The following is a 60,948-nucleotide window of genomic DNA, read 5'->3' on the forward strand; positions in this document are numbered from 1 at the left end:
TGATGAATAAAATAAATATTCGTGAATGACTTAAGTGTTTGTTGTGCTTACTACTAACGTTGGACGAACATCAAAACAAAGATTGAGCCAAATACCTGGCCCAGTCCAGAGAAGTAAATGAGGCCTTAGTGGTTTGGATTCAAAAATTAAATTTGTGTTAGAAATAATTGGTTAGACTAATTATTTATTTCGGGCTTAATTAATTAAACTGGTTTGATTAGATTAAATATTCACTTAAGTTTTTCTTGTTGGGTATTTCATTAATTAAATTTGGGTTAGAAATAATTGGTTAGACTAATTATTTATTTCGGGCTTAATTAATTAAACTGGTTTGATTAGATTAAATATTCACTTAAGTTTTTCTTGTTGGGTATTTTATTTAATTAAATTAAATAATAAATCCAACAAGAAATAATATATGGATTCAATTATTGGACAAATTAATCGAGCCCGATCAAAGTGCAAGGAAACCTCAACCCACGTTGACATCGTTTAGGTCAATTTACCTTGTTTTGAAGTGAGGAAAAACGTGCATAATGCAGATATATAGAGTAGTGGATAGATTACGGAAAGTTGGTGGAGATATGTAAGTTCGCTAAAAGAATAATATAGTGTTTGGATTTATGGTTTGAGTATTTTGTTCTGTGTTTTGGAGATAGAGAGAGAAAAATAGAGATGAATAAGTGTATGTTGAAAATAGATGACATGTTTCAATTTGTATTTTGAGGTAATTTTAAATATTTTAAAATAAGTGGTGTAGGTTTGATGTTGGAATTTGAGACACAAAAATCACTGTTTATTATAAAATTATATCTTTTTTATATATATAAATATTGTATGCTTAATATTGTATTTTTTTTAGACAAAAATCACAATTTATTGTCAAATTATGTCTCTTTTATATTATATATATAAGTGTATATATATTATACATAAAAAGTTGAAAAATGAAAAAATACACAAATAAAGTGTAAAAACACAAAAATAAATATTGATTGTGTTTTGTCTCGTTTTGAAAAATACGAAAACATAAAACCAAACACAGTGTAGAGGTTTTCCTATTCTTTTTCTCTTCATTCCATTTCTTCTCAATCTTCTTTAGACTAACCCTAGCCGTTTTTCTCCATTTTTTCAAGGAAAAATTCGTCGCTCCATCTCAAGAAAATTTGGTATGGACGCATTTAGAGAGTCTCTATGTTGAGGCTTTGCACGACCGAACATAGGAGAGGAGATCTACGTGTGTTGCCGATTGGATGAGAAAACAAGTGTTATGCACTCGATTTTTTCTTTCTTTCTTTTTTTTTTTCATATGTTTAATACATCGAATATCCGAAAAAATCAAGGTACGCTCCTTGATCTTGATTTTTATGCATTATTTGCTTTTAATTTTGTATTTTTTACATTTCAGCCGTGTTCCCATGCTGATTCGATTCCTTTAATGAAATTTTCAATTTTGTCTTTTTTGTATTATTATTATTTTTTAATTTAAAATTATAAAAAATCAGATGAGGTGAATGAATAATTTAAAAAAATTATTCACTTAGTTTATAAAAAAATTTAAAAAATAAATACCATTATAATTCATAGACCAAAAAAGCATTTTGGTCAATTTACTGAAAAAAAATAGATAGAATGCCAAAGGAGACTAACAGATTAGATAATCGTTGGATAATCATTAAAATTAGAAAGGTATTTTGTAATTATAAAATTTTTTAGAGAAACTCGTTGTAATTTTTCATATTATTTATTGAGGCTCAAATTTTAATATAATGAATTCAATTGATAAAATATGAAGGGTTCAGGATATAAATTGCTTAATTTTTTAAAAAATAATTATTTTTTTCGATTAATCATTTCTATAAATAATTTTTTATCCACACACATTTAAACTTAATCCATTTTATTAATTTTGATCAATTATTAGTTTTTGTTTTTATTCACTCTCATTCAAAATCAATGAATATAATAAGAGTTTAAATCACGTACCTGCACTAAATGTGGTTAGATTGCTAGTCCCGTTATGATTGGACGTGTGATTGTGGTGATTAAAAAACAAAATATAAAAAATAAAATTTTAATATTTAGGGTGGAAAGTATTCATATGAGTATTTTTAGAGTTATTTTTACAATACTATATATAAAAAAATTACAACTATACCCCAAAATAGGATATAGTTGCAAGACTGAGGAGAATCGATAGTGCTACTAACAACTCCCTATTTTTTGAATTTTTTTAAAGTGCGGGTGTATTAGTGCTACTAACGACTTGGCACCTTTATTATTATTTTTTTATTTTTTTATATTATATTTAATAATATAATTAATTAATTAGTGGTTATTATTTTTTATTTATAATATTATGAGTTTTTTATTTAATATTTTTGATGCGTGCGATTTTAGCACGAGTCCAGAGTCCTTGGATCTTGATGTCGGATTTGGGCTAATTGGTGAAAGCACTTTAGGGACATGCAAAACAACACGTTAGTACTTCGATGCTTAAGTTAGTCCGGATTTAATAAAAATAAATATAAAAATAAATTATAACGAGAAATCGTGGTAGAAATAAGGATTTCGTAAGTAAGATCACAAATTTTAGAATGGCAGAGTAGCAGCGAGAGACTTCTCAGAATGTTGAGGGGTGGTCTATTGAGGGGTGCCACCCATATTTATAGAGGAGGAGCCCCTCTTCGCAGGGACTCTAGAGAGAGTTGTGTATCTGAGAAGGAAGACAGGATTTTGGTGGATAAGATCGCATCTTATCCCTTTTTTGAGCAACACGTCTTTGGATAAGGGAGAACTCGTTCTTCATGAAGACTCTTGCCTTTGCAAGGAGGCTTCCTAGGCTGAGGAGTCCAGTTTTTTGAGGGTACCTTCCTTCTTTTGGACCGGCTTTGGGAAGGTGTTGTAGGCCTTCGTACTGGGCCTCCTTCTTGGTCTAATCTTGATGAGGCATGCTTCTTTCTTGGACAAATACCGATGTGGTGGGCTCCTTCTTGGGCTTAACCTAGTGGGCTTCCCTTTTGGGCCGAACCTGCTGCAGGGTGCTTTCTTCCTAAGCTAAGCTCAGCACCATTGGGTGGGCGAACTCTCTCCTAGGCTAGCGGGCCTGACTTGGGCCAATTTCTTTTGGCCTAGACCCTTCATTTAGTCCCCCCACTCTAAGGAGGAAGGATGCCTCCTGACTCCTTAGAGTAGGAGCCGTCTGTAAAGAAGGAAGATGTTTCCTAACTCTTTGAAGTAGGGCTCCTTATAACCTAGGAAGGAGGGACCCGTCTTCACTAGCCTAGTGCCGGCTTTTCTCGTGACCTCCTGCAGACTCTTGGGGAAAGTGTATTCTCAGCTTTTTGTCAGGCCGATTTGACGGCCGTAATTATGGCAGGGGGGGGCGTTATTTAGGCAACTGCAGCACCCACGTCTGGTAACCTATTTCCACGCGCGTGGTAACCACCCTCACTCTAGCGGTTATCAAGGACCTGAGTTAAGAACTCCTCCATTAGCAGCCTTTCGATTTCCTCCCTCCTCCTCTTTCAAAAAGTTTTCTTTGAAGCACTAGGATTTCCCTCTAGTCTTCCTCTTAGTTTGTAAGTATTTTCTCTTAGTTTCCTTAGAGTTTCATACGTCTTTCGAAAAATGTCTTCTTCCAGTGCGTCTGTGCACTTTCTCAAAGAGATCTTCTTCAACAATGATCCCTCGGAGGCAACTTCCAAGAGGGCGGACCCTATTTTGCCTTGTTTTAGAAAGGGCTAGAGGAGGAGCCTGAGGCAGGCTACCTCTGCTGCCCGCCATTTAATGATGAGGACACGGACGAGGAAGAGGGGGAGAACAAAGGGGAGGGTTCTTCCCTTGAGGAGGAGAGGGTAAGGTCCCCATTTGAGGAGGCAGGGACTCCTGAGTCCTCCTCTGAGGATAAAGTGTCTGGGTCTCCTTCATGAGAAGAGGAGGGAGTAGTCCCTCTAGTGGAGGAGGGAGAGGAGGAGAGGGCTCCTCTTCGCCAACAGACTGAGGGCTTTCCACCCTGCGAACATCCTCACAGACCAGCTCCTTCAAGAATTCCATGTCCCTCCTGCTTTCGTTGTATATACCCCCTTCCCGACAAGTACCCCTTTCCATCCCTTCGTAATTGTTTATATTTTTTTGCTGTCCAACTCCGATCGGGTCTATGTTTTCCTATTCCTCTTTTTTATTCTGAGGTTGCACATATTTTTCAAGTTCCTCTAAATTAGTTGGCTCCAAATTCTTTTAAGGTTTTGGCCAGTTTTTTTATAGTTCTTCATTTCCATAGTCATCCTATAACTGCTCATCTCTTTGCTAAATGGTATCGTTTCAAAAAGTCCAAAAAAGGGTTCTTCTATCCTCATCCTCCCAAACATTGAAAGAATAGTTATTTTTTTGTCCTCCCTCCTCATGCTTGGTCTTTCCCAAAATAATAGATCATCGAGCCCCCTCCCCCTGTACATGCGGGACCAAGGACAGCGGCCTTATCCTCCTTGTTGAAAAAGTTGAATGCATCCCCTTATGATTGTCGGTCTTTAATTGATGAGAGGCTGTTGGGGCACTTCGGGCTGGCCCTTAAAACAGACCCCTTGGGGGATTCCTTGGATATTTTATTTCTTTATTTTTGTCTGTCATCGCCTTTCATTCTTTATGCTTTCTTGAAGCACTTATCCTCCTTATATGTGTGCAGAGAACATAATGTTCAACAAGCTTATGAGGGATCACGTAATGGGGGGTCGTGCTGGGGGACTCCTTCTCCAATGTCTTCCAAGGGTGCTCCTACCTCCAATGGTTTGAGAGGTAAACGCCCTTCCTCCTCCTTTCCTCCTGGTCCAGTGGCTGGGAATTCCTCAAAGAAGCCTTGCACGGGTTCCATGGTGGTCCCTCCTTCCCGTACTTCCTTCATGCCTCCTCCTGCTCCTCCTTTCAAGGAAGAAATGGATACCCCTCCCAGGCCTTCTCATGCATCTTCTGTTTACCTCCACAGCCATTACCTGCTCGATCAGGATAAAGCTAACACCTCCTTGGTGACGAATTTGAGGAAAGGGGCCCTATCTCCTGGGGACAAACAACTCTTGTCCCCTCTCTCAAAGGAGGAATTGGAAGGGATGGGGTATCTCTACATCTTCAAGGTACCATTCTTTCTATATTATGTTTTCATCCTTGTGTGCATTTTTCTAACGATTCTTGCTTTTCGTAGGCCGCCTCTGTCAGTGAGGAACTCTCTTCCAGGCCCGATGGGGTTTCTCTTATTCCACCAAACGACGCCCAAAAGCGAAAGTTGGAGGATATGATAGAGAGCCTGGGAAATGAGAATGCCAAACTGGGAGAGACCAAGAAAGAGATGATGAGCCGCCGACAACAATTGGAGAGGAAGGTGAGGAAACTGCAGAAGAAAGCAGCCAGTCATGAGAGTGCACCGAAGAAGGAGGTGGAGAAGGCAGTGATGGACTTCCCCCATTTTAAGGAAGGCAAGAATTATTTGGAGGCCTACTGGAAGGCCTCTTGAAGAAGTTCAAGAGGTCCATAGAGAATCAGCAGGAGGTGGCCAAAATAGCGGGACCCTTCTTTGAGCATGACTTCACAACTTGCAAAGAGCAATTCTAGGCTCAAGGGTACCCCCTGCAGGAGAGGAGTCTTCCTTTCTTGATCTTGCCACAGCTTTGAATGCGCCCAATCCTTTTGTCTAACCTTCCATTCCAAGAGAGGGAGTCCTTCCCCCAAATTCAGGCTGGTTCATTTTTTGGCCTTCTGTTCATACCTCTTTTGGTGATGTCCGTAGAATTGTTCACATAATGGGGAGACTAATTGGTAATTATTTAGAAATTTAAATTTATAAATAAATTATACATTGAAATTGGGATGTAGCTTGAATGGATTAAATTGGGGTTTGTTATAATATTTGGGAGCAAATTATATTAATTAGAAAAATTAAAAAGGACGTAATGGGTATTTTGAGAAAACTTTAATTAAATAAATAAAATAATAATAAGAATAATAATAATATTACATATATAGTAATAAATATAAATAATAATAATATATATGTAATGAGAGAGAGAGAGGGGGTTGAGAGTGGGGGTCCCACTACCGCCTCACCTCTCTCTTTCCTCTTTTTTAAACACACACACATATACAAATTCATACTTCAGAAAATTTGCAATTTCTCTCAGGCGAAGAAGAAAAAGAGGGTAAGAATTTATGTTTTAATTTTTAATAATTTATATAATTATATTATTTAATTAGTCCGTTTATTAAATTTATACTGAGCGATCTACTATTTAATCGGAACATTTTATTAATTTGGCTATTTAAATTAGTATCAAATTAAATATCACATTTGATATAAAAATGATATATTTGGTTAATTAAATTATTAGATTTGTTAGATTTAATAATTATTATAGTTAATTTAAACAATTCCATTGAAATGATTAACCAAATACATAATTCTATGTATTATTATTTAATTAAATTGTATGACAACGATAAATTGATAGAAAATTCATAGAAATGTTTCGAAAATTATATTTAAAAAATATTATGTTATTAAAAAAAGAAAATAAGGTTTTAATAATAATCTAATTTAGGAATGATATTAAAAACGATGGTTATAAATATATAAGGGGTTTGATTAAATGAATTCTTATGAGTTAGTTGATAAATTAAATATATGTTTGAGAAGCTTAGAAAGTGGAGTTATTTAAAATAAAAGGGAACAGAGGTTGAACTTCAATATAAATAAAATATTAACAGATTGGTGGAAAATATACAAATATTATATAATATTTTATTTAAAGTTTATATATTCTATATATATTGATTATATGTATAATATTCTATTATAGAACGTGACGACAACGTAGAATGGTGAGTAATTCCTTGTGAAATCGAAGCATTTTAGGATTTAAGATAAGTATAGATATGTTTGGTATTACATATTATATATATTGGTTTCTTATATTTGATCGTGAATTTGCATTTATATTTATATACGTGAATTTTGTATATTGATTGTTTATATAATTAGTTGTGGATTACTTGTTGGATTATCTTATTATCGGTGAAATGGTTACTATGTGATATATGTGATTGTGATATGGGACTTGCGAGATATGATTTTGTGATCATCGTATGATTGATTGTGTATGAAATCAAATTGGGAAGTTATTGTTGAGGAGGTAATTATTATAGAGAATAGAATGATGATTGTGAATTAAAATAAAAGATGGTGCTTACCTAATCGGGAACATAGTTAATAATTTACGATAATGTGATTGATGATGATGTGATCGATGATGTAATATGAAAATTATATGAATTAAGCTAGGTACCATGATGCATAGGATACCGGGGTATTCCGTGTAGCGGGAAATATTCTGTGCTGTTAGCTAGAATTGGGGTGGTGTGGTGATACCGTGCTTGTTGTGATGTCTTGTGTTGATATTGCTACACATTAGAGTAGAGTGTGTGGGGATATCACATACAACTGGTATCTTGTGCTGCATATGATATGATGTTGACTGAGATGATGATGGCTGACAAAAATCATTGACTAATGTACTCCAATTAGAGTAAGTAGGTCCCTCAGTTAATAAGCCATAACGTTAAATATTGTATCGTGGATTGATGTACAGTCGTAGGTATGTGTTATTCTTTATATCTGTTGTTCCTACATGACGAATATTTGTTAAATTGATGTGATTGTATTGTACGTACCTTGCAGTCTCTGTGTATATATATAGACTGGTTAGCTATACTCATTAAGTAGACAGCTCATTCCTTGCCACGTACTTTTCAGGAAATAGGTCACATTGACTAGCCACATCGAACTTCAAGTCGCGCCGTGGTCTTTATTAGGTGGATCAGCCGTGTTATCTGAAGCCGGAGTTTTGGCTATTTGGTTGTTAAACATTTGAGTATTTTGTCGGGTGGTGTTAAAATTGTGTACTGTGGCTATTATGCTATTCCCTCGAGGTTATGTATATAAAGACATCAGGTGGGGTAAATAATAAACTTTTTACGATGTCTAAAATCTTTTATGATGTTTATATAATATATTGATAAAGTAGAATATTTTATGTTACAGGTTGAAAAGAAATTAGTTATAAAATGAATTGTAATTAAAGAAAGGATGAAATAGAGATAATTAAATGTAGTGAGTAGGGGGTTCTACATCTTCTTGCATCGTGCTGATTCTTGCTGAGTTTTTGTAGAAGGAGATTTAGATAACTTGTTGGGGGAGGTTGAGGCAGAAATTAGGAATCCCCCATACAAAGTAGCAGTTGATGCCACAGCTGGGGATCCTCAGGGAGAAGGCGCCCCAGATGAGAATGAAGAAGGACCTTCTCTGGCCACTGATGCAACTCCTCCTTCTACCCTAATGCCTACTGTTGGTGCTCCCCTTGAGAAAGAGGCAGAAAACCCCGCTTGTGTGGAAAAACCTGATGATGTAATGTGATTGCTTGTTAAGTCAGTTGGATGGAGCAATCTTGTACTTTACTTACTTTTACTTGTTCTTCCCCCATTTGAAATAGGGACGAGACGATTTTAATCTTCTGCTCTGTTGGGATATTTTTTTCTAGCACGCCCCTAGTGATGGTTTTAAGCCAGGGGCTTGAAATGTGATGCTTCTCGTTTTTCTTTTCACACTTGATGTTTGTCTTTAGATTGATATTGTTCCCTTGATACTTTGGAGTCTTCAGGCCTGGTTGTGATGAGGGGTTGCCTTTAGAGTTTTGGAGGGAGGCCTTCTCAAACTTTCTTGGCAAGGAGGTTCCTTGCACTTTTTCTTGGAGGATGCCCCCTTGAATCTTTGTCGTAGGGGATTCCTTTTGTCTTACTTGAAGGGTGCCTCCCCTAGACTTGCTAGTTGTGAGGGATGTTTCCTTGGGTCTTCTAGGTAGGCAGGTTCCCTTCAACTTTCTTAAGGGATGCCTCCTTAGGTCTTCTAAGTAGGCAGATTCTCTTCAGCTTTCTTGAGGGATGCCTCCTTAGGTCTTCTAAGTAGCCAGATTCCCTTCAACTTTCTTGAGAGATGCCTCTTTAACTTTTTTCGTGTACGAATACTTAAACATTATATCATGAAATATATTTGTATAAAGAAGCAATGAATATAAAGCGTGCGAGGGCTTGAAAAGGGGAGTCTCGGAGGCTCCTTCGATGATGGAGGCCTGCATAAATTTTGGCATGACTTACTCCATACAATTTTTATGCCTCGCTTTAGGAAATATAATACATCATACCTTTTTGAGAGGGGTGTCTGCAGACGTAGGCTTAGTAGGGGGAACCCTACAAGGGGACTCGTAGGGGGATGTCCTTCAGGAGGATAATTTTAGAAGGGGTCCTACAAGAGGACTTATTGGAGGATGCCTTGCGCGAAAATATTTTTAGATGGAGTCCTTCAGGAGGATTTATTGGAGGATGCCTGTAGGAGGACATTTTTCGAGGGAGCCCTTCAGGAGGGCTTATTGAAGGATCCCCTGCAGGAGGACATATTGAAGGATCCCCCTGTTGGAGGACATTTTTAGAGGGAGCCCTGTTGGAGGGTGCTTAATTTGTATAGTAAATTTTCTAAGCATAATAATAACTACAAGTTAGTATGAAAGAAAAGCAAATGTTTTTTCATAAAACAGCTAAACTTTGAACTATCTCAACACGAAACTTGTGCAAAAAAGTAGGCCTAAGCCAGTGTTTGTATGGTAAATTTTTTAAGCATAATAATAACTTTAAGTTAGTATGAAGGAAACAAACTTTCTTCAATTAAACCGTGTAAAACACCTAAAATTTGAACTATCTCAGAATTCAACGAAACTTGAACCAAACATAGTCCCAAACTCTTGCATTTGTATGATAAATTTTCTAAACAAAATAATAACTACAAGTTAGTATGAAAGGGAAGCAAACGTTTTTTAATAAAATCACGTAAAATAACTAAAATATGAACTATCTCAGAAGTCCACGAAACTTAAACCAAAAGTACGCCTAAACCATTGTATTTCTGTGGTAAAGAGCTCGTTCAGTCAGAAGCAAAAGGTAAACGTAGCTTAGATTACTATAAAAGTCAGCATGTATGGCACTGGTTTTGTAAATTGCTTTATTTATAGAGGAGAAATCCCTTAAAAGCGGGAGCGAAGACACGACACTATTATTGATTTTCTGTAGTTTCACCACCGATGCATGTGATGGAGACGTCCTTCTTTATGCATAATACTTCTTGAGGTTATGAATGTTCCAAGGGCGTGGGAGTGGACGTCCTTCAAAGTCTTCAAGTTCATAAGGCCCTCGTCCTATTACTGTTGTCACCTTGAAGGGTCCTTTCCAAGTGGGGTTTAACTTTTCCATGGGTTTCAGTGTTTCTACTCTTCGTAATACGAAGTCACCTACTTGAAACTCCGTGTCTTTACCCTCCTGTTATGGGCGTTGATCATGGTATTCTTGTATTTTTTGATATGAAGAACAAAAGCTTTTTCCCTTAATTTTTCGATGAGGTCCAAGTTTTCTTTCAACAATTTCATTTTTTTTTTTCAGAGAAGTGTAGTATTCTGTGGAAGGGTACTCCCAACTCGGCTGGAATGATTGCCTCGGTCCCGTAAACCATGGTGAAGGGTCTTTGTCATATGGATTCTCGAGGAGTTGTGCAATATGCCCATAGGACATTCGTTAATTCTTCGTTCCAATTTCCACCGACTCATTCTAATCATCTTTTGATCCCTTGAACAAGAATTCAGTTGGTGACCTCCACTTGTCCATTGGCTTGAGGGGGTACTACTGATGTGAATCTCTGCCTTGATGCGCAAACCCTTACACCAATCTTGTATTTTATGGTCTTGGAATTTCCAACCATTGTTTGAAATTATTTCGTGTGAGAGTCTAGAGCGGCAAATGATATTATTCCATATGAATTTCATCACCCCTGTGGCTCGACTTCCACCCACTTGGTAAAGTAGTCAATAGCCACTAGCAGGAATTTTCTTTGACCAGGAGTTAGGGGGAATGGTCCCACGATGTCTATCGTCCACTGTGCGAAGGGACAGGGTGATAGCATGGTAGTCAAAGGCTCCGCAGGCAGGTGTATGAGGGAGGAATGTTTTTGGCATTTCTCGCATTTGACCACCAGCTGCTTTGCGTCTTGTTTCATAGAAGGCCAAAAGTATCCTACTCGCAATGCTTTGTTGGCGAGCATCCAAGTGCCTGCATACGCTCCACAACAGCCACTGTGTATTTCTTTTAGATATGAACTCCTTCTGATTGGGATAAACATCATAGTAGGGGGTGTGTAAAGGATCTCTTTTTAAAGGATCCCTCCTTGTAGTAGAAAACGTGCATCTCGGACTTCAAGCCTCGCAGCCTCCCATTTATTGTCTGGGAAGGTCCCTCTTCCAGCCGTCGGATAATAGGGTCCTCCAATCTTTTGAGGAGGATATGGCTTGAATACAAATTGGAGTTTTGGTTTAGGGAGGTATTGTGTGGTGATATGCCTCGTTCTACAATCTTATAGAGCTGGCTAACTTGGAGAAGCAGTCGGCTTTGATGTTTTCTTCTCTCGACATTTGTACAACTTGAAAGCTTTTGAACCCCATTTTGAGTTATGCCATATGCTTCAGATATTGAATCAAGTTTTCTTCCTTGGCCTCGTAGGAGCCTTCGGCTTACTTTACTATCAGTTGGGAGGACTATGCCTGCACCGCTACCTTGAATAATGGACGACCCGTCTACATGCAATAGCATTTTTCGACTTGAGGGGTGCCTTCTTCAGATGTTCCGTAGTCTCAGAGACGAAATCGGCTAGGGCTGGAGCTTTGATGGTAGCTCAGGGTTGATAAGAGATATCGTATTCACTTAAGTCTACCGCCCATTTCATGAAACGTCCTGAGGTGTCTGGTTTGCCTAGCGTTTGTTTCAACGGCAAGTTTGTCTTCACCCCAATGGGGTGTGAAAGGAAGTATGGGCGCAACCTTCTAGCAGTGATGATCAATGCGAGGGTTATCTTTTCTATCGTGTATCATCCTTCTGCTCCATTAAGGATCTTATTAATGTAATAGATCGACATCTGTCTCCATTCTTCTTCACGAATCAAGACGGAGCTAATAGCTTGAGGGGTGGCTGACAGGTAGACATAGAGGGTGTCCCCTAAAGATGGCTTCACCAGTAGAGGGAGCCCCGCTAGGTATCACTTGAGTCCTTCAAAATCTTGTTGACATGAGTCATCCCAGTTGAAATTCTTTGCCTTCCAAAGAACTTTGAAGAAGGGCAGGCTCTTTTCTGCCGATTTGGATATGAACCGGCTTAGTGTTGTCACCCTCCCTATTAGCCTTTGCACTTCGTTGATGTTGGAAGGTGCCTTCATATCTAGGATGGTCTTGATTTTGAGGGGGTTGGCTTTAATCCCTCTTTGGGTAACTACGAATCCTAGAAAGCGTTCTCCTTTCACTCTGACCGTGCATTTTTCAGGGTTGAATTTCAGTCGGTACTTTCTTAAGACAACAAATGTCTCCTCTAGGTCCGCCACATGATCCTGGGCTTCCATACCCTTCACAAGCATATAGTCCACATATACTTCTACATTTTTTCTGATTTGAGGATGGAATATTTTGCCCACCAAGCGCTGGTAGGTGGCTTCGGCGTTCTTTAGCCCAAATGGCATGAGCACGTAACAAAATGCTCCAACAGATGTAATGAAGCTGACTCTTTTGTGGTCTTTCGGAGCTAGCGTTATTTGGTGGTACCCTTATACATCATGCTTAAGAGCCCACATCCAGATGTGGAGTCTACCAATTGATCAATTCGAGGGAGAGGATAAAAATCCTTGAGATCTCTGAAGTCGATGAACATTCGTCATTTCCCTCCTAGCTTGGAAACTAAAGTAGGAGGGACATGGCATTCTTGAAAGAGCTGGTTTATGGAGGAGGTTAGTAGGGTGAAAGGCCCCCAGTCTGTTGGCGATTGAGGAGCCCTCTCATCCTATCCCTCTTCCACTTGAGGGATTGCTCTCTCCTCTTCTCCTGAAGGAGACCCAGACACCTTATCCTCAAAAGAGGACTTAGGCATCCCTGTCTCCTCAGACGGGGATCTCACACTCTCCTCCTCAGGGGAAGAACCCTCCCTTTCATTCTCCCCCCCTTCATGTCTATGTCCTCATCTACCAAACGACGGGCAACAACGGTAGCCTACCTTAGGCTCCTCCTCTGGCCCCTTCCAAAACGAGGCAGAACAGGGTTCGCCCTCTTGGAAGTTGCCTCCGAGGGATCATTGCTCAAGAAGGTCTCTTTAAGAAAGCGCACGAACTCGCTGGAAGAAGAAATGTTTTGAAAGACAGATGAATCTCTAAGAAGATGGAAAGAAAATGCTTACAGAGGGAGATCCTGGTGCTTCAAAGAAAACTTTTTGAAAGAAAAGGAGGGAGGAAACGAAAAGGCTGCTAATAGAGGAGTTTTTAACCTATGTCCCTAATAACCGCTAGAGTGAGGGCGGTTACTACGCGCGTGGGAAATAGGTTAACAGATGTGGGCACTGCAGTTGCCAAAAGAACGCGCCCCCTGCCATAATTACGACTGTCAAATCGGCCTGACAAAAGACTGAGGATACACTTTCCCCAAACGTCTGTTGTAGGCCATGAGAAAGGCGAGCATCAGGTTAGTGAAGACGGGTCCCTCCTTCCTAGGTTACAGGGATCCCTACTTCAAAGAGTTAGGAAGCATTCTCCTTCCTTACAGACGTCGTGCTAATGAAAACGGGTTCTTTCTTCCGGTGATACAAGAGCTCCTACTCTAAGGAACCAGGAGGCCTCATTCCTTGTTAGAGTTGGGGGACTGAATGATGGGTATGGCCCAAAAAGAAATGCTAGGCCTAAGTCAGGCTCGCAGTCCAGGAGATAGTCAGCCCGCCCAAGGGTGCTGGGCTCAGCCCAGGAAGGAAACACCATGCGGTAGATTCGGCCCAAAAGGGAGGCCCACTAGGCTTAGCCCAAGAAGGAGCCCACCACACTAGAATCTGTTCAAGAAAGAAGCCTGCCTCATCAAGATTGAACAAAGAAGAAGGCCCAGTACGAAGGCCTACAGCACCTTCCCAAGACCGGCCTGAAGGAAGGAATGTATCCTCAAGAAACTGGACTCCTCAGCCTAGGAAGACTCCTTGCAAAGGCAAAAGTCTTTACGAAGAAGGAGTTATCCCTTATCCGAAGACGTGCTGCTCAAGAAGGGGATAAGATGCGATCTTATCCACCAGTATCCCGCTTTCCTTCTCGAGTACATAGCTCTCTTTAGAGTACCTGCGAAGAGAGGCTACTCCTCTATGAATATGGGAGGCACCTCTCAACAGACCACCCTTCAACATTCTGAGAACTCTCTCGCCACTACTCTGCCATTCTAAAATTCGTGTTGTTACTCACGAAATTCTTATTTCTATCACGATTTCTCATTATAATTTATTTCTATATTTATTTATTCTTAAATTCGGGACTAACTTAAGCATCAGAGTGCTAACGTGTTATTTTGCAGGTTCCTCTTCTTAAAGTGCTTTCATTCAATTAGCCCAAATCCAACATCAAGATCCAAGGACTTTGAACTTATGCTTAAGTTGCACGCATCACATACTAAATTATACTTTCGGTTGCATGAATTCTTTTAATGATAAAATATCGGAATAATTAGGCTGTGATTTTCAAAATTTGGTGTAATACACATAAAATTTGTGGTTTGAAAAATTTTATGTAGTATTCTTGGCGTTTATTTCTATCTAACAATTAGATTCTTCTATGAATCAAAATTCACTGAATTTGCTAAGATAAACAAAAAAATTAAATAAAAATTCATATTTGTCCCAATTGACTTATTGCGGGTAAAGTATATGAAAAATTTATATTTATCCTAATTGATTTATTACTGACTTATTGCGGATAAAATATATATATATTTTAATCAACCTACTCTAATAAGGATAAAGATTGATCCATCACTTGGACATAACATCAGTATAAAGGGCTCCATTCATTTTGCCGTAAGTCCATATCTCATATATGCACGCATTTTAAAAGACTTCTTCAGACATCAACTTCAATAATTTCCGACTTTTTTGTGATTACAAGGAACAAAACATGCAAAAGAGTGTTAGCATGCAAAATCAATCAACCATGCTATTCAGTACACCTCAATATGCAAGTGGTCCAACTTCTGGAGTCAATAGCAAAGTAAATGGCAAGAAATCCAACTTCTGGAGTGAACATCAACCCCCCTCACAAATGGTTGTATTCATGTAGTGACAAGAAGACATTGTATTCTTGTACAATAAATGTCTTAACAACATCAACAACGTTTTAACAATAGCAAAAACTGACAATTACACATTTCTAACCACAAATTACTCATCCCACATTTGCCCAACACTCCAAACCAAATTAAAAAGCAAAAAGAAATCCAAGAACAATATTCACCATTAACTTTGCATACATCCTCTTGCTTTTCTCCGTTTCATTTGTTTGTTTTTCTTCTCTAACAATGGTATTTTCCACGACAATATTCTAGGTATATATTACCGCTCTCGCTCTCAAACACATTCACCCATTGTCCAACCAGGCATGGAAGACATCTTCAAAGCTTCATCAAAGGCCCAATCCTAAAACCCTAAAAAATACCAACTCAACACTTTCCGATCAAATTTGGTGACTTCGGCTGCCGGAGTCCTCAAATCAAGCAAAACTTAGAACTTCATGTCACTAAATTGCAACCTCCATATCTTATCAAAGTGCCAACTCCACAACATACTGGAGTCTAGACGAAAATATACAATTTAGCCCTTTGTGTTTTATATCTTCATCCCCCCCCCCCTATAGTTATCGTTTTTTTATGAGAAAAGATACATGTGTAATTAGTCACCTGGTCGGCAACTCCAAGCTGTGAAGTAAACGACTTTTTGAGTTCCATGTGCCTTTTTTTTTCTGTAAAAATCTAACGGTATGTGAGAACGAATATAAATAAAAGATATCATAAAATTCTAAAGGGATCAGAAGTAAAAGTACTAGAGCAAAAGTGAAATCATATATGCATTCTATCATATGCATGTTCTTGGAATGGTTTTGAAACGATTACTACACATGTAGGAATATGCTCTCATTAATTTCATGGCTACAAATTAATCAATCTTATATGCCTGATAGAACAATATTTGAATAAGCTGCATAAAGTGTCTGAACGCGTTTTTAGTATAATAATCTATTAGAAGCGTTGAGTCTAACTCAAACGTTACAATATCCAAGCTCAACAATCGTGGATCTAACCCCCACACAGAATTGGCGGGGATTGTAGGAAGCTAGCACCGATTTTTCTTTCTTTTTTCTTTTACTTTTTGTGGAGGGTACAATTATAAGTTTATAAATGCTCTATAGATATTCTAACATAAATAATAGTGATGTATCAACATTTGTTACATTTCACTTAGAACAATCCTAATTAGTACTAATATAATTAAGTGATCTTGAGCAAGCCTTGGCATATGCTTCTTCTCCTAACCACGTAAATCCTGTGTCCAACAACTATTTTTATTTTTCAATGTTTTTGCATATGATCATAATCTAACTAAAACCAATTTCTAACATATATTCATCACGAAAACCTATAACGTAACACTTGAAAAGCTGGGACAACACTTGACACAAATAAATAGACAACATTAGACAGCAACAAAAACCAGTCATGCATGTGATCCTAATTTATTCGTACAAGACCAACAACATCATCAAAACATATGAAGCAATTTTACTCAAATTTAGAGTAGCTTGCATCAAAAATCATAGGAAGTTATAACAAACAAATATGACCCAAAATCAAAATTGCTCAAAAACCAGTTCCAACACAAATGAAAATTGCCAAAAAAGCTATGCTCATCACGACTTAGATATTTCACTTAAAAAGATACTAAACAAGTGGTACTAATTCCTCTTCACCTGATTGAACCAAGAAAACAACATCCAAATGGGCTATATATATATATATATATACAACAAAAATATTAACAGAAATTCATGTCAATCTCATCATCCAACCATGAACTAGCTATGAGCTTCAGTGCAATAAAAAGGAACTTATCTTTCATGATACGTTGCCAAACCGAACTTATGATTGTCATCATCATCGAATGATCAGGTTGATTTGACAGCAAGATCCCAGTAATGTGAAGCCCCATGATCAGCAAAGAATTTGCAGGCAGCTCCTGCACCACTACAATGCAAGATAGAGAACTTACTAAAGCTCGGCTTCGCAACTTTTCCCTGCCAAATAACTTTCACATTCTCAGCCTTTTCCTCCTCCTTCCTCCGCATAAATCTCAAACACTTCCTCATTGAACTAATCCCACCCTCGACCACCACAATCCCTTTTGAAATCACGGCGCAGCCACTCAGTCTCAGCCTCCCGTTCTTTAGTAAATTGCAACAACTGCAAGAGAGGTCGATGATCTTGCAAACTGAGACCGCTGTTGTTGCAGTTCCGGCGCCGCCCCCAAGAGGCCTCCGTTGCCTCCGCCGAGACTCTTGCTTCTGATGAAAATCAGCATCAAGATTCCTGCTTTTCGCATTCTTCATTGTGGGATTCTTGTTTTCCATCTGCGACGGCGCGACCAGGGCTAAAACTATCATTTTGGGCTTGTCTTTCTCACTTTCGAGATCAAGATTGTTGATGTCTTCTTTGGGTGGAGTCGCCGGCCGCGATGTATTACTGATTGTTTCCGGGCTTTGTCCATCTCCGAATTTACCGGGACATCGACAGCAGCGGCATCGCTTGCAAGGTGATGGCAATTCTTCTTCCATCGCTGCAACAGACGCGCTGACACAGACAACTACTGGGACGATCATATATACAAACATACGTGTATGCGTCAGTGTGTGTATATACATATATGCATTAATCTTAAAACTTTGTCTCCAAGTTAGGTCTTGAGAGTCCTACTAGAAAACAATTGTCAGTCCACACCCTCATACTTTTTCTTTGACATTCTAACCCTCATAATATTTGCTAATTGTAAATACGTCCCAAATTTTCTTTACTCATTTTGATCTCAATCCTTTTAATTAATATGAAACTTGAACTATATATATGAACCTAATAATTGGGTTTTGTGGTTAATTTCATTTCACCCCCTGCAGAAAATACTAATAGCCACAAAGTTCTCTTGAAGTAGAAAAAATGTCAACGCAACCCCTTTTTTAAGTTTGTCCTTATTTAATATTAGTCCACTAACTATGATAGTTATCACATTTTATGCACTATATTGCAGAAATGCTTTAGTTAGGTCCTCTAGTGGCCGGATTTTACTTTTTTAATCGGGAAATAACATGTGCACTGCACATGCTGCAAAATTTGGGAATGTTTTATTCCATGTGGCACTAAAGAATAAATTGACGCTTTTAGTGGAATTTTTTTTTTTTTTAATCTCTTCTCTGCCACATAAGGTCAAATTGCATAAAAACAAGCTTTGAATTTATATTTCATACTAGCTTCTGTAGAACGTCGTCTTTGCATGCATAAAATAAATAATCTTACACACTTTAAAATATATTATAAATTAGAATAAAATATATAACTCGGTATACCAACTCAATAAAAATATATATTATCGACACAACAAAAAATACAAACACATAACATTATAGATAATTATAAATAATTATTTCATAAATACTTATAGATTATAGAAAATAATTATAGATTGTAATTCAATTGTTATTTTATAAATGATTATAGATTATATAGATAAAAAAAATACATAAAGTTATATGTAATTATAAATTATTTTATTTTATTTATTATATATAATAATTTTATTTAATTATAAAATTATAGATAAAAAATACATAAAATTATAGGTAATTATAAATATACTTATCTTATATAAAAAATAAATTCTTATTTTATATCATATAATACATAAAATTATAAAAATAAAATTAATATTTTTATAAATAATTATAGATTAAAAAAAATAAAATTATTAGTTAATACAAAAAATAAAATTATTATTTAATACAATATAAATTTAAATAAAAAAATAACCTCCAAGTCCCTTCCTCCACTACAAAAGAAATATTTTATTGGAATGGCTTTTATAACGACTTTTTTAATTTTGTAACAATTTATATTAATTTGGAATGACTTTTTGAATGGAAGCCCACTGTGGTTTTTTCAGGCGTTACCAAAAAAAAAAAAATTATAACAGCTCAAGACGAAGTCGTTCCTAATTGTACCGGATACTGTAACAGCTAACATAACCATTACAATAATTAATCGAATGCAAAAAATGATTTTGGAACTCTTTTTGGAACAACTGTTTTGAATTTATTAGACCAATTTTTGAAACTACCTTTGGAGCGATTTTTTTTCGAGTTTTAGTAACGTTTTTTTAAACTGAGATATACTAGTATTTGTATCTCATTTTGGTACAGTTTTTAGAACGATTCATTGAAATTATTGAAACAGCTTTAGGAATTGATCTAGGTTTTGTAATAATAAAATTTATTCCTAAAATCATCACAGAAGCCGTTACAAATGTAGTATATTTTTATATTTTTTATTTATATCTAAATTATTATAATATTCATTTGAACAATGTTTTTTTTGAAATTTTTTGATGAATTTGTTAAATGTGAAATGCTATATAATTTATCTGGCAAGAAAATAGTAACAATACAATTAACAAAATTAAAGTAGTATTTAAAAATTGTATTCATAATATACATATAAATTTAAAGTTAAAACAAAATAAAAAAAATAAATCACTCTAATCTAGATCATGCTCCTGATCAGCACCATTTTCTTCCTCGTTGTCGGGCGCTGGGGGATCAGCTGGAGGATGGGCTTGCTAAGGTGACAGAGGGTCGAGCCAGGTGGTCGGGACCTGAAAAAATAATAACTATAAACAAATGTATTATATTACGTATAAAATTATATTTTTGCTAATAGATTACAAAATATTGTTATATATAAATTAACATAAATTACATAAATTAACAAAAAGTTTTCAGAAATTACACATATTTCTAAAAATTACATAAAATTAAATCCCAGCTTTTTTTCTGACATTCATAAGATTACAGAAAAGTTAAAATAAACTTCAGAAAATACATAAATACATATTTTAAGAAATTACTGAAAATATTACTGTAATATTTTCAGAAAAAAATCAAAAATTTTAGAAAAAAAAATTTATACAACTTTTCAAAAAAAAAATAGAAATAAAAAATATATTTTCGTAAATTAAAACAAATTACATAAGATAACACAACTTACACATATTTATAAAATTAACACAGATTACATAAAATTGCACAAATTGCACATATTCATAAAACTATACACAAATTACATAAAAATTTTACAAATTATACATATTTTCAGAAATTACATAAAATTAAATCCCAACTTTTTTCCTAATATTCATATGATTATAGAAAAATTAAAATAAATTTCAGAAATTTCAGAAACATAGAAATTAAAAAATTTCAGAAATTTCAGAAAAATTAAAATAAGTTTAAAAAATTTAAGAAAAATAAATTTAAAAATTTTTCAAAAATTCTTTTCAACAAATTTTCATAAAATATAAACTTTTAGAATCATTACATAAAAATTACAAATTTTTAGAAAATAGATATTTTAAGAAATTATTATTTAAAAAATAATGAAAAACAATTTGTTTTTTAGAAAATAGATATTTTAAGAAATTATTATTTAAAAAATAATGAAAAATGATTTTTACCATCAAAATATTATAAAAATAATTTACACTAAACAACATTCATATTAACTATTAACAATAAATAACAATTAACCCAACCAATTTCTTCAATAAATAAACCCAACAAAATTATGTCATCCTTATCCTCATCCTCAATAAATTAAATAAAATCAATAAAATATTAAAATAAAAATAAAAGTAAAAACTTACCTGATTCTGGTGGCGGAGGCGACTGTGGTGGTGGCGAGGAGCGGCGTGACGATGGTGGTGGCGGCGGGGGGGGGGGGGGGGGGGGGGGGGGGGTCGGCGGCGGGTGGTGAGAGAGAGAGAGAGAGGGATTTGGTGGTGGTGGTGAGAGAGAGGCATTTGGGTGGGGGAGGCGAATTGGAGAAGATGAATTGAAAATGAAAAAAATCTGTTAAATATATCTTTTATATTAGAATTTTGGAACGGACATGGCTGTTTCCAAAACCGTCCCAAAATAAATTATTATTTATATAAGCCGTTCCAAAAGGAGTTTCAATATTTCTACAGATTAATTTTCATAAATCAAAACGACATCGTATTGGTTAGTGGTTCATAAAATCGTTCCAAATGAAAATTTCAAAATAAAGAATTATTTTTAAAGATATATATAAAAATTAATAAAAATCCGTAATGGACAATTTTAATGCTGAAGATAAGTATCCATTGTGTGGAATACTAGAATTAAAATACATAAAATGAGATTGATATATGTTCACAATATGAAATAAATTTATGTATTTATAATTGTTAGTATCGCATTGATGTAACTATAATTTTATATTATTGTACTGTATGGTTTAATTGGACCGTTAAAATTTAGATCAAAGCGTTAAATATGATCAAACTGACAAAAAAATACATATGATTATATTTTGCACTAATTGGGTATACGGATGTCGAGATATTATATTTGGATCATAAGAATAGTCTTTCAATCTGGTGCGCCATTGAATTAGGTCATTTAATTTTAAATCAGACCAACATATGTGATCAAATAGACAGAGTATTATATGCATTTAAGTTCGGCATGAATTCGACCATTATAACATATTTTTTAAATTTTTGGCCGTTTCAAATATTAGTTTCTATATTTTAGAAAAAATAAAGAATTATTCACAAAGTATTATAAATTAAATATTTCTCAAAACATTAGATAATTGGAACGGCTTGTGGACCGTTCAAGTGTATTACATTTAACGGCTTTATATTTAATTTATGGAACTTTTTTTTCAGTGGCCATTACAACGCCAACACAGCCCTTCCAAAACTAATTTGTAACGGTAAAAATTTTATACTAGTGTTTGTAACGACCATGACGAATTATATATTTAGAACGGTCGTTGGACCAGATTTTAGAACAGTGAGCTTTCACAAAAAGAGAAGCCTTTCCAAATTTTAATAACAATTCCAAAAGTCGTTCCAATTTGTACCGGTCAAATTTTTGTAATGGCTTTACGAATACGGCTATTTAGGAATGGCCTTTGTAACTATTTTGCCGTTCCGATTTTTGAAAAAAAACATAATGTCAGCAATTATTTTTCATTTTAAAGTTATTACAAAGACCGTTTCAAAAGAGCAGTTACAAATCTCAATTTTTTTGTAGTTCTCGTCCCCCACCCCACCCTTCCCGCCCTAGCTCGCCATAGAAGGGGGCAATGCCGCCCCTAGCAGAGGAGGCGGACGGCGCGTCACCCCCTAGCACCACTAGTCTACTCTACTCTGGTAGCCCAAAGTAAAGGCGAGTCGCTCAGTAACGCCCAGTTGTGCACAACCATCGCCAATTGTGGGTGTTGTCTCCCAGTGGCACGTAGCCCCCCTCTACTGGGAGGTGGATCGAGGAGGGGAGTGTGGTGGCAGGAGAGGGGGGTTGGAGGGGTAGGGGATTTTTTTAGTTTATATTAATTATATAATAATTTTATTTTTATAATTATATATATATTTATATAAAATTAAGTCATGTTGGAATCCAAAATGCCACGTAGACACACATTCTTTCATTCAAATACAGCTCTTACGTAAAAGTCAAATTTGAGATTTTCAGAAGAGAATTTGAATTTTTTAAATTGAAAATATCTTTGAGATCTTATTTTAGGGTTTACCGATATTTCAAACCTCGTTACTTCTTTTAATTAGGGTTCGTTTGATTTAAATAAGAAAGGGAAGGGGAGTGAAAAGACGAGGGGAAGAATACTGAGTTTCCTTCAAATTATTTCATACGATAGAAAATGGACTAAATTTTAAATTCTTATGCTTATTTGGTACGAGAAAATAGATTGAGAAAAAAAATTAACTTTTTATAATTTTACATATTATCCCTTTTTCATTATTTTATATATAGAAAAAAGAAGGTAATATTATACTAAATAATTTTAGCATATAAGAAATTGAAAATCTTATTAGTAAAGATATTAGTTAAAAAAAAAATGTTTTTTGTTAATAAAAATATTTATCAAAATAAATATCTTGTATTTATTCTAAATTACTTAGATTAAAAAAAATAAAATACTAACAATGATCCAGAACGTAGTAGCTTTTTTTATAATCTAATTATCTCTTCTGAAAAATGATTAGCGGGGAGGAAAATTTTATATATCAATGATAGAGTAAATAAAAATAAAAATGTATTTTTTTGTCTTTTTGGCTTTATACGTTTACTTTTCCTACCAACTTTAAATGGAAACAGAATTGAATTTCGAAGGGATTTCATATGCATCCAATTTTACTTCCCCACCAACAATTCTCGTTAATCAAATACCAAACTTTTTCTTATACATTCATTTTTTTTATACACCAACTTTTCGCCCCAACTAGACAAACTTTTAAATTTGACTTACTTCACGCCTAACATAGTTAAAAAAAAATCATCAACTCGCTCCTTCCTCCCTCCCTCCCCCCAAAAAAAATCGAATAAACTTTCGTATTTTGTCCATAAAAATACCTTTTGTAGGATTTAAATGTAGGAGCGTAACATAATAATTCGATACATATATAAAAAGAGATACGACGTAGTTGTTTTCTAATACAGGATTTAATATAATTTCTCTTAATGTGATTTAAATGAACAAACTACACCCTCATAAAAAAAATAATAGCAATTTACCTTCCTGTCTAAGGAGATAAATTTCTTCATTTTTAAAAATGCAAGGGATTGAATTGCTGCATTTCAGAAATATAGGAAAGGTCAATTGCAATTTTTTTTTTATATGAGAATAATTTGTTCATTTGTAATATCATAAATAACTGCTTGTATTTTTTCCTAATATATATTTACGGGCAAATTGTTCATTTGTTTTTTAGATGTATTTCAGGTCGATAAATACTAAACACTATATGAAAATCGTAAAGCCATTGAAATTCGAGTACTATTTTTGTAATATTGGAATTATTTTTCCATGTAATTCTTGCTGCGACTAAATTATATTATAGTATAATTAAATTTGGACTATACATTATAGATCTCTGAATTAAAATTTGATACATATATGATAGTACCATATGTTAAATAAATTTTAACTCAATTGTTATTGAATAAAGTATGTTGGAAGTTGTTGCAGATGAAGATGAGGGTCACGCCTTTAACTCTTCCTCTCATAAGCGTGTTCGTTAGTAGCTTTTCAGTTAGTGTGAATACGTTTTACATATGGCTGGCCACAATACATGCGATTCCAGTTAGCTAGAGTGAGTTGGTTGGTTGGAAAATTTACAAAATATTCACTGTATAACACCAAGAATTTATATATAACTTAGTGGAACTATCATATAAGCGTTTGGATAAATTACAATAACCTCCCACGAGATTTGATATATTTACGAATATCTCCTTGTTATTTAAAAACTTATAAATACCCACTGATATTTAATGAAATTTTATAATCTTTAAATGGAGGTATGAAATTGTCAACTATATCCTTACTGTATATTTCCTTTTATTAAAAAAATTAAAATCTGTAAAAAAATTAGATGGGGAAAAAGATTAAATATTAAAATTATCCACTTAGTTAATCTAAAAAAATTTGATAATAAATAAAATTATAATTGTTAGTTCATAAAAGCATTTTGATTAGTTTACCGTAAAAAATGGATGAAAATCTACTGAAAATTAAAGGAATTGGCTAATTGTTAGACGATCCTTAAAATCAAGAAGGTATTGATAATTTTACAAATAACAAGAATGTATTCATAAATTATACCAAACACCAAATGAAACGAAAAGAGTGTAGGAGAATTAGAGAAGTTTATAAGAAAAAAAAAAAATTCAAAGCTACAATTTATTTCTATTTCCATTAAAAAAAGAAAAGAAAAGAAAGCTTTTTTCTATAATTTCAATTCAGGATCTACAGATTCAATTTTGCAAAAGACATAACACAGGTAGTAGACGACGATGAATCCATTCCAAGTAGATAACTCAAAACTTCCTCAATAAACTACACAAAACACAATCCAACCGCAAATTATTCAAAGGACTCGTCACATTTTCTCCCTAAATCTCACTTTCTATGTACTATGGATGAGGCCCTGAGCCAGTCACAATAATCAAAAAGGGCTGGCTGCTGCTAAAGATTCAGCCGAAAATAGTAAATCACATTTGAAGAGAGAAAGCCATCCAACCAAGCTAACAAAAAATTTGAGATGTACGCCAAAACGATTATTGCAATAGATGATCAAGTTCTGAAATATATGCATAGCAAATTTTCAGCATGCTAAGCCTTGTTATGCCTCGGTACTCTTGAATCTGCAGCAGATCTCCACCCGACATAGGAGATTGCCAAGGAGCACCAAAAATATGCCACAACCAAAAGGTAGAACAACTAGCAAACAAGATAGATACTAATTTCATGCTTAGATGAAGTTTCGGATGTCTAATGACTTCACGTCAGGCATTTCTTCATCCTTGAACTCTTCCCTGCAGAAGTTGGAGGGAGAAAAGAGTTCAATTTTCTTTGAAACAGACCATTCATGAAGTGGAATGTGCCTACACATGGGTCGAAGCAAGAGAGTCGAAATGTTGAACGCATACCGTTTCTTCTGAGTTTCCATTGCTTCAAGAGCATCCTTCTTCAGCTCCTCCAGTTGGGCTTTTGCAATTTTAAGTTCCAACTGTTCCTCGTACTCGGGCAGATCTTCTCTACGAATGCCAAGCCTACATCACCGCGAGTAATAAGCAAAATCCAGTAGGAAACGCAATGCTATCTTGCTTACTAGATGATGAAGTTGTATATATAAGAGCTTGTGCTCAATAAGAGAATGTACCAAATGCTAAAACCAATATATTTCACAACCATCATCACTCATCTACTATTAGAGATGAGCATTTAGAATGCCACACGTGTGTTAATTTTGCATCCTGGAGCTTACCTTTGGTTGATCTTATCAAACTCAGCCATAAGGAGGGACATTCCCTCTTCATTATTTCTCATGAGTGGCTTCTTTAATTCGTTTTCAACTTTATCCAGTGCATCCATCATCATAGCCTCTGCACCCAATTCATCGACAAGGCCCCTCCTGCAAAAAGGAATGATGAGGACGAATGAGAAGCTGAGTGTATCTCAGCCTGTTCAGGCACATTTATATTCTCATAAATGCACTCAAGAGCAGCAATAAACCTATCATATTGGCGTTGAATGGTAATTCCAAACGAATGGCAGATTAGGTGAAGTATGCAATACCCTTATGGTCAAGGTTATCATATATGATGCTTCATCTTATGAAATAAGAATTAACACATTATGCAATATATATTTACAAGTTCATTGAGAGAGGAGAAACGTGATATTTGACTGAAGAATCGCCCCCAGCATAGAAGAAAACCAAAAGCCTAGTGGAAATATATAAACAAGGTCTTCATGTGATAACATACTTCATCCTTATGTCCTTCAAGGCAAGTAAATAGGATCGAGCATCAGCAATATCTTGTGTTCGTGTTTCAATGGTATATTTGATCCTCTGTGACTCAGAGAAAAGATCAGCCCTGCATGTATAAACCACACAAACGGAAAACAGGAAAACAGATGATAAGGGAGTAAATCATAATGAATGCTCAAAAGCATGTCGCCACTTTACATAATTGACAAGGGGCCAAAAAGCATGGAAGTTTATGAACACCAAGAGAAAAGTCAACATGTGATGAGAAAAAAATATAGGTACTCAAAATTCCATTAAATTAGCAAGGATATAAGCAGTAACAACTAAATGCTGTACATAAATTAGGTCATAGTGATAGGTGAGAGAAACATTACATGTAAAAGGAGAGGTCAATTTGCATTGAAACAATGTATTACTGAACAATGAACTCTTGAAACTAAAAGCACCGGTAGAAGAGTGTGTGAATATCATGTTCTCCAATAGGTGCAAGCTCAAAAATCTATCAGGAAATTTCGAAAGAACTTTTTTAACCTTGTCATATTCATGTCCGATCCATACATAGCTAATAACATGGGGTTTACTCTGACACACTGCTTTAAAAGATTGGTTAACCATGAATTGACACTAGACTCCATTGCGACAAAATTTTCGTGCACGCTCTTCTTACTATGAACAAAGAAACTTTCATATATATCTAAAATTACAAAACTTGAACAGGCATGGTAAAAAAAGATTCATTTAATAGACAAATCTTACTTCTCTCTTATAGTCTTCATGACTTTGGCATATTGAGCCACAGCAGCAGGATCATGAGGATCTATCATAATTTTCTCTTGCCTGAGAATCCCTAGGGCTGTCTCAAATTTCTTCTTTACCTCAAGAAAAATGCCCTTCAACATCTCTTTGGGAGCATGTGTAAGAGTCAGAAGCTCACAATTTAGGGTATTGTAGGTGCATAGCATTTAGTGATTAACAAAACCTTAAATAATACATGCCCTCAAAAGTGTTGATATAAGAAATAATGATTATTTCTAATATCCATAGCAAATAGCTAAATGTATGAAAATTGCAGAACCATCCTATTCATAGTTCAATGTTGTCTAGAAATATGCTGTTATTCAGGCAATTTCTGAAATTTACAAAGATGCCTGGTGATTGGCAACAAGCAAACATTTAGCAAAAATCTACTGAACTACAACAAAGTATATCCAAGGCTCAACCGAACAATTCTCTGTAGTATCTATGCAGATCAATGACATCCTCTCGTCAAACATTTTGGATACATTCAGAAGTGTGGACTCTAATACCTTTTTCCTCCAATTATTCGGCAGATAACACAACCCAAAAGATTATCTTTCTTTCTTTCTTTAACCTAAGTGGATGCAATTTCAAAATTTCAAGTATGTTCATCTTCACAATCAGATGAATTCTTCAGAATAAAGAAAAAATAGAATATCTCAAACTGTAACCTCCTTCTCAGACTTCTAAATCAACCATAGCCATGAGTGCATGCAAAAATCTAAAATGATTGCAAAAGTAATAATTAAACATAAAAAAGAAGAAAGAACAAGACAAAGTGATGTTAGAATATCTTTTTCAGTTCTCCTCATATGGTAGATGGATAACCAAATACAAGAATTCATACCAGTAGAAAGTTTGGAAAGACATTAGCTACTGAAGTTGCAAAATGTTGCCAGCATTTATCAGGGGCAAAATATTCCCTAAATCGGGCATGCATACTATCCTAATCCAAGCACAATATGACAACTATTCCTGGTATATATAAGTCCGGATAGACAACACTTACAAATATTAACAAAAATATATTTTTCTAATCTTTCCACAAATTCTGCGGTACATTTGGATCAACAATTATCACAAGAATATTCTATCCTTCTGAGTGCTATGCTTAACTCATTCATATAATTGAGCTGATGCCGTTTCCTCTCCACTCCTTTAATGGAGCTTCACAACCAAAGTACATTCCAGTACATTTTCCTCAAAGTGTCCCCCTGCTCTCTTCCATTTTCGGACAATGACCATCACAGAGATCAACACTACAATATTTCACGCAGCAGCCTTCTAGCATTGCAAAATAAACTCATTTATGACTATCACATTGGTCAACATATCATTTCACGATAGTGAACACTCAGCTCGTCAATTATTCCAACAAAAACCATGGAGATTCTTCTTCATCATTTTCGTCATCATCATCAACCACCACCACAGTAGATAATAAAAACCAAATAAAGAAAAATTCCAGGACGGAACAACAGAAATAAATAACGTCATAAAATAACAAAATTCCAGAACCCACCATCACCCTTTAACGCCGTAGGAGCAGGGCCAGCTCCTTTGGCGAATGAACGACATTGATCACCATACTCCGATCGCAAAACATTTTGCCCAGCATACGCCTACAAAACAATTTTTCAAACCATCAAATTACAACTACTAATCCAATTCCTAGGAAATACCATCACAGTCTTTACCTCGGAAACGTAAGAAAAAACTGGGCATTTCACTGGTAGATCTAAATAGAGTAAAACACAAGAGAGAGAGAGAGAGAGTCAACAGACCTGGCGAGTGGATCTGGAGAGGAAGCGAGTGGCGAAAGCCATTTCGAATTGGAAGAAGCGATTCTCTTTCCGCCTCTCAGACTACTGGTATTGAGAGAGTACTGTTGTTGTTTCCTTCTAGTTTTGAAGGAGAAATGCCGATTGCCAACGGCGTCGTATCAGTGGTCGGATGTGCTTGGGCCTCTCTTAATGGGCCTAGGAAAGAAATGGCTGTTGCATATTTTGTGCTTTATTTCCTAATTTAATGTTCTTCACTTGACTAAGAGGGTATTCTGTCAAATTTCTTTAAAATATTTTATAAGTTCCTACGTCTTATAAAATATTCGATCTTATTTTAAAAATAAATTTACAAAATATTTGGATAAAACAATATGTTATAATAAATTCTTTTATTGTGTTGATAATGCTCTAAGTTCTTCTGTTCATTTTTTTATTATTTTTTCAAATAGAATTTATTAATTTATATATTTTATTTTTAATTAAAATATATTTTAAAACATGAACAATATATTTTATTATATACATACAAGAATAACGTGTCACGATAATTAATAGTTACTAATACTAAGTCCTTTTTATTTTTTATTTTATGGATGTGTGTCTAAAATATAAATTCAATTTATTAAAAATTGTTTTCTTTTCTGGGCACAAAACAACTCTTTTATTTAGATGATGATCTGATCTTACAATTGGCAAAAACTCTATGTTTTTTCTCCAAAAATGCTTAATTTTAGGGGGGGAAATTAAGTAACTAAAATATAAAAGTTTGGAGTGTTCACCAAGTAACAATTATAAGAGAAAAATTTTATAATATATGACCATAAAACTAATTAGATCAATTATTTTATAATCTATTTAAATAATTTTTTTTTGCTTTGTAATATTAAATTAAATGAATAAGAGAAAGTATTCATTTGGCATTAATGTAATATTGAATTTAATGAATAAAAGTAAGTATTTTTATACATTACAACAAGCCTACAGATCACTAATCAATCAATAAAGTTGAGCTGAGTATTTGATAGCAACTATGGAATCAATTTCCAATGTTGAGTCTAAAAATTTTTAAGCCGAGAACCCTAAAAATGGACATAGGGGTTTCTATTAAAACTTGCACTAAATATTACGTCCATATGATGAGTGTTATATTTCATTGAGTACAGACATATGAAGTTTTATTCAATTTTAATGGGTAGTTGACAAAAATTGTCAAGTTGACTGAACTGACATATGGAGAATTGTTATATGGAAGTCCGTGTAGCTTGGTCGGTATGACTTGAACTCTTCGATTATGATAGTATGAGATTTAGTCATCAAACTTGAGGATCCACACAGTATCATATATGGACATCTACATCTAGGGTCTGGCAAAAGATGACAATGTCCGGACGTAAATTATTATAAGCTTTGTTTCAGTGCAGTCAGAACATGTATGAAAATTGATGGGTTCCATGAGAGAATATGTCGTCTAACATGAGATTATAGTAATTTTCTATGCGTTCTTATATGTGTTGTGCTCTAGAAAGTCATTGCCAATACAAGTGATCAAATAAAAATATGATTTTTATGTTGATCAAGTGGAGAAACACAATCAAAATATAAAACATAGATGTCTAGTCCAGGATCAAAATCGATGATCAGTTCTATGCCCTAAACTAAGATTGAAGAATGGTTGATGGAAGGACCACCATAACTGTATGGTACCCGGTAGCTTAACGTTCCCTCCATTTTTACCCATTCTCTGGTGCCACCAACCGTTGCTAGACTATCACCGGGACAGGTGCTTCTAGATTAAATATTAATCAAAAGCGATTAATTAAATATAATTTAATTAATTTAACTCTAAAATATTTGCCAATTAAATTTTGTATTGACACAAGCTCAAGTCTAGTTAAGTGTAAACCTGTAGAGTCACACAAAACACCATCCAATAAAATAATAGAATTAATTATTAATTAATTCTAGAAGGATGAAATTAAACTAAAGATTTAAACTGATACAAGATTAAATGATATGATCATTTAAATAGGAGAACCCATGTGATAGGAAGCCTAAAATTTAGTTAATTTGGTTAATTAAATTTAGTTTAGGTTCAATTAATTTGATAAGATCAATTAATTAGAATTTGAATTTAATAATTTAATGTGATTAAATAAATTCGATCCGACTCGATTATTTAATAAGATTAATTAATTGGGCTTTTGGGATAATTGGATTAGGTCTATAGAGGCCCAAGCCTATGGGTTCAAATTTTAATTAAGCACAATAGGCCATATATGTGTAACTACGAGGAAATTAATACTTAAGTACTTATATTACCAGTAGATAATGTACTATTCAAACACTTATTTTGATATACTAAACTAATAGTATAATCAAGTCTGTCATATTACATACATCTTACCTCTAGCAAGGTTTGTTATAAATTACCTTATGGTGTTACGTGTATTCGACGTAGAAGAAATCTCTTTGGTCTTTGCGTGAGCACACCATTGGAGGAGAAAAGTTTGAAAAAAACCTTCAAATCGAAAAAAATTAAATTTCATGATTACAATGTCACTCTATGTTACAACAACTATTTATTCTATTTCAAGTTTCTTTTACATTTGTTGAGTACTAAACATCCGGGATTAAGGGACTAGTTCCTTCCTGACTTAGAATTTTAAATATACTTATTTTCATATTTTTATTGCGTTCTAACCATTTCAAGTTACTTTTATATTTGTTGAGTACCGAACATTCGGGACTAAGGGACTAGTTCCCTCCTGACTTAGAATTTTAAATATACTTATTTTCATGTTTTTATTGCGTTCTAACCGAGTCAACAATCGCACAGATTCTTTTTAAAAAAAATGAATATATTACCAATTTATTTGTAAAACTATCTAACTATTCTAATAGGTGGGTACATTTCTTACCCCCTATAATTAAATTTTTTGATAATTTTACCCTTATATTATATATATATAGTTCAAAGAATTTCTTTTTCTAACAATTTTATATTTTAAGTTTAATTAAAATGTTCTAAAAAAATATCTTTTAATTATAATGAAGTAATAGAAAATTAAAAAATTAAATAGTCCGAATGTTATTGTATTTTAAAGACTCTAAGTTAAGTAATGAATCAGTACAAGAAAATATAACAAAATAATTTCATAAAAAGATTTTATTAATTTGGTAATAAAATCAAGTTATTAACTATTTATTCTTTTAGATAAAAATGAGTAATTAAATACTTTTTTGAATATACTTTCTTTAAAAAATATAACAAAATATTTATATTTATTCATTTTTTTCTAAAAATATTTAACTTTTGGTTAAGTATATATATTTGTCAATTTCTTTTAAAAAGCACATATAAATTATCGTTTATATTATATTTGTTGTATATCTACAATATATATTAATTTATACTCACTAATTTAAATTCTTCCCTTATTAAACAAAATCAATTAAAAAGAATTTGATGACGATTTAATATGCAAAAAAAACTAAATTATATATTAAAAATAATATAATTATTTAAAGACTATTTTTTACTAAACTTTCATAAAGACTATTTTTTACGTAACTTTGTAAATATAAATAATTTTTTTTACTTATTTAATTTTATTTGCGTATGTATTTTGAGTCCAAAGACATATAATATCGAAAAAACAGGCATGAAAATTATTACATAGCTAAATTGGACAACAGAATAAACTTTTATGCTATTGTATATCCAATTATGATTAGGATTTAATGCAAGACATTGTAAATGAGCAAATTATTCTTCTATTAAAAAAAATAGCAATTTACCCCTTCCCCTCTCTTGTTTTTGTTTAAAATGAAACAATCTATCCCCTATTTAGAAAGGTAAATTGCTTCATTTTAAACAACACAGGGGATATATAAATTGCTATTATTTTTTTTCATAAGAGGGTAATTTATTCAGTTACAATAGAACAGGGGGTTGCTTGCATTTTTCCCTTTAGGATTAGAATAAATTACATTGAGCTCTCTTGAGATTGATACAATTAAAAATATTCTCATTATTTAAAAATTTACACATATCCCTAATAATAATGTTCGTCCAACGATTGATCCATTTTGTTAGCCTAGAATTTCATTCTAAAATATTGTATTGAATATGATTACACATATTTTTTAAAATTGTCATATTTTTCGATAATAACATTCATCCAATATATTTCTTTTTTTTAAAAAAAAAAAAAACCTAAAAGTTGGGGGTCTCGTTAATTTCTCAAACCATAAACAGTATTCATAATTGTATCAAATCTTAGGAAAACTTGCCGTAATTTAGCTTGCAACATAGCATAGTAGTCTATACACATAACAAATTTGCTTTTCCATACCATAAAAATTACAAATGAAAGTTTATACAGAGAATAGCCAACAGCCTTGAAGAATAGGCATCAGATCTATCTGAGTCTGTGTGTTCAATCCTGAACCAAATTTCATGAAGAAGGTTCAATTTTACCTAACCAGCTGTACATTTTTGTGTCTGTAAAGTTCCTTCATAGCCATTTCCTGACCTACCATCAACAAGAAAAGATTTCCCAAGTTAAAGAAGGTCAGATTGCGTCTACCGTATCAATAAACGAGCAACGTCTGGGCTATACTGTTGCCATCATAGTTACAGACTTGCCTGCTGTTGCTGCTGAAAAGAACAAGGAAGACGGGATCTCCAGACGAGAGATGGAAAAGTTGTAGAACGATATAAGCGCAAGTAGTGATACTGAAAAAGTGAGCGAATATATGTTGTGATGTGAGATAAATGACATAAAAAGCAGGGGAAAGTTTCAGAATTTTCATCAACATGAACAAATTATTGCTTGTTATGGCAAAAAGGGGTGGAACATATGTTGCTCATGATCATGAAAATGAGGAGGAAAGATGAGGAAAGCAGTAATAAGCAAAAGTAGAGGCACATGAAGGAAGATTGTGCTGATAAGATCAAAAGAAAATTGCTGCAATCTCCTTCAACAGCAAGGGGAATTCACCCCAACCCCCTTCAAGAAACTTTGGCAACTGACGGGGAACATGTTCAATGCTATACGTTTATCCAAGTTAGGAATGTAGTAAAAAGAGAACTGCAAGTTATCAGCAGAGAATTAACAAAGAAAACCGATGGTTGCAGTACTGCATCGAAGGAGAAATTACCTTCCGAAGCAGATCAACAGAATGATCCAAAGTGCTGCAGTTTTCCAATTTGATTCTTTGTGCGCCACCCAAACCTGATATGACAAAAATGTCAATAGTATTTGTTGAAATGACGGGGATAGCAACTAAGTCCAGGATAAGTTCAAAATATAACTGAGACTAAAACAGTCACACCACCACACTCAAAAGTCGTTGTGTTTTAAGGAGAAAGGTAAACTACAAAAATAGATGAGTTTCGATGGTATACTAATAGCATCACTTTCACTCTGAACACTTAAATAAGTTCCTAATATTGGGAAAAAAATACTTGAACTTGCATATATTGCCGCATGTTAAAAGACCTTATCGCTATTGCAACAAGTCCTAAAATGCATCTTAGTATGATCTGCAAGCCCCATTGGGAACTTTTAGCAACTTTGAACAGCTTCACGCTGACCACCCGTGCAAGAAAGAAGTATAGTATATGATAAGAAATCTATATTTAGTTGCAATTCGTAAGCGAACTGATATGAAAAAACTGAACTGCACAGTTAAAGAAGTCTGCATTGAGAATTACCGATAGAGCGAAAACATTGACATAGAAATCAACCAGTGTTGCTGACAGCCACCTGCAGAGATGATAACTCCTTAGAGAAATTGAATAAATATAAGTACCAGTGTTGAGGAAACTGGAAATTGCTAGCTGAAAGCTGGATAAAATGTTCCCTCTATACTTGTTTCCTTGAGGTTTTCAGAAAGTTCAACTTTCAACATGAGCATGAAAGAAACTTACGGAGTCAAAACGTCCCGGCGGAATGGAGATCCATCAGTGGCAATAGTGTAAATCAACGTCCCCAGCATAAGACAACCCAAAGCAGTGAAAAGAATCCTTGCACTTGCAATAGATAGAAATCTCTTTGATTCAGTTCCATCCCTAAAGACAAAATGGCTCTCAGTTAAACCCTTATCAAATCAAAAAAGATTAAGTTACTGTGATACAACCCAAATGCGGTAGTGTCTGGAGTCACATAAGAAGGTTACTTACTTTTTCCTATTTCTTAGCAAGACAAAGTAAATAGGATCTTGTTGCGATTCTTGAGGAGACAACTTTAGAAACTGGACAACAATGTACCCACATGTGGTAATGCTGCAAAGAAGAAAATTAAAAGGTTCACCACCATTGACAAGCGTATCTCTCATGCATATATCCATCAGTTTTGGAAATGCATGAGACGATTATGACAAATTCACAACCATACTTTGAAACAACTGATCTCAACATGTTACAAATGAAACAAACAGAAAAAGTGAAGGAGCTCATTTCACCGGTTAATGTAAGATATACTTGGGAGCTGCCAGGTTTTCTGCTGGACATACCGTTACATACAAACTAAGAGTAGCTAATACAATTGTTGGTAAAGTAATCCCATTAACAATCTCTAGATGAAAAAGAACCTGCATCTAATAGATGATCAGTGCAGAAGGGATAAAGCCATTAATCGAAAGCTCAAGTACTAAATCGCCTGAAATATCCGTAGCTGGTCTTTAGCTAGTTTCTAATCTTTTTACCCTTCCGTGGTAACAACTATAGGAAGCATCCGATACAGTAATCTTAACATGTTAAAAAATCTATTCACGTGCCGGCAGTATTTTTCTTCATGTGAAATTTGTCATGAATAGGTGGTTGCAAACTTGAGTCCAATTCCCTTGCCTTGCTTTGTTACCATATCGAATAACCACCTCATCTAAATACTTAAATTTTGAAGGACTTGGAGACGATAACAAGAAACTCTCTATACAAAGGTCAAGTGTTACTTGCATCTAGAAAACAAGTAAAATTGGAACATGAGTTGATCATATGACAGTTTTAGACAAGTTGATCAAATTGGAATGAACAACAGCAACCATACCTTCCTAAACATATAAGTAAAATTATCCAAATCAGGGAACGAATCCAGTTTGGTTCCTTGTAGATAATCCATGCCTGATATGGTGAAAACACACAAATATCAGAGAATACAAGTACAGGTATAAAGAAATAGAAGCGCTTGGGGTTTATAGAGCCTATCATCATAGTCCAATTGACATATATATGCAAGAAAATGGATTACTACAAGTTTTTGTCTTTTCCAACTTCAGCATTAAATGTCATGCATCCAAAGACTAGTTGTACGTTTTTGAAATGCATTAAAAGCAGCAGAAAATATCTGAGACCTGGTCAACAAAAGATGAAGTCATATTTGAATAGGACAGACCATAATGAAAACATTGCATACCCCTATTGCTAGAATATTGATATAAAAATCAACCAGGGTCGCTGCCATCCACCTGCATCAAAAATTACAAAACTATTTAAAATTCTGCATGAAGATGATTACTTAACGTTTAAGCCATTTTCAAATTCAAAATGGTAAAAGATAAATATAAAATGTTTGACAGAAGAAATGACTAAGTTTCTTAGATCAAAAGTACAGCAATGCTCCATTACCTTTACTATTCTATCCATATGAATAATTAGGAGTTGATACACATTATATCGATTTGGTTAACATCATTTTGATATATGATGCAAAAGTTAAAACACAACTACATAGATTAAGTGAAAGAATATTTAACAGAGAAATCTGTGGAAACTAATTGACTAAGATAAGTAACAAATTCATCACATTCATTTTTCTTCCCTCAAAAGCACTTTAAGTAATAATGTGACGCCATTACTGTGATCTCCCACTGAGTGCTTTATTATCTTTTGTGATCTGCATTTTCTGAAATTACTGTGATCTACAATTTTCTGTGATTTGCTTTGACAATTTTTCTGTGTGATTATTGCTAAATATTACTGTGAAGTGCTAAGATTTGCTCTTTGGGATTAATTTTGAACTCTGTTGATATAATTGATATTCTTGACTGTTTGGAATAATTTTGTCTGAAATAGCTAACATTCTGTCAAAATATTCTTTCTGAAATCACTGCCATTTTTGATAAAGTTTTCTTATAACGTTTGAAATTTCTTTTTGTTAATTTTCGAGTAACATTTTTTCGAAAACTGAAATGGCTGGTTATAATCTTCAACCCTTTGATGGCAAAAGTGATTTTTCCATATGGCAACAAAAAATGAAAGGGATTCTTATTCAATAAAAAGTTTTCAAAACTATTGATGGAAAATACATGGAAAATGTTTCTGAAGAAAAGAAATTGAAAAATGACGAATATGTCTACTCTTAAATCATTTTGAATTTATCCGATACTGTTCTTAGGAAAGTAGGAAAACAAAATTCCTCTAAAGAATTGTGGAAAAAATTAGAAGAGCTTTACACTGAAACATCCTTACCTAGTAAACTCTTTTTATTAGAAAATTTTTTCAGATATAAATTGGATCTATCAAAAAACATTGATGAAAACCTTGATGATTTCACTAAGCTTATACAAGATGTAAAACTCACTAGTGATAAAAACATAGATGAATACTTTCATATTTCTTGTTTAATGCTATTCCTGAAACATACTCTGATGTCAAAGCTGCTATTAAATATGGTAGGGATAGTGTGAATCTTGAAACAGTAGTAAATGGACTAAAAAGCAAAGAAATGGACTTAAAGGCTAATAAACCTAGTCAAAACCAACATGAGGTTAATTTTATTAGGGGAAGACCTAAATTTAGAAACACTAATTTCAGATATAATAGCAGAAGTAGAAGTGGTAGTAGGAGTAAATCTAGACCAAGAAAAAACTCATATAAGGAAGATAGAACAAAAGAAAGACGTTGCTATAATTGTGGTATTAAGGGACACTACATAAAAGACTGTAGAAAGTCTATGAGGGAAAATAGAGATAGATTTTATGACGATAAAGAAAAGTTAATACTGTCTCTGATGATAACTCTGGTGAAGTTTTTGTGGTATGTGAAGCTAATTCTGCTTATTCTTTGAATAAACATGAGTGGTTGATTGATTCCGATTGCACTTTTCACATGAATCCTTCTAAAGAAATTTTTTCAAATTTTAAATATGAACATTCTGGTTTTGTTTCCATGGCTAATGAAAAGAAATATGAAATCAAGGGTCTGGGTGATATTTCATTAAGTTTTAAAGAAGGTTATAAGTTAACCTTAAGAAACGTCAAATTTGTTCCTGATTTGAGTCATAATCTTATTTTGTGTGCTGCTCTCGAGGAAGAAAGTTTAGAAGGCAGATGGGGCAAAGGCCTCATGAAAGTTATGAAAGGTTCATTGGTTGTGTTTAAGGCCGAAAGAAGGTATAATCTTTACATGTGCACTGTTATGTATGATAATATTGTTGCATCTGCGTCTGAATGTGATACAACTATATGTTATAAAAATGGCCCAATGACCACTAATGGTAGGCCCATCTGATAAAAGCCCAACCCACCTGGCTACCCACTAACCTACCCAACCCACTACACCCGACCTACCTCACTACCTATTTATTCTAACCTAACCCTAATATCTCTCAGTCTCTCCTAACCGACAATTTGTGATTCTCTCTTCTTCTCCTTTTCCGCCATGGATATTCTGTGATTTTCTTACCTTCCTTCACCACCATTGGTGGTGGCTTTCCAAAGCCAACTTAATGGCTTTTGGAAAGCCACCATGGACGTCCATTTCTACTGTTTGTTCTCCCCTTTAAAAGGAGTTCTCCCCTTCGGCTCCTAGAACAGATTACTACACACACTCTTCTCCTTCAGTCTAAAAGTTCTAAGTGAGCTCTGTAGTGGGTCTTTGTGGCCGAGTTAATTCTGAGATCTCTGTGATCCTATGGTGTGGTACAGTGGTGTAACCATGGTGGTGGCTAAGTCTCTGTGACTGAGTATTTTGAGCATATGTTGGTTGGATGCAATATCTGAACTAATTATTATTCTCATATTCATATTCATTATTCTGTTTATTTTGTTAATATATTTGTTTATATTTTCGACCTTTAATTATTTAAGGAGTTTTGTCCTCCATTCTTTTGTAATAGTTGGTTAGGAATTTCGGAAAGAAATACCACGAACGGGTGTTTAAACCCTACATAAATGCTCTTCTGGAATAAAGGGTCTAATAGGGTAGGAACACTGATCAAACACCTACAAGATAGGAATCTAGCAGCACAAAGAAAACACATAGAGCACATAAGACAGAAACTCTTCTTCCCCCCCCAAGTAATCAATCATAACTTCAACTATCCAATAAAAAGCGTAAAAAAAGTTTGCATACGGGGTGAGGAGTTCTTTGCGAAAAGGGAGTCCATCGGTGGCAATGGTGTAAATAACAGTGGCTGTGATCAGACATCCCAACACCATGAACGCTGTTCTCAGCCCAACTGCAAGTGCCGCCGCCGCCATTGATCAGGACCTCTGTATTGTTTGTCATTACAACTTGTGGGAGTTGGAATTTAATCAAGAACGTAGACGGGAGAAGAGTAGTCTATGGCGTTTGAGCTGCGGAGATAATATGGGAAGGCCATTGCTCCACGTCTCGCCAGGGACCACTTCTTCTGCAGAGTATGTAATAAGCTTCTCCCACAAATTTATTTCTTCGATAATTACGTTTTCACCCCTGATTTACATTCTATTTCCACAAACTACCTCTATATTTGGATAATATCATATACACCTATAAGTAACGTCAATGTCATTTACATAAATCACTCGTATTTTTTAAAAATTATATATACACCCCTCCAGAAAGTCAACATCATTACACAAGCTTATTTTACTTTATGTTTGTCAAGGATGATTTTTATAAGTATGCAAAAAGTTGCGGTGATTTTTATAAACAAATCATAAATTAGGAGTGTAAAATATAATTATTTCAATTTATTTTAAACTTCATAAATAAAATTGGGTAATTAAATTAATAATCTTGAGTTTTATCTCTTATTTTTTATAAAATTATATATATATATATATATATATTCCTTAAGTGGTATCGGTGTAATTTATTTTAGGAGTATTTATAAGTGTTTGTCCCACGAGGATGCCAATGTAAATTATAACTATAATCCCATAAATATTATATGTAATTTTTTAAATTACAATTATTTATGTGTAATTATATCAAATTTTAAAAAAGAATAATATAATTATCCCTTGGTTAAATTTATATTACTAAAATAGGTATTTATGATAGTAATTTAAAGAAAGAAGGTTTGTTTTAGGCTTTAGCATTGCTTAATTAGAATTGCAATGTAATGACAAATTAGAATTGCAATGTAATGACAAATTAGAATAATTTAAAATTAATAATATAATAATTCGAGACCAATGAAGAAAAAGATTGCTGGGTGACATTGATTACGTTATTTTAAATTTAATGTAATGAATTTAATGATAATACATAAAAGGATAAATTACATTAACACCCTTCAAGTTAAACTAAATTACACAAACACCCTTGTATTTAGGTACATCCCTAAGGGGTATTAGTGTAATATTTTTCAGGAGGCGTGTGTGTAAGTTTTGAATAGAAAGTGTAGTTATAATTACAATTATGATGTAATTATAATTTAGCGAAAAAAAGATAAGATTTTGCCCTAACTTCAAAGAATATCAATATAATTCACCGTACGTAAAATGGTTAGAAAGGAGTAAGAGAACTCGATCATATAATGTTATATTTACTCTCACGAGTAAGAGCATATATTGATTTTTGTTATTTGGTATCTTTTACTCACCATCATCAAACAAATAATAGTCGGACTTTTAAGAATGATGATTCAGTACAGTATGATTAGATATGATAAGATTATTTGTCATGTATAATCGCATGTTAGGTTCATAGTATTAGAGCTCAGTATTAATGCTAGACTTGACTTTAATCGTTAAATACATGCATGCTTAATATGAATATTTGTTTCTTTTTTTCTTTATCAAATGTCTATTTTAGACTTCTGTTTTATATGAATATAGAAAAAGAAAGAACGAGAATACACCACAACAATTATTATCTTAAAAATTGCACTTTAATAAATATTAAGGGGTTTTTTGTCTTATGTAATCATCCACAAGCTATAATTTTAAAATAAAAATAATTTATCCTTAATGGTCTTTTTACATTTAATCATACTTTGTAGTCTTTTCAACTAAATACCATATTATGTTATCATATGAGATATCACACATACAATAAGTCAAATCAAACACTATATAAAATGGGTGAGGAGAATTTGGAATATAAAGTGGCTGAGTGAAATTGAATACATATGGGAAATGCTACCATGCTTGTCGAACAGAATTCAGATGAGGGGAGAGTATGGTCAGTAGTGCCATGCTATTGAAGATCTGCGACCCAATTTGTTCGACCAATTGCAACCCCGTTGATACAGACTGGCAAAGCAACTGTTACAGGAGTTGGCCTCTCCAGCCAAACTGTCTAGAAATCAACTCCCCATAGATGAGATACCAGAGTACCTGGTCAAGAATACGGAGGAAAAAATTCAAGTGATGAAACAAAGGAGCAACTCGTGCGGTCCAAAAATTCAGACAAGGAGAATCAAAAAACGATAGCAGAAACAACAAATATGATGTCACTGGAAAATTGTTTCAATGTAAAGGAGTAGTACTCCTCCTATGTTTTGTTGCGCTTATGATGTAATGTTGACTACGTTTTATTTTCAATGAAGAATGGATGGGGACTCCAAAAAGCCTCCCCCACCTTCGGATGCTTTTAATAAATAAAAAAAAAATCAAACACTATATAATGAATAATAAAAAGTAACCATCATTCCACCACATTCGGTCATGCTTTATAGTATTATATGAACTAAACGAAGCCCGTATATTTAGTCTTTAACCACAAGCAAATGCCCAACTCTTCAGCTAGTTGTAGCATGTCATATCTAGAACGGCACATTAGCATTATACTGGTCTGAAGGCTTACTCTTTTAACTGACCCCTCCAGTTGTCTAGTCCATTCCTCGGCATCAACAGTGATGATCGACATCGAATTCAAGAGCTTGGTGTTAGATTTTGTTATTAAACCATGCTCTCAAAGCGCGGATTAACATAAAATATAGAATCTTTTTCCTTTTTAGATTACAAGTAGTGTGGGGTGGAGGAACCGGAGTTTGAACCCATAACCGTTCATTCATTGAGGAAGGGAGATGCCAACTCAACTAAAGATAAGAACTGAAAATGTAACAGTAAACAAAATAAATAAATAGAATTAAAGAAGCAAAAGTTACCAGATTAGGAAGACAAGTAAATGCAAGTTACCCATTTTCATCTTTACCATACTCTGTATCCAAATCCAACACCAATCCTCACCCAGTCCTTTGGAGGAATCAGTAAGAAATATGCCACAAGAATGAAAGATATTTGAACTGTTTGGGACAATTGTATAGAATAGTTAATCTATCGGATGTTTGTCGGCCTGGCGAGACGTGTAATGCGCTGAGAGCAAAAGCAGAGAAAGGAATGCGCTGGCTACAAAGATGGCGTCAAACCATCTGTGATAGAAGTCAAATTGAATATCACCACCCAGGACATCTGTAATAATCATCCTGCAGAAGAACACGTCTGCATCAAAACATCTAAAAAGCAACGAATGAAAGCCAGCCATCTTGGAAGTCTGGGAAGAATGCAGCAATATGATCGAGTATACTAGTTTACTACTATAACTTTTGTCAGCTCACGAGATGCAAGCAACACATGTGACTTTAAAAACAAAGGAAATAGTTTCTGCCGAGGGAAGAATTCAAACAATGTCACACAGGTTAGCAGAGAGGTAAAAGCCAATAGGAGTATTATGCATCCACACAGGTTAAATGGATTCTCTGACCGCCTTTCCCACACTAATCACAGCAACCTCAAGAAAGCCACTAACTGGAAAAAGCCAGCTAAAGAAAGATTTATCTAAGTCAAAATGCTTATTCGAATAGTATACTGCAATTTACAAGATAGATACACTAGTCAAATACCATCCTGTAAATACTAGGACAAACAGCATTATTCATAGCCATCAATGTCTAGGTGCGGGATTTCATGAGAGCTTCTCAATGTCAAAGGGTTACCAAAATATGGGCAAATGCATAGTCCACAAAAAATTCAAAAGGTCTCATACAAGATACTCTTCTCATGTGTCAATACGCAGCATGCTTATTTGTTCAAGCACCCTTCTACATATGATCTTTAGAAATCTATTTATGCATTAATGGTAGGAACTGGAGAATCAAAACTTTGTTGAATGATTTCTTTAAATTAAGAATATCAGTATTTTTCCTGCATAAAACCCCCAAGTGTGCACCTCCACGGCCGCAAAAGTCAATCTAAGATTTTACAGAAGCTAACTTAAATCAGAATTATTTGGCTCCTCATAGCAAACTTGGAAGACAGATTTCTGCGTATCATGCGGTTCAAGTAATTTAAGGGATAGAATGCAAAACAAAAAACATAAACAAAAGGAAAACAAATAGTAGTCTATAGATCACATTAAGAAAATTAAATAAATACTGGAGAACAGCAATAAATTGATCACATTAACAAAATTATTGAAAGAAGGAGAAACAAGCAGCAACAATCAAAATTATTCCGACAATCTGCACAATTCCATTACACCAAAAGACACATAACCTTGAAAAAGAAAAGGGTCTACTAATAACAACTGATCATACCTGTATTCTGTTGCCAAGCTTTTTCTAATTAATAGTATGGAAGAAACAAAATACATCCCCATTATTTCAGAGAGGAAAAGGACAACGTTACTTGAAGATCCGCTACCAACTCTCGAAACAGCAAAAAAGAACTGTACAAAATCCCGGAGTTAGGTATCAGATGCCAGGAAACTACTGTGATCAACCATTCAAGCAACAGTATTAAGGTTATTCATGCACCAGCATAAAACTTTACAAAAGGTTATTATTCATTAACTAAGTTGCTTTGCAGTGAATTCCTATCTACTTCGTTGTGAGCAAGAAGAATCATGTGTCAACTCAATGAAAGAAGCAGACAACTGCCACAACCTCCTAGAGAACACAAACTAGCTCAAAGCGATAAGAAAGGGTAAGATGAGAGCAAATATGCCACACAAACTTGACGAGAGGAGGATTAAACACTTGCCTTCATCAGATTTGTTAAGAATCCTCGTACAGATATGACTATCAGCATCCCAATGAATAAAAGGGAAATGTACTGCATTACAGAAGACAAAAACATGTTACTCATGAAGAGTATCCTGGTTATATAATATATCTGAAGATAGAATATAATTCACCGAATGGCTTTCATTTGAAATATTATACTATATGTAGCATCCTCCTGATTTTTAGTTGTCATTCGGCAAACAAATATCCGTAATTTTAAGCATACAGTTTTCTTTTCTCAAATTATTGGATATAGATACAGCCTATTTGAGACCTTAATGCACAAATGATGGGAAATCCATTCTTATGTTTATTATTCAATGTTGATCCATCTTTGCTCACATGCATTAACAAACAAGCCACAGACCCCACAAAGTAAATTGTAGCAAATAATAAAAGATTTTCATATAATCTAGAATTTGAAATTGAGTGCTTCACGTTCAACAACCAAGTAATCTGAAACGTCAAGGATGTCTTTGACATTGCATGCTACAGGGAAATGGATAACACAGCAGGAAGTTAAAGTGATGCAAGGCAGACACTAACCTGTGATAATAAAGTTACATTGATGCCTATATCAAAGAACTGCAGAAATATGCTGATTGTCCTTGTCACAGGATCAACAGAACCAGCCTGAGACAAGAGTTTACTCCATTAACATACTGTAAACTTTGAAATAGAATGAGTTAAGATGAATATCATATGTCTAAGCAGAATAATTGCACGACATAAACGTAATGGGTATTATAACATTACCTCCTTGAATACAACACTTTGCAAAGACTGCAAAATAAAACAACCAAATATACTTCAATCATCAGCATATCCAGAAAACTACAGAATATTTTAGTAGATCTTAAACATGGCCAGTTTAAAGATAACTACAGTGTGCCTGTTACTAGTCCTTCATCTATTGTAGAAATTGAACTACAACAAAAAAATTGAACCATAAGAATGTAATCATATAACATGAGTGAAAAGTACCTTGATCATTTTATATACACAATATACGGAACATGCATAGCCCAACAGATTCTGCAGGTGACCCTTCCAGGTTCGAGAATAAGCAGCAGCTTCCTGAAATTATTGCAGTAAAACAACATGAAAATTGCAAAAAGGATCTTGATTTCACAAGAAACTTAAAAGCCCACAACCAATTGCAATCTTATTTAGCAGAATATGCAACTTGCAATACGCAGAAAAAGACACAATCTGACAAGCACTAGTATACCTTAGCTTGGCGAAGCTCATAGATCTCCAGAAAAAGTTGCTTCGAGAGCTCCTCCAAAGCTTGTACCTCTGCTTCCATGGTTTTGACATCTTGACAAAGAAAAGAGTCAACAACAATAGGAAGTAGCAAAGAAGCAAAATAAGAAGCATCCATTTCTAAAACCCTGTTCCTCCACTCTGCTCCACGAAAGAGCTTAACGTCTCATCATTTCAATTATGGTAATTAAGGGTCAGTGATATGGCTCATCAAAGGACCATGTTATTTTCATATACACTATAAACTCCACCACTGTAAGCAAAAAACCAATTACTAGCCAGTTAAAAAAAAAGCCAAAATACTGAAAATAAATTCAAATAGGAATCGACGGACTTGCAAGTCAGAAGCAAAAGAAATTAGGAAACTAAGAAGTTTCAACATTTTTGCTCATTGCTCAAGGTTATATCAGAAAAAAAAGAACAAGAACAAGGACCACCCATGTGCAGTTCGACCTATTCGCCAGTAGCATTTTTCCTTTCTTCTACTCCAGAGTTACTTACTTCAGTGTTTGTTTAGTGCATGCATTTATCGGACGATGGAAATAATGGATTCCATGATAATAAAGGGTTAAAGATGGCCAGTCCAATACAAGAGGCTGAAGGCAATAGCTAGACGTGAAGATGTGATGAAGAAAGGTCTATGCCACAAAAGCAGCATTACCATATCATATAAACCAAACAACCAGTAGGAACAAAGGGCTGGAACAGCCAGGTCATTCGAGCAATCATGAATAGCAATATAAGTAGTCTGGAAGAGCACAAGCAGCCACTAAAGAGAGATAGAATATAAACCAAATGAAAAGAAGATTACACCAACACGGGTTCTCAATCATCTTATTTAAAACTTAAAAGAATCTTGAGAATTTATTAATTTGCTATAGCACTATACAAATTCTACAATTACTAACCTTGCTCGTTTTGGTCATCCTGAACAGATCGAACAACAGTTCCAACTATGCGCTTGAAGAAGGATCTATTGTTTAACTTCTGTCACAATAAAATTTAGCAGCAATCATATTTCAACTTCTTGGGAAAGATATTAAATAGCATACTTTTATCTCCCCATTATTGGATTGCTCATTAATTGTACTGTATAGTAAGACTAGAAACCATTTCAGAGTACAAATCAAATGAATTCATCACAAAACTGCAAAGCAGTTTTCAGCAAACAATATTAAATGTCTTGGAACAACTTCTGAATAGCATTATACCACCCATATTTTTCTACTACTTTGCCACTTAACCGTGTCCAGAAAGTAACTTCTCAATTTCAAACTAAATGATATAATTGTGAGTGACAGCACAAACTTACATAACCAATTCCTGCACCAAAATCAATAAAGTATACAAACAACTAAACCAATAATCTCCTGAAAATGGCACAAATTCTTGATTATTACATTCTGCGGACCAATTAGACCAAAAGCCTTTAATCTCTTAATTCTTTTTTCTTCATAAAACCTACTAAAATTTTCTTCCTTAGCAATAAACATATTCCATAGACATCAACGACAATTATAGGCCTTGATGGTGATCATTATACAACTTTTTCACTGAATTAAATAGGTAAGTAAAATCATCTCTAGCCAGGTTTCTTTTTCCTTTTTCATTCTTTTGGTCAATCCTTTGTCATGTTCCATTACTTGAAACACTATGTCCTATACGTGGACTTAGTTGTATTTGTCGCAGTTGTTGACATTTGGGAAACTCTTTCTCCAGACAGCAAATAAGATTCATTATAGATAGTGACAATGGAACGATAAATAAACATCTCTCACAAATGTTAGCCAAGAGAATATTTGAAAGTATCAGGCTAAACAAAGGGGGTCAAGTACTATATTTGAAAGTTCAAAAGGGTATAACTGTGCGGCTGTTTCACCATTCAGCTTTACCATTTCTTAACCATATTAGATTATTCCTGTCATGACCTATTTCTATCACATATCAAGAATAATGGTCAAGTCTCGGGTTGTTTTAGTGTTGACTGGAAAGTGCCAGAAGATGAAATTTTTCAGAAACGTACTACAGAAATAAGATGTATTTTTGGATTTGTTTTTAGGTAATTAGGAATATATACATATATATATATATATATATTGTTATTGGTATCACATCAAATGTTTAATGATTGGGAGATGTACATATGTATTTCTATATTTACGTAATGATTTAAATATACATTACAATATAAACTAATCGAATATATATGGATATACATTAATGATCATGACTTCTTATTGATATTCTTGAGAAAGAAGTTTAAAAAAAGTGGAATGTGTTAGGTTTTGGTTTGAGAAAGAATAGAACAAAGATCTAGAGAAAATTAAAAATAGAACCAAATGCAGCGTGCACTTCTCCAGAGAAGTAGGAAATTATACCCACCCAATATTAATTTCCTCATGAAATTGAAAATGCTGGGATTATCAATCAATAAATTTTCACAAACAAAATAAGGAATCCTCCCTCAGTCCTATTCATATGAATCCATGTGGACTTGTCACGTCATTTTAGATGGGAGCTGAAAAAGTGAAAATTCGATTTATGTTCAAACATTAACCTCAAAAGTAGTGGTTTTACATCCTTGCTTTAGCAATTGGGGAAAAATTTTCATTTTGCAGACCAGTGCCTTATATTGGAATATGGCAAAAAGAAAATAGGAGTAATAAATTTGAGAAGAGTAGTTTTAAATAGGTTGCAAGATGACTGAACCTCTTCTGACCCTTGCTTTCGCTCCATCTCCATTTGACACAAAACTATTCTCTTTTTCTTTGCAATGCAAGTCTCAATTGACTGCATTAGCTGCCTTTCAAGTGCCTTGACTTCTGATTCATCAATTTCTCTTCAGATTGCAAAAAGAAAAGAAAACACATTAAACCAGGAAGTTACTGAATAGAGAGTCAAACAGGAAAACACATCAAAGGTTTTAACTTCCAAAGTAAACATGAACTTTGAACAAAAAGCTGGGCAGCAACAAGCAAATATATATGATCAGCAAAAGCATCAGTAAACTTCCTCTCAGCTTAAATAAATAATCAAAAGAACTTTTCTACATTAGCCCTTTATGAGCTTTTTATCTAAAACAAATTGGTCCTGAAAATTTTAATTCATAAACCTATACTTTTAGCAACAAGCATAATGCTCCATATAAAACAAACTACAGAAAAATCAGAAAGCCTGCGGGAAAGGCTAGAATTGCATTAATGCAAAATCAGCCATGTGACTGATGAAACTAAAACTTTCAGCACTCAGACCTTATTAAATATAGTAGCTCTGTGCTACATACTTAATTTTGAGTAGCAAGTACTAAGATGCAGTGAACCAGCAAAATGCGAATAATAGGAAGAAGCATGTCCCATGTAAGACCTCAAGATTTCTGTTTTTGGTCCCTTGGGGCAAATCCAAAGACAATGTGCAAAAATATTCAGCTTTCCCTAGTTTCACATTAAGTGATGTCATATAGCTTGCATCATTCTTACCGGATAAAGAGAGAGAGATAGCTATAGGGCAAATTCACAGCTCCAAAACCAGATAATACAGCCATGACAGTCACACCAATGACCCCAATTCTGCTCACCAACTGAGGTGTAGTGAAAAATCCTAAGAAACAAAATCATGAGGATAAAGACAGCTAGCAACTGCATAAAATACTTTAACAGAAACTATATCCTCTAAGAAAAATTCTACATAAAAATGGTTTCACAAAGCTAAATAGTAAAATTTTGCAGAAAGCCAAACTTTTTTTAGGTCACAGAGATACGACGTAAAAGTAAAGTTTGATAGAACTGAAGAATTTCCATCTAGAAGGAAATGGGTTTGCAGATACTGAACACCAAATTTGAGACTATGATACAACTATTATTTTGGTACTGGATAAATTAACCTGCACCAAACAATGTCATCCAAAGAGGAAATAATTGTCTTATTCAACATGAGTGCAGCTTTAACTCTTTCGCATAAAAAGAGTGTGGACAGCAAAGTAAAGAATGATGTAGGGTGCTAAAGAGATGGCAATAAAGATCATTTCATGGTCGGATGGATCCCTGGATAACTGGAAGCCATTAAAAAAAAGCATGCAACAATAGATTCGGTAAGAGGCTGTGGATATATCTTACCCCTCTCCATTCTCCATTATAAAAAATTAAATGCTAACCTTTATCTGGAGAAGGCATTGGAAAATGAATACCCAGTCGCCAAAAACCATAAAGAAAAGCCAACAAGAATAGAACAGCACCAAGCGAAGCACGTTCCTTTCTAACACCTGAAACACAAAGTTGACCGTATAGTGACAATTGGTAGAACGACAAAAAGAGGGGAAGGGGAAAAATAGGTAAGTTTGGATCTATTGTTAGTCTTTTCCCTTTAGAGCATTAGTAGCAAAAACTTAAGGTGAAAAATTTAATGATGAAAGTACTTGAATGAATCTTGACCCCAAACATTAGCATGCTATTCCCTCCAAATCATAAGTGATAAACAAAGGAAACTTCTTGTACAATAAAAAGAGTTGCTGAAAGTATAAAAAATTGCCGAAACCAGCCACCAACAGTCTCATGCACACAACCATCCACGCAATATGAACACACAAATATAGGGAAAATCAACATACATAAAAAAACTTTAAATGTGGAGTTGGAGATTGTCAAACTTACCACTATTACAAAGCATCAGATAGCAATGATAGTATGGCAACATGAAGACGAGCAACATTATCAGACAAAACAAATCCACCTTCCAATTCATCCATCTTGCCCTACAGACAATAGCAACTGAGATCAAAGTTCTAAAAAGCCTCCATCAAAGAAGGGACAAAATATATGACAGCGATAGCATGAAAGAGCCAAGGCCTCCTACATGTATGCAAAATTAACTCAGCTCTTTTATACTTAATCATGGGATCCATGTAAAATCCACCAATTCAGAAGATTTATGTAATCCAGATTCAAGAAGAATGTGCAGTTATCTTACACCGTTACAAACATGACCATTCATTAGAAGCATTTCACAAACAGGAAATTTAAGATAAAACCTGAAATCCAAATGGCAGATTGAGCAGAAAGTAAAACTAGACTACTAACAAATTGATGAAAAGCTTACTCTTTGGAGAGAATGGGAATGATCTCGAAGAGGACAAGCTGAAAGAGATTGCAAGAGAAAGCAAAGACAACACTGAATATGATTTGGACCAATACCCGCTTCTCCTCGTACTCCTTGTAAAGCCGCCTGTTCAAGAACCATAGCCCACCCCAACCCAGCAGTAGCAGCGATCCCACCGCCACCACTCCCTCGTAAACCGCGGTTCCCCACCCCATTTGCTTCTTCGTTCCTGGGTTTACTCCGGATTTACCTCAGATTCACGGTTCTCTCAACTCCGTTCTTCAACCCACCACCACTCCGGTTTGGCGGTTGTCATCAATGCTTGACGGGAAGCTCTTTAAACAATGAAACAACACGAATTAAGAGAAACCCTAATCGAATTTGTAAAAAGGGAGATATCCCAGATCGATCAAGCATAAATTCCAATACAATACTGATTTCTCTTGCAACAAATTTGCTTAGCACAGTGCTAGAGTATGAATTCGCAATATACAATCGCTATGTCAGCAAATACTCCTAATTAAAATTTGAAATTCATTCCCAGGGTGGGGTTTCAACTCTCAACTCAATAATTGTAAAATACTATTCCCTTTTCCGGTCATTTTTTTATGTATCCATTCTTGTTTTGGAACAAAGTTATAATACGGATTGAACAGGCAAACAATTTGTTTGGTAAAAGTTTGGTAAGTTAGTATTATCGATTTATTAGTTTAGAGGATGTATAATTTAAAATGTGTTATTTCAATATTAGAAATTTATTGAGAAAATAAAATAATAATAATAAATTGATCAGAAAAATACCGCTTACGAAACTATACTATATATAATTGAAAGGGTGTGAATTGGTGTCTTAATTATTTTGATATTTTCATTTTAATATATATTTTGATTTAATAACTTCTCACCCACGCACTCTTCTAACTTTCATTCCCCCACTATCTTTTGCTAGTAATTTTTTTTCTTGTGCATTTTTTGACATAATTATTTTATAAATTTAATATTAATATTATTATATATATTTTATTAAATAATAAATATATTATTTTAAATAATATTATATAATTTGCACGACAAATTACTAGTATTTATAAATAATACATAGAAATTTCAGCTCTCGTGTATGTATCATTGTTACAAATATATATATATATATATATATATAATGCTCACAATTGAAAAAAACAAATTGTATTATTCCATATTTGTTAAAGATGATGGATCCATTAAATACAGTGAGAGGCATCGGATCAAATCATGAAATAAACCCCAACAATCATCCAATCCAACCCTACCACAACTTAGCTGTTATGAGTTGATAATCAATCTTGAATTTTAGGGGAAAAGAAAATCCTACCAAAATAGGGTCGTCATACATGATTTGAGTACTTTCATACCGTTAAAGGTTGGTTGGTAAGTCGATGACCTGATCTTGAATTTAAGAGGAGAACGCTCTACAAAACCAGGGTAGGTAGAAGGAGAATGCGGAGTGGTGGAAGGCCCTTAAGAGTGAGAAGAGATCAAATGTGCTAAACCCATTAATTGTAACATCAAAAGTGCAACATACTCTACATCCTTTGCCGTGTGAGATCAAAAGTGCAATTTTTCCCTTTTTCATGGATAGCTGGCAATACTTCCACCAGTTTCTACTTTGATCAATTCAATCTTTCGAGCTAGTTAACTCATTGCTCTTAACGACAACAAACAATCCCCTGCAATGGTACATTCAAGAACGGCAGTGTTTTCGACTAAAAGGTAACCTTTTAGTCAGTGCAGTATCACAGCAGTTTTGTATATTTTCACATATTTGATCATTGTCACAACGTCTGCAAGAGGCGGTAAAAGTTCTACCAAACCGATTAAATCAAGTAAAATACAGATAAAGTTACAAATCCATAGATCAACAAAATGTATCTCACATAAAAAGAAAATTCAGGATCTTTTAACGTGAATTCATCCGCCTACATTTAATACTGCATCATGTTTTACCTTGCTGCAGCTCTTGCACTCATAGATGAATGGTAATTGGTGCTTCTCTGTTTTCTGTATGAAGAGTAGACATCGTCATATTGACTCGGCTCATTTGGATCAGCCGTTGCCCCAAGTCCCAATCTGCCAGAACTACTTGATCCAGGTTTTCGTTCTACACTTCCATCAGCAAGAGTTCCAGTATCTGGGTCGATGTTTAGGCTAGGAGGTGGAGGGATGCAAGCTCCTCCCTTACGGGCTGGAAGCTCTCTTTCATATTCATAGTCGTCATCATCCCTTGATTCTGATGACTTCATGGGTCCTTCAGATGGGTTAACCTCTCCTATCTCTCTAAAGAATTTTGACACTCTCTCGAGAATTTCTGACTGTGATACATTTGATGGTGGAATCACAGTGGGAATATCCAGAGGGCTCATTGGAGAGTAAGGCACCCCACTACCAATCTGCATCTTTCTGACCATACCTGGAATAAGACCAGGTGGAAACAAAGGGTAAGGGGGAAGTTTTTCACCAACTTTGCCGGGAGTAGGTGCCGTTTGTAGATTTGATGGTTGAACAGCGGAAGGCACAGGCAACGATCCAGTAAACCCACTGGGAGGAATTGAACTGGGATGAAATTGCTGGGCTGGCAGAGATGATACTGAAGGAGCTTGTTTTTCTGCATATTCTTGATCCGGTGTATTTGAAATGGAGTTGTGCTTATCAGGCTGCCATGAGTTATGGTTCGCCACCTGGTGCGGTCCTATTACAGAGAGGTAAGCATGAAGGTCAAATACATTGGTTTATCAAAAAAGACGAGCAACAATAATGCACATATTAGGAGACAGCCACTAGCCGATTCTTATTGCTAATCCTCCAGAAATGCAAAAGGTGGATTAGTGCAGATACCTGGGCCAGCAGAATGATCTCCTGCCACAGCAGCTGCACCTGCATGAGGACCTGGAAAAGGATTTGGTGGCATCCCACTCATCATCTCATTTTCAAGCGAGAAGATGGTATCTTGATCATACACTTCCTTTGTGGCCCAGAATTGTAAGATTTTCTGAAGACGTGACTGGTTTTCCTCTTTGTTCTGCGGGTTGTGGTATATCCTTCCCAGCATAGAACCCAAAACTGGCTTAAAGGCAAGCGCCTCATTATCAAGCTCTTGAGGGTTGATTCGCCTCTGCAAGCTGTATATTTCAGGAACCACACATAAATACGTGATAAAACCAAATTGGATTCTCGGGTATATAGCGGACCTTAAATTTTCATAGGTCGAAGTATTTGCTTGTATTCTTACTACCTCATAATGAATCTATTATCTAAGACAAAAATTTGCCTAGATACACCTGAAAGTGATCAACTGCTTGCATGAGATTGGTATTAATAGCGAAAAAATATTTCGTGCAAACACACCACACAAGAGTTTAAAAAGCAGAAAAAAAAACACTTACTTGGTCAAGTACTCCCATTTCACAGTGTGCACAAAGGAGTATGAAAGCCATGTAACTATAATTGATATTTTAACCAGGGCGGTATAGTCCATTTTACTCTAAATGATTGCTCAATCAGAAATGGAAGAAACTCATAATAATCTTTGTAGTGCTTGTCTATATGTTTGTAGAACTTGACTAGTGAGTCGGAACCAAGGTAAATTATAGAGGAAAACGAATCATTATTAAATCTCAGGATGCAAACCCAGCCATGGATGGGCTTATTATCTGTAAGCATCTAACCTTGGGGGAGAGCAAGGGGAATGGAATAAAGAGAATAACTTCACCTGCATTCTTCATGTCTTTCTTACTAATTTATATGATGAGATAGTTGTTATAGATGACAACTAGAGAGAACTCAAGATGAAAAGCCAATTTTTCTGGCATAAATAATAATAGTACATAACAGCAGACAAAAAGGTTGCTATAGGCGCTTACGAGTATGGGGCTTACGCCGATAACACAAAATTAAAATGTCTAACTTGATATTTCATACAAGTACATATTAATTAAACTAGTTGATTACAATCCACACTAATTGCATGGCTACTTAAACAAAAGAGCTCAAGTTTAAAAAAGATTGATGTACAAGTCACAGAGGTCAACCAAACCTCACTGGTCCCAAAGAAATACAAAATACATACATGCTTTCCCGAAGTCTCTATAGGAGCCATCGTTTCCTAAAGATATTAAATTCAATATATATGTCTAGCCTCAAGGTTGTATTATCATACTCATTTGACATTTTGTTCTTTCATAAAGTCTTCACTTACCATTTGTGGATTTAAGTATTTTCTTTTATTTAATAAAGACAGCAACATTTTGTTGTTAAGTAATATTCAAACTTTTCTAGTGGTCTTGCTATTATTAGGCTATAATGATTAAGTGTTTCTTATTTTTTACTTTTCTCTTTTAATTTTTTAACATAATCTTGCCTACATTTTTTTTAAATACCTAGCTCATTATTTTAATTTTTAAAATTATTTTAATTTAAATAAATAAAATGTCAACAATTCCAGAACACACCCCCCATGCTTCAGGGCTTACACCTGCACAAGAACCACGAAACGCTGTGTCCCCTGCATTCGCCTTCTAAAACACACTGTATAAATTCTTAGGGACAAATAGCTGCTCCATGTATGTTTTGGTTGGTAGTTCGGTTTGGGTATAAGAATGAAAGAGAGGGAGAAAAAGGTTAAAAACACTGCTTTAATAGAAACATCCCACATTTCATTTAAGTTAATACAGTCCCAACCATCCTTAACATTTGTCCACCACAGGTTACTACAATAAGAATCTTTTGGGAAATGCATAGAATTAGACCCACCATATATTGACATAGAACACAAGCAATAATATCAGTAAAGAAAAGTGCAACAAAGATATATTTGAAGAGTACTCAATATTCAGAATTTTAGTTGAGAAAAAAATAGAGAAGTTGAAGACTAAGGCAATCAGAGCCTACCTGTCAAATAGAATATCATTGGCAAGGTATACTATATGCAGCTGTCTCTCAGAATCGTCTAGGGAAAACACCCTATCTCGGAGTGCCTCAGCCAGGGCAGGTACAAAAGGAGACCTCTGCATAAACCAAGTCTTGGCACCTTTAATTGACTCCTTTGTACCAGTAAGATTGTTGAGAACACCATTCAGCTCCATCTCAACATCAGATGGAAGCGGTCTAGATAGACCTTTGAAAGGTCTGTAAGGTTGATCAAATTCAGGACGGCTATGACCAACCAATGGCTGAGAGTGATGAGGGTGCTGCTGCTCATAGAACGGCGGAAATGGAGGTTGCTGGAGGTGAGCAGAACCGAGTACTGAAGGAGAAACTGCAGCAGCATTCGGAGCATTATGAGGTGCTGAATTCAACATGGGGTTGGGAGGATGCATCACGGGCATTGAAGATGGGAAAGGAGGGCTGAAAGGACCCATGAGGGGTCTTGTTGCCATCCAAAGCTTATAGCGGTAGTAATTATGCCCTTCACCACCAAAAAGGAAACCATAAGCAGGATTATCTTGCTCTCTTTCGCGGACCACAGCTTCAAACTCCGGACCGTTCTTGACAGCATATTCAACCAACTTATCAATACGCTTTTGAAGTTCGGGATCAGATGGCGGTGGCGCAGGGGGGGGTGCAGACTCATATGGACTATGGAAAGGTGATGGAGCAAGATGTGGGGGCACATGCTGAGGGAAAGAAGCTTGTGACTGTTGATGAAGGTGAGGATGGGGAGGTAAATGTGGATAGAGTTGGGCTTGTTGCATTGGACGGGGGTAGGGAAACTGTTGAAGGGAAGGATGAGGGGGCAAAAATGGAGGACCATGGACAGATGGAGGAAATTGTTGATGTTGTGGATGATAACCATATTGTTGTTGCTGTTGCATATTAGTCGCTTGCTGCTGCTGCCCATATGTCATAGGAGGCCCATAATCATGAGGCTGCCGATCCATTAGTAATCCAGGAGATCCAGTAGTCTCTTGCCAAGGTCTTAGAAGATCCCACTGAACAAGCGACTGCAGAAAAAGGCAGTCAAAACCCATCATTATTCAAAAAGTACATCAACAAATCAAGCACTTCAAGGAATGAATGAGATATGCCATTTTAGTTGTATCATGTAATTTTAGGAGGAAATAGTGCACTATAAGACTAGTTCATGGCAGAGTCCAAAAGTTCAGAGTTCAGATCCCTTTACACATATGTTGCAAGGTTGATAATACTTCAAAAAGATATGGAGAAGCAGATAAGCTAAGAATTCCATACACAAAATTACTACAATCATTGCATAGCTCCTAAAAGTCTCACATGTCTAATAAGGTTAGGCATACTTCAAAGACTAATTAACATAACATTAATGTCAATTATTTCATAAAATTAAGTAGCCCACAGCATGAAGACAGAAAGGAGGTTCTCAAAGACAATAAATTTACAGAGTGGAACTTAAAGGAAAAGAATGCCTGTTTTAATTTCATTGAGCAACTTAACAATTAAAGAATGTAGTTATATATGTCTATTTACATACAAAGGCAGTCTACATTTAGAAGGTTCTTTTTTTAAAATCTTAAGGATAGGGTAAGGAGATAAAAGCAAAAACTTATAGGAAACAGATCTTACAATTCAACTTTCTTTCTTGGGCTCTTAAGTTCACTTACAAAAGAAAACTCTTATCAGTAATTTGGGCTCATCTCCCAGATTATACCATCAGCTGTCAAGTTATTATCTTCTAACACAAGATTATGTTTCCCGTGTCCTCTAGTAAATCCTCAAAGTTTTCACCTTTAGACAATGCAGAAACCACCACCACTCATGGTAAGTCCTATTAACAATGTCTCCACCACAGAGAGACCCATTTTCTTGATGGACAATTGGAATCGTCATTTTCAACTATGTATATGCATATGCAAAAAGGATCCCAATTGTACCTATGGGACGATTTATCAGTTCCAACAATAATTTTTATTTTTCCCTATAATAAATTGATCAAAAAAGAAGATTACAACCATGCTCCAGCAAGCAATAACAAAAGGCAAAAAGAATACACATTACCCATAATAATAACTTTAAATACAAAAAAGAAAATGGCATAAGCTAAGCCCTAAAACAACAAACATCACGCACGAGCTTGAGCAGGCAACAATACAATGAAAACCTACTCCACACAAGTGGGAATACGGCAGCGAAACAATCAGAAAAAGAAAAAGCATATATCAAAAGCCATGTTAATGTCTCAATGTGTTGCTTAAAAGGAAAAAAAATCGATCTAAGCCGCATCACATATATCTGTTTACCCCAAAAAAGAGGATAAATAAAATTTTATCACACAGCATATATGAATCGAAGCATTCATAAACAGAGAACGGAAGAATTACCTGGTGGGGTCGCAGAGACACAAAAACCCTACAAATTAGAGATTTATCAGTGCAGGACCTGCAGGTATGTATGTGTATTGCGTACTAATGTAGAGAGAGAGAGGGTTTTTTATGTGCAACATTGAAATTGTACAATTTATATGCGTAGTGTGTGTTTGAGATCCGGCTTAACTTGTACCCGGGGTTGACGCCGGGTCGCTTTATAGACCTGGGACTTTTGGTGCAGCCTTGTTGCGGACCGGGTTTGATTATCCCTAATTAATTGTAACCGAAGTGGCCACGTTTCAGTACTATTCAAATCAATTATGATCGTGCCTTGTTCGATGGTGGTGCGGAGATTGGTGTAGGTCCGGGGTGGCAGACCAGCGAGTCGGCTCGATTTTGAGCTCGAGTCAAGTTAGGTCGAGCTTCTTCGAGCTCAATTCCTCTGTTAATCAGTTCGCGAGTCTTATTCTATTTTTTTTATTTTTTTGTATGTATTGTTATATTAAAATTTTTATATATTTAATTTCATATTCAATATTTTGTCAAGTTTATACTCAAAATTATATTATGATTATTAATTAATATTATACATTTTAATTTATTTTGGATAGTAATAAATTATGGTAGTTTTATTTATACGTTTAATTTTTATACAAAAATAAATTTAATCAACAATTTAGTAAGTTATAATATTTTTATAAAATAATTATTCAATATGGCACATATAAACTTTATGTTATATTTTAATATATATTTGTATTGTGTTATACTTTTTTTAAATTTACAAGTAATTCACTTATGACTTTTTCCGGTAAATATAAATTTTATTAAATAAACAGTACAACAGTTCTCAATGAATGGCGTCTCCCTCAACAGGCCAAGAGATACGCCAAAGTCTATATAACGCACAAGAACTAACAGAGCGAGCTAAAAAAATAGTAAGAATCCTCTGTTTAACATCTTCCACAATGAGTCCAACAAGTGCGGTCGGTTCTCGCTCAAACCACTGGTCGTGATGAGCGTCGCCGCGAGATCGCATTTGGGCCGGCTGCACGGGACTACGCACGGGAGGCCAATGTCTGCCACCCACGCGCTGGGTGGGGGGGAGGGGGGGCGACGCGATGCTTATGACTTTTTTTATCTATTTCTAAGTTTTATATTTATATCAAGATACATATTATGCAATATATTTTATTACATATACATTTATGTCGAAATTTAGTGATTCCTGTGAATTAGTCTAATAATAATAATAATGATGATGGTTGAATAATTTTAATTATTTTTATTATTATTTTATTATATATAATAAGATCAAAAAGTTTAATAAATAATTACGATATTTTAAAATTTGGATTCATACCAAATTCCAATTTATATAAGATTGAGTCCATTAGATCATATCAGACGGTATAATTTAAAATCACATGGCCTAATTGAATGATACACCATCTTGAATGATTATTCCTATATTTCAAGTACGATATCTCGATATTTGTATATCCAATAAGTCTAAAACTTTACCAAATGTATTTTTCTATAAGTTTGATCTATCTAACGGTTTGATCTGATTTGATGGCCCGATTGACCCATGTTGTTTAACAATGTAAGATAATAGTTACATCAATATAATACAAATATTTATAAATATATAAATTTATTGCAGATATATTAATATCAATTATAAAATATTTTTATATATTTCAATCGTATTATTCAAAATAATGGATACTTTTCTACAATTTTAAATTGTTCACTATGAATTTTTTTTTGTATATTTTACTAATTATATTATTACTAAACTAATTAATAGTTTATATTTATAACAATAAATTAAAATATCATACTATATTTTGGTATATTTATAACATAGTATGCATTATGCAATCTATTTTATTACTTATAAATTTATGTAAAAATTTGGTGATTCTCATGATTTAATCTACTACTACTACTACTACTAATAATAATAATAAAATAAAAAATAAAAAAATAAGCTCGACCTCGACTCGTCGCCACCCTTAGTGTAGCTGTTGTTGCTCGGGGTCTCTTCGGGCATGGATGGCTGAGTGCTGGTGTCGAGGAGGGGGTCCGTTGGCAACGAAGGAGGGGATGCGGATGGCCCTTGGCCATGAATGGCAGCGAGTTGAGTTAGAAGGAGATTGTCAAGTAATTATCCATTGGCTTTCCTTGTCTGTCTTAAGGAGAGTCTACGACCGCTTTAGAAAAATGCTTTTTAACTTCTGACTTTTAAAAAGTATTATAAATTTTTTTTAAGATGTCACCTTTTGCTTCTAAAACAATTAAAAAAAAAGTGCTTTTAAGCCAAAAGTTATAAGCACCTTGGGGGTGCTTCTAGCGGCTTTCACTTTTTTTGTAAATAAATGGGCATGGATAGTGCTGGTGTCGAGGAGGGGGTCCGTTGGCAACGAAGGAGGGGATGCGGATGGCCCTTGGCCATGAATGGCAGCGAGTTGAGTTAGAAGGAGATTGTCAAGTAATTATCCATTGGCTTTCCTTGTCTGTCTTAAGGAGAGTCTACGACCGCTTTAGAAAAATGCTTTTTAACTTCTGACTTTTAAAAAGTATTATAAATTTTTTTTAAGATGTCACCTTTTGCTTCTAAAACAATTAAAAAAAAAGTGCTTTTAAGCCAAAAGTTATAAGCACCTTGGGGGTGCTTCTAGCGGCTTTCACTTTTTTTGTAAATAAATTTAATTTTGTTTTAACTGTTTTACCCTTGTTATAATAATTTCAATTTAACTTCATCAATTTTTATTTATTTTTAAAATTTTATATTTATAGTTGATATTGAAATTTTCTAATAATTTGAATAATTTAAGGGTTAAATACATTTTGCCCCATTGA

The 60,948-nt window shown here is 34.6% G+C and overlaps 4 protein-coding genes across 8 annotated transcripts; all 4 read right to left on the reverse strand.

Moving 5' to 3' along the window:
- LOC105178866 (probable ATP synthase 24 kDa subunit, mitochondrial) lies at positions 25,112-29,326 on the reverse strand. The gene is made up of 7 exons (XM_011102430.2): positions 29,187-29,326; positions 28,925-29,024; positions 27,361-27,505; positions 26,600-26,710; positions 26,098-26,244; positions 25,760-25,882; positions 25,112-25,645 (listed from the first exon to the last, which is right to left on the reverse strand). The coding sequence occupies exons 1-7, from the start codon at positions 29,226-29,228 to the stop codon at positions 25,582-25,584; spliced, it is 732 nt and encodes a 243-aa protein (XP_011100732.1). The 5' UTR covers positions 29,229-29,326; the 3' UTR covers positions 25,112-25,581.
- LOC105178874 lies at positions 33,461-39,999 on the reverse strand. 3 transcript variants are annotated; one of them, XM_011102451.2, is made up of 9 exons: positions 39,544-39,995; positions 36,605-36,656; positions 36,239-36,312; positions 35,374-35,475; positions 35,122-35,262; positions 34,906-34,957; positions 34,350-34,423; positions 33,835-33,924; positions 33,461-33,716 (listed from the first exon to the last, which is right to left on the reverse strand). In XM_011102451.2, the coding sequence occupies exons 1-9, from the start codon at positions 39,669-39,671 to the stop codon at positions 33,704-33,706; spliced, it is 726 nt and encodes a 241-aa protein (XP_011100753.1). In that variant the 5' UTR covers positions 39,672-39,995; the 3' UTR covers positions 33,461-33,703. The 3 variants fall into 3 exon arrangements, with proteins under 3 accessions (XP_011100753.1, XP_011100745.1, XP_011100762.1); XM_011102443.2 differs by having other exon boundaries at positions 33,461-33,721; positions 39,544-39,994; XM_011102460.2 differs by lacking the exon at positions 33,835-33,924 and having other exon boundaries at positions 33,461-33,721; positions 39,544-39,999.
- On the reverse strand, positions 41,366-51,386 carry LOC105178894 (GPCR-type G protein 1). 3 transcript variants are annotated; one of them, XR_002286576.1, is made up of 15 exons: positions 50,765-51,386; positions 50,320-50,420; positions 49,824-49,931; positions 49,150-49,270; positions 48,383-48,512; positions 46,582-46,660; positions 45,639-45,727; positions 45,392-45,484; positions 45,164-45,190; positions 44,954-45,040; positions 44,385-44,456; positions 43,940-44,070; positions 42,543-42,829; positions 42,208-42,455; positions 41,366-41,738 (listed from the first exon to the last, which is right to left on the reverse strand). XR_002286576.1 is itself a non-coding variant. In XM_020691793.1 (13 exons), exons 1-13 carry the CDS (start codon positions 50,977-50,979, stop codon positions 42,676-42,678), a joined length of 1,407 nt encoding a protein of 468 aa, XP_020547452.1. In that variant the 5' UTR covers positions 50,980-51,386; the 3' UTR covers positions 42,521-42,675. The 3 variants fall into 3 exon arrangements, 1 of the variants encoding a protein (XP_020547452.1); XR_002286577.1 differs by lacking the exon at positions 42,208-42,455 and having other exon boundaries at positions 41,370-41,738; XM_020691793.1 differs by lacking the exons at positions 41,366-41,738; positions 42,208-42,455 and having other exon boundaries at positions 42,521-42,829.
- LOC105178912 (calcium homeostasis endoplasmic reticulum protein) lies at positions 52,453-58,250 on the reverse strand. The gene is made up of 4 exons (XM_011102501.2): positions 58,096-58,250; positions 55,691-56,742; positions 53,639-53,922; positions 52,453-53,492 (listed from the first exon to the last, which is right to left on the reverse strand). Exons 2-4 carry the CDS (start codon positions 56,677-56,679, stop codon positions 52,747-52,749), a joined length of 2,019 nt encoding a protein of 672 aa, XP_011100803.1. The 5' UTR covers positions 56,680-56,742; positions 58,096-58,250; the 3' UTR covers positions 52,453-52,746.

Source organism: Sesamum indicum, linkage group LG2 (genome assembly GCF_000512975.1).
Source record: "Sesamum indicum cultivar Zhongzhi No. 13 linkage group LG2, S_indicum_v1.0, whole genome shotgun sequence".
NCBI lineage: Eukaryota > Viridiplantae > Streptophyta > Magnoliopsida > Lamiales > Pedaliaceae > Sesamum > Sesamum indicum.

Bases quoted from the DNA above. Each gene is read 5' to 3' on its own strand.
- LOC105178912 (XM_011102501.2), bottom strand. From the start codon at position 56,679: ATGGATCGGCAGCCTCATGATTATGGGCCTCCTATGACATATGGGCAG. The intron at 53,923-55,690 runs GTAGGCTCTGAT...TGAAATATACAG, and splicing joins AATGATATTCTATTTGACAG to CTTGCAGAGGCGAATCAACC. The intron at 53,493-53,638 runs GTATCTGCACTA...TCTCTGTAATAG, and splicing joins AGATCATTCTGCTGGCCCAG to GACCGCACCAGGTGGCGAAC.
- LOC105178874 (XM_011102443.2), bottom strand. From the start codon at position 39,671: ATGGCGGCGGCGGCACTTGCAGTTGGGCTGAGAACAGCGTTCATGGTG. The intron at 36,313-36,604 runs GTATGCAATGTT...TCACCATATCAG, and splicing joins TCAATATTCTAGCAATAGGG to GCATGGATTATCTACAAGGA. The intron at 33,925-34,349 runs GTAATTTCTCCT...TCACTTTTTCAG, and splicing joins CTGTTGATCTGCTTCGGAAG to TATCACTACTTGCGCTTATA.
- LOC105178866 (XM_011102430.2), bottom strand. From the start codon at position 29,228: ATGGCTTTCGCCACTCGCTTCCTCTCCAGATCCACTCGCCAG. The intron at 29,025-29,186 runs GTCTGTTGACTC...ATTGTTTTGTAG, and splicing joins TCTCCAGATCCACTCGCCAG to GCGTATGCTGGGCAAAATGT. The intron at 26,245-26,599 runs GTATGTTATCAC...TCCTTTTTGCAG, and splicing joins TTGAAGGACATAAGGATGAA to GAGGGGCCTTGTCGATGAAT.
- LOC105178894 (XM_020691793.1), bottom strand. From the start codon at position 50,979: ATGGGGTGGGGAACCGCGGTTTACGAGGGAGTGGTGGCGGTGGGATCG. The intron at 49,932-50,319 runs GTAAGTTTGACA...TTTGTGTTTCAG, and splicing joins TCTGATGCTTTGTAATAGTG to GTGTTAGAAAGGAACGTGCT. The intron at 49,271-49,823 runs GTTAGCATTTAA...TTTGTTTCTTAG, and splicing joins AATGCCTTCTCCAGATAAAG to GATTTTTCACTACACCTCAG.